The sequence below is a fragment of the Heterodontus francisci genome, unplaced genomic scaffold, assembly GCF_036365525.1.
Source record: "Heterodontus francisci isolate sHetFra1 unplaced genomic scaffold, sHetFra1.hap1 HAP1_SCAFFOLD_113, whole genome shotgun sequence".
Classification (NCBI taxonomy): domain Eukaryota; kingdom Metazoa; phylum Chordata; class Chondrichthyes; order Heterodontiformes; family Heterodontidae; genus Heterodontus; species Heterodontus francisci.
Genome location: NW_027141007.1, coordinates 415,301 through 487,389, shown reverse-complemented (window position 1 = coordinate 487,389; position 72,089 = coordinate 415,301).

Genomic DNA, 72,089 nt, shown 5'->3' with positions numbered 1-72,089 from the left:
CAGTCAGATACACCCTGTGAAGTGTAAAACACCCCCACTGTCCTCAGTAATATTAACACACTGACAGAGAACACAGATTAATATTAACACACTCACTGACACACTGCGTGTATCATGACCCACAGTCAGATACACTCTGTGAAGTGTAAAACACCCCCACTGTCCTCAGTAATATTAACACACTGACAGAGAAAACAGATTAATATTAACACACTCACTGAAACACTGTGTGTATCATGACCCACAGTCAGATACACCCGGTGAAGTGTAAAACACCCCCACTGTCCTCAGGAATATTAACACACTGACAGAGAACACAGATTAATATTAACACACTCACTGACACACTGTGTATATCATGACCCACAGTCAGATACACCCTGTGAAGTGTAAAATACTCCCACTGTCCTCAGGAATATTAACACACTGACAGAGAACACAGATTAATATTAACACACTCACTGACACACTTTGTATATCATGACCCACAGTCAGATACACCCTGTGAAGTGTAAAACATCCCCACTGTCCTCAGGAATATTAACACACTGACAGAGAACACAGATTAATATTAACACACTCACTGACACACTGTGTACAGCATGACCCACAGTCAGATACACCCTGTGAAGTGTAAAACACCCCCACTGTCCTCAGTAATATTAACACACTGACAGAGAACACAGATTAATATTAACACACTCACTGACACACTGTGCATATCATGACCCACAGTCAGATACACCCTGTGAAGTGTAAAACATCCCCACTGTCCTCAGGAATATTAACACACTGACAGAGAACACAGATTAATATTAACACACTCACTGACACACTGTGTATATCATGACCCACAGTCAGATACACCCTGTGAAGTGTAAAACACCCCCACTGTCCTCAGTAATATTAACACACTGACAGAGAACACAGATTAATATTAACACACTCACTGACACACTGTGTACATCATGACCCAGAGTCAGATACACCCTGTGAAGTGTAAAACACCCCCACTGTCCTCAGGAATATTAACATACTGACAGAGAACACAGATTAATATTAACACACTCACTGACACACTGTGTACATCATGACCCACAGTCAGATACAGCATGTGAAGTGTAAAACACCCCCACTGTCCTCAGGAATATTAACACACTGACAGAGAACACAGATTAATATTAACACACTCACTGGCACACTGTGTACATCATGACCCACAGTCAGATACACCCTGTGAAGTGTAAAACACCCCACTGTCCTCAGTAATATTAACACACTGACAGAGAACACAGATTAATATTAACACACTCACTGACACACTGTGTATATCATGACCCACAGTCAGATACACCCTGCGAAGTGTAAAACACCCCCAATGTCCTCAGTAATATTAACACACTGACAGAGAACACAGATTAATATTAACACACTCACTGACACACTGTGTATATCATGACCCACAGTCAGATACACCCTGTGAAGTGTAAAACACCCCCTCAGTCCTCAGTAATATTAACACACTGACAGAGAACACAGATTAATATTAACACACTCACTGACACACTGTGTACATCATGACCCACAGTCAGATACACCCTGTGAAGTGTAAAACACCCCCACTGTCCTCAGCAATATTAACACATTGACAGAGAACACAGATTAATATTAACACACTCACTGACACACTGGGTCTATCATGACCCACAGTCAGATACACCCTGTGAAGTGTAAAACACCCCCACTGTCCTCAGTAATATTAACACACTGACAGAGAACACAGATTAATATTAACACATTCACTGACACACTGTGTACATCATGACCTACAGTCAGATACACCCTGTGAAGTGTAAAACATCCCCACTGTCCTCAGTAATATTAACACACTGACAGAGAACACAGATTAATATTAACACACTCACTGACACACTGTGTATATCATGACCCACAGTCAGATACACCCTGTGAAGTGTAAAACATCCCAACTGTCCTCAGTAATATTAACACACTGACAGAGAACACAGATTAATATTAACACACTCACTGACACACTGTGTCTATCATGACCCACAGTCAGATACACCCTGTGAAGTGTAAAACACCCCCACTGTCCTCAGTAATATTAACACACTGACAGAGAACACAGATTAATATTAACACACTCACTGACACACTGTGTATATCATGACCAAGAGTCCGATACAACCGGTGAAGTGTAAAACATCCCCACTGTCCTCAGTAATATTAACACACTGACAGAGAACACAGATTAATATTAACACACTCACTGACACACTGTGTACATCATGACCCAGAGTCAGATACACCCTGTGAAGTGTAAAACACCCCCACTGTCCTCAGGAATATTAACATACTGACAGAGAACACAGATTAATATTAACACACTCACTGACACACTGTGTACATCATGACCCACAGTCAGATACAGCATGTGAAGTGTAAAACACCCCCACTGTCCTCAGGAATATTAACACACTGACAGAGAACACAGATTAATATTAACACACTCACTGGCACACTGTGTACATCATGACCCACAGTCAGATACACCCTGTGAAGTGTAAAACACCCCACTGTCCTCAGTAATATTAACACACAGACAGAGAACACAGATTAATATTAACACACTCACTGACACACTGTGTATATCATGACCCACAGTCAGATACACCCTGCGAAGTGTAAAACACCCCCACTGTCCTCAGTAATATTAACACACTGACAGAGAACACAGATTAATATTAACACACTCACTGACACACTGTGTATATCATGACCCACAGTCAGATACACCCTGTGAAGTGTAAAACACCCCCACAGTCCTCAGTAATATTAACACACTGACAGAGAACACAGATTAATATTAACACACTCACTGACACACTGTGTACATCATGACCCACAGTCAGATACACCCTGTGAAGTGTAAAACACCCCCACTGTCCTCAGCAATATTAACACATTGACAGAGAACACAGATTAATATTAACACACTCACTGACACACTGTGTCTATCATGACCCACAGTCAGGTACACCCTGTGAAGTGTAAAACACCCCCACTGTCCTCAGTAATATTAACACACTGACAGAGAACACAGATTAATATTAACACACTCACTGACACACTGTGTACATCATGACCTACAGTCAGATACACCCTGTGAAGTGTAAAACATCCCCACTGTCCTCAGTAATATTAACACACTGACAGAGAACACAGATTAATATTAACACACTCACTGACACACTGTGTATATCATGACCCACAGTCAGATACACCCTGTGAAGTGTAAAACATCCCAACTGTCCTCAGTAATATTAACACACTGACAGAGAACACAGATTAATATTAACACACTCACTGACACACTGTGTCTATCATGACCCACAGTCAGATACACCCTGTGAAGTGTAAAACACCCCCACTGTCCTCAGTAATATTAACACACTGACAGAGAACACAGATTAATATTAACACACTCACTGACACACTGTGTATATCATGACCCAGAGTCCGATACAACCGGAGAAGTGTAAAAGACCCCCACTGTCCTCAGTAATATTAACACACTGACAGAGAACACAGATTAATATTAACACACTCACTGACACACTGTGTATATCATGACCCACAGTCAGATACACCCTGTGAAGTGTAAAACACCCCCACTGTCCTCAGGAGTATTAACATACTGACAGAGAACACAGATTAATATTAACACACTCACTGACACACTGTGTATATCATGACCCACAGTCAGATACACCCGGTGAAGTGTAAAACATCCCTACTGTCCTCAGGAATATTAACACACTGACAGAGAACACAGATTAATATTAACACACTCACTGACACACTGTGTACATCATGACCCACAGTCAGATACACCCTGTGAAGTGTAAAACACCCCCACTGTCCTCAGTAATATTAACACACTGACAGAGAACACAGATTAATATTAACACACTCACTGACACACTGTGTACATCATGACCCACAGCCAGATACACGCTGTGAAGTGTAAAACACCCCCACTGTCCTCCGGAATATTAACACACTGACAGAGAACACAGATTAATATTAACACACTCACTGACACACTGTGTATATCATGACCCAGAGTCAGATACACCCTGTGAAGTGTAAAACACCCCCACTGTCCTCAGTAATATTAACACCTGACAGAGAACACAGATTAATATTAACACACTCACTGACACACTGTGTATATCATGACCCACAGTCAGATACACCCTGTGAAGTGTAAAACACCCCCACTCTCCTCAGTAATATTAACACACTGACAGAGAACACAGATTAATATTAACACACTCACTGACACACTGTGTCCATCATGACCCACAGTCAGATACACCCTGTGAAGTGTAAAACACGCCCACTGTCCTCAGTAATATTAACACACTGACAGAGAACACAGATTAATATTAACAAACTCACTGACACACTGTGTACATCATGACCCACAGTCAGATAAACCCTGTGAAGTGTGAAACACCCCCACTGTCCTCAGGAATATTAACACACTGACAGAGAACACAGATTAATATTAACACACTCACTGACACACTGTGTACATCATGACCCACAGTCAGATACACCCTGTGAAGTGTAAAACATCCCCACTGTCCTCAGTAATATTAACACACTGACAGAGAACACAGATTAATATTAACACACTCACTGACACACTGTGTATATCATGACCCACAGTCAGATACACCCTGTGAAGTGTAAAACACCCCCACTGTCCTCAGGAATATTAACACACTGACAGAGAACACAGATTAATATTAACACACTCACTGACACTCTGTGTATATCATGACCCACAGTCAGATACACCCTGTGAAGTGTAAAACACCCCCACTGTCCTCAGGAATATTAACACACTGACAGAGAACACAGATTAATATTAACACACTCACTGACACACTGTGTATATCATGACCCACAGTCAGATACACCCTGTGAAGTGTAAAACACCCCCACTGTCCTCAGTAATATTAACACACTGACAGAGAACACAGATTAATATTAACACACTCACTGACACACTGTGTATATCATGACCCACAGTCAGATACACCCTGTGAAGTGTAAAACACCCCCACTGTCCTCAGTAATATTAACACACTGACAGAGAACACAGATTAATATTAACACACTCACTGACACACTGTGTATATCATGACCCACAGTCAGATACACCCTGTGAAGTGTAAAACACCCCCACTGTCCTCAGTAATATTAACACACTGACAGAGAACACAGATTAATATTAACACACTCACTGACACACTGCTTGTATCATGACCCACAGTCAGATACACTCTGTGAAGTGTAAAACACCCCCACTGTCCTCAGTAATATTAACACACTGACAGAGAAAACAGATTAATATTAACACACTCACTGACACACTGTGTGTATCATGACCCACAGTCAGATACACCCGGTGAAGTGTAAAACACCCCCACTGTCCTCAGGAATATTAACACACTGACAGAGAACACAGATTAATATTAACACACTCACTGACACACTGTGTATATCATGACCCACAGTCAGATACACCCTGTGAAGTGTAAAATACCCCCACTGTCCTCAGGAATATTAACACACTGACAGAGAACACAGATTAATATTAACACACTCACTGACACACTGTGTATATCATGACCCACAGTCAGATACACCCTGTGAAGTGTAAAACATCCCCACTGTCCTCAGGAATATTAACACACTGACAGAGAACACAGATTAATATTAACACACTCACTGACACACTGTGTACAGCATGACCCACAGTCAGATACACCCTGTGAAGTGTAAAACACCCCCACTGTCCTCAGTAATATTAACACACTGACAGAGAACACAGATTAATATTAACACACTCACTGACACACTGTGTATATCATGACCCAGAGTCAGATACACCCTGTGAAGTGTAAAACACCCCACTGTCCTCAGTAATATTAACACCTGACAGAGAACACAGATTAATATTAACACACTCACTGACACACTGTGTATATCATGACCCACAGTCAGATACCCCCTGTGAAGTGTAAAACACCCCCACTCTCCTCAGTAATATTAACACACTGACAGAGAACACAGATTAATATTAACACACTCACTGACACACTGTGTCCATCATGACCCACAGTCAGATACACCCTGTGAAGTGTAAAACACGCCCACTGTCCTCAGTAATATTAACACACTGACAGAGAACACAGATTAATATTAACACACTCACTGACACACTGTGTACATCATGACCCACAGTCAGATAAACCCTGTGAAGTGTGAAACACCCCCACTGTCCTCAGGAATATTAACACACTGACAGAGAACACAGATTAATATTAACACACTCACTGACACACTGTGTACATCATGACCCACAGTCAGATACACCCTGTGAAGTGTAAAACATCCCCACTGTCCTCAGTAATATTAACACACTGACAGAGAACACAGATTAATATTAACACACTCACTGACACACTGTGTATATCATGACCCACAGTCAGATACACCCTGTGAAGTGTAAAACACCCCCACTGTCCTCAGGAATATTAACACACTGACAGAGAACACAGATTAATATTAACACACTCACTGACTCTCTGTGTATATCATGACCCACAGTCAGATACACCCTGTGAAGTGTAAAACACCCCCACTGTCCTCAGGAATATTAACACACTGACAGAGAACACAGATTAATATTAACACACTCACTGACACACTGTGTATATCATGACCCACAGTCAGATACACCCTGTGAAGTGTAAAACATCCCCACTGTCCTCAGTAATATTAACACACTGACAGAGAACACAGATTAATATTAACACACTCACTGACACACTGTGTATATCATGACCCACAGTCAGATACACCCTGTGAAGTGTAAAACACCCCCACTGTCCTCAGTAATATTAACACACTGACAGAGAACACAGATTAATATTAACACACTCACTGACACACTGTGTATATCATGACCCACAGTCAGATACACCCTGTGAAGTGTAAAACACCCCCACTGTCCTCAGTAATATTAACACACTGACAGAGAACACAGATTAATATTAACACACTCACTGACACACTGTGTATATCATGACCCACAGTCAGATACACCCTGTGAAGTGTAAAACACCCCCACTGTCCTCAGTAATATTAACACACTGACAGAGAACACAGATTAATATTAACACACTCACTGACACACTGCGTGTATCATGACCCACAGTCAGATACACTCTGTGAAGTGTAAAACACCCCCACTGTCCTCAGTAATATTAACACACTGACAGAGAAAACAGATTAATATTAACACACTCACTGACACACTGTGTGTATCATGACCCACAGTCAGATACACCCGGTGAAGTGTAAAACACCCCCACTGTCCTCAGGAATATTAACACACTGACAGAGAACACAGATTAATATTAACACACTCACTGACACACTGTGTATATCATGACCCACAGTCAGATACACCCTGTGAATTGTAAAATACCCCCACTGTCCTCAGGAATATTAACACACTGACAGAGAACACAGATTAATATTAACACACTCACTGACACACTGTGTATATCATGACCCACAGTCAGATACACCCTGTGAAGTGTAAAACATCCCCTCTGTCCTCAGGAATATTAACACACTGACAGAGAACACAGATTAATATTAACACACTCACTGACACACTGTGTACAGCATGACCCACAGTCAGATACACCCTGTGAAGTGTAAAACACCCCCACTGTCCTCAGTAATATTAACACACTGACAGAGAACACAGATTAATATTAACACACTCACTGACACACTGTGTATATCATGACCCACAGTCAGATACACCCTGTGAAGTGTAAAACACCCCCACTGTCCTCAGTAATATTAACACACTGACTGAGAACACAGATTAATATTAACACACTCACTGACACACTGTGTATATCATGACCCACAGTCAGATACACCCTGTGAAGTGTAAAACACCCCCACTGTCCTCAGGAATATTAACACACTGACAGAGAACACAGATTAATATTAACACACTCACTGACACACTGTGTACATCATGACCCAGAGTCAGATACACCCTGTGAAGTGTAAAACACCCCCACTGTCCTCAGGAATATTAACATACTGACAGAGAACACAGATTAATATTAACACACTCACTGACACACTGTGTACATCATGACCCACAGTCAGATACAGCATGTGAAGTGTAAAACACCCCCACTGTCCTCAGGAATATTAACACACTGACAGAGAACACAGATTAATATTAACACACTCACTGGCACACTGTGTACATCATGACCCACAGTCAGATACACCCTGTGAAGTGTAAAACACCCCACTGTCCTCAGTAATATTAACACACTGACAGAGAACACAGATTAATATTAACACACTCACTGACACACTGTGTATATCATGACCCACAGTCAGATACACCCTGCGAAGTGTAAAACACCCCCACTGTCCTCAGTAATATTAACACACAGACAGAGAACACAGATTAATATTAACACACTCACTGACACACTGTGTATATCATGACCCACAGTCAGATACACCCTGTGAAGTGTAAAACACCCCCACAGTCCTCAGTAATATTAACACACTGACAGAGAACACAGATTAATATTAACACACTCACTGACACACTGTGTACATCATGACCCACAGTCAGATACACCCTGTGAAGTGTAAAACATCCCCACTGTCCTCAGTAATATTAACACACTGACAGAGAACACAGATTAATATTAACACACTCACTGACACACTGTGTCCATCATGACCCACAGTCAGATACACCCTGTGAATTGTAAAACACGCCCACTGTCCTCAGGAATATTAACACACTGACAGAGAACACAGATTAATATTAACACACTCAATGACACACTGTGTATATCATGACTCACAGTCAGATACACCCTGTGAAGTGTAAAACACCCCCACTGTCCTCAGGAATATTAACACACTGACAGAGAACACAGATTAATATTAACACACTCACTGACACACTGTGTACATCATGACCCACAGTCAGATACACCCGGTGAAGTGTAAAACACCCCCACTGTCCTCAAAAATATGAACACACTGACAGAGAACACAGATTAATATTAACACACTCACTGACACACTGTGTACACCATGACCCACAGTCAGATACACCCGTTGAAGTGTAAAACACCCCCACTGTCCTCAGTAATATTAACACACTGACAGAGAACACAGATTAATATTAACACACTCACTGACACACTGTGTATATCATGACCAACAGTTAGATACACCCTGTGAAGTGTAAAACACCCCCACTGTCCTCAGGAATATTAACACACTGACAGAGAACACAGATTAATGTTAACACACTCACTGACACACTGTGTATATCATGACCCACAGTCAGATACACCCGGTGAAGTGTAAAACACCCCCACTGTCCTCAGGAATATTAACACACTGACAGAGAACACAGATTAATATTAACACACTCACTGACACACTGTCTATATCATGACCCACAGTCAGATACACCCTGTGAAGTGTAAAACATCCCCACTGTCCTCAGTAATATTAACACACTGACAGAGAACACAGATTAATATTAACACACTCACTGACACACTGTGTATATCATGACCCACAGTCAGATACACCCTGTGAAGTGTAAAACACCCCCACTGTCCTCAGGAATATTAACACACAGACAGAGAACACAGATTAATATTAACACACTCACTGACACACTGTGTACATCATGACCCACAGTCAGATACACCCTGTGAAGTGTAAAACACCCCCACTGTCCTCAGTAATATTAACAAACTGACAGAGAACACAGATTAATATTAACACACTCACTGACACACTGTGTATATCATGACCCAGAGTCAGATACACCCTGTGAAGTGTAAAACACCCCCACTGTCCTCAGTAATATTAACACCTGACAGAGAACACAGATTAATATTAACACACTCACTGACACACTGTGTATATCATGACACACAGTCAGATACACCCTGTGAAGTGTAAAACACCCCCACTCTCCTCAGTAATATTAACACACTGACAGAGAACACAGATTAATATTAACACAATCACTGACACACTGTGTACATCATGACCCACAGTCAGATACACCCTGTGAAGTGTAAAACATCCCCACTGTCCTCAGTAATATTAACACACTGACAGAGAACACAGATTAATATTAACACACTCACTGACACACTGTGTCCATCATGACCCACAGTCAGATACACCCTGTGAAGTGTAAAACACGCCCACTGTCCTCAGTAATATTAACACACTGACAGAGAACACAGATTAATATTAACACACTCACTGACACACTGTGTATATCATGACCCACAGTCAGATACACCCTATGAAGTGTAAAACACCCCCACTGTCCTCAGTAATATTAACACACTGACAGAGAACACAGATTAATATTAACACACTCACTGACACACTGTGTATATCATGACCCACAGTCAGATACACCCTGTGAAGTGTAAAACAGCCCCACTGTCCTCAGTAATATTAACACACTGACAGAGAACACAGATTAATATTAACACACTCACTGACACACTGCGTGTATCATGACCCACAGTCAGATACACCCTGTGAAGTGTAAAACACCCCCACTGTCCTCAGTAATATTAACACACTGACAGAGAAAACAGATTAATATTAACACACTCACTGACACACTGTGTGTATCTTGACCCACAGTCAGTTACACCCTGTTAAGTGTAAAACACCCCCACTGTCCTCAGGAATATTAACACACTGACAGAGAACACAGATTAATATTAACACACTCACTGACACACTGTGTATATCATGACCCACAGTCAGATACACCCTGTGAAGTGTAAAATACCCCCACTGTCCTCAGGAATATTAACACACTGACAGAGAACACAGATTAATATTAACACACTCACTGACACACTGTGTATATCATGACCCACAGTCAGATACACCCTGTGAAGTGTAAAACATCCCCACTGTCCTCAGGAATATTAACACACTGACAGAGAACACAGATTAATATTAACACACTCACTGACACACTGTGTACATCATGACCCACAGTCAGATACACCCTGTGAAGTGTAAAACACCCCCACTGTCCTCAGGAATATTAACATACTGACAGAGAACACAGATTAATATTAACACACTCACTGACACACTGTGTACATCATGACCCACAGTCAGATACAGCATGTGAAGTGTAAAACACCCCCACTGTCCTCAGGAATATTAACACACTGACAGAGAACACAGATTAATATTAACACACTCACTGGCACACTGTGTACATCATGACCCACAGTCAGATACACCCTGTGAAGTGTAAAACACCCCACTGTCCTCAGTAATATTAACACACTGACAGAGAACACAGATTAATATTAACACACTCACTGACACACTGTGTATATCATGACCCACAGTCAGATACACCCTGCGAAGTGTAAAACACCCCCACTGTCCTCAGTAATATTATCACACTGACAGTGAACACAGATTAATATTAACACACTCACTGACACACTGTGTATATCATGACCCACAGTCAGATACACCCTGTGAAGTGTAAAACACCCCCACAGTCCTCAGTAATATTAACACACTGACAGAGAACACAGATTAATATTAACACATTCACTGACACACTGTGTATATCATGACCCACAGTCAGATTCACCCTGTGAAGTGTAAAACACCCCCACTGTCCTCAGGAATATTAACACACTGACGGAGAACACAGATTAATATTAACACACTCACTGACACACTGTGTATATCATGACCCACAGTCAGATACACCCTGTGAAGTGTAAAACACCCCCACTGTCCTCAGGAATATTAACACACTGACAGAGAACACAGATTAATATTAACACTCTCACTGACACACTGTGTATATCATGACCCACAGTCAGATACACCCTGTGAAGTGTAAAACACCCCCACTGTCCTCAGTATTATTAACACACTGACAGAGAACACAGATTAATATTAACACACTCACTGACACACTGTGTATATCATGACCCACAGTCAGATACACCCTGTGAAGTGTAAAACACCCCCACTGTCCTCAGGAATATTAACACACTGACAGAGAACACAGATTAATATTAACACACTCACTGACACACTGTGTACATCACGACCCACAGTCAGATACACTTTGTGAAGTGTAAAACACCCCCACTGTCCTCAGCAATATTAACACATTGACAGAGAACACAGATTAATATTAACACACTCACTGACACACTGTGTCTATCATGACCCACAGTCAGATACACCCTGTGAAGTGTAAAACACCCCCACTGTCCTCAGTAATATTAACACACTGACAGAGAACACAGATTAATATTAACACACTCACTGACACACTGTGTACATCATGACCTACAGTCAGATACACCCTGTGAAGTGTAAAACATCACCACTGTCCTCAGTAACATTAACACACTGACAGAGAACACAGATTAATATTAACACACTCACTGACACACTGTGTATATCATGACCCACAGTCAGATACACCCTGTGAAGTGTAAAACATCCCAACTGTCCTCAGTAATATTAACACACTGACAGAGAACACAGATTAATATTAACACACTCACTGACACACTGTGTCTATCATGACCCAAAGTCAGATACACCCTGTGATGTGTAAAACACCCCCACTGTCCTCAGTAATATTAACACACTGACAGAGAACACAGATTAATATTAACACACTCACTGACACACTGTGTATATCATGACCCAGAGTCAGATACACCCGGTGAAGTGTAAAACACCCCCACTGTCCTCAGTAATATTAACACACTGACAGAGAACACAGATTAATATTAACACACTCACTGACACACTGTGTATATCATGACCCAGAGTCAGATACACCCTGTGAAGTGTAAAACACCCCCACTGTCCTCAGGAATATTAACACACTGACAGAGAACACAGATTAATATTAACACACTCACTGACACACTGTGTATATCATGACCCACAGTCAGATACACCCGGTGAAGTGTTAAACATCCCCACTGTCCTCAGGAATATTAACACACTGACAGAGAACACAGATTAATATTAACACACTCACTGACACACTGTGTATATCATGACCCACAGTCAGATAAACCCTGTGAAGTGTAAAACACCCCCACTGTCCTCAGGAATATTAACACACTGTCAGAGAACACAGATTAATATTAACACGCTCACTGACACACTGTGTATATCATGACCCACAGTCAGATACACCCTGTGAAGTGTAAAACACCCCCACTGTCCTCAGGAATATTAACACACTGACAGAGAACACATATTAATATTAACACACTCACTGACACACTGTGTATATCATGACCCACAGCCAGATACACCCTGTGAAGTGTAAAACACCCCCACTGTCCTCAGTAATATTAACACACTGACAGAGAAAACAGATTAATATTAACACACTCACTGACACACTGTGTACATCATGACCCACAGTCAGATACACCCTGTGAAGTGTAAAACACCCCCACTCTCCTCAGGAATATTAACACACTGACAGAGAACACAGATTAATATTAACACATTCACTGACACACTGTGTACATCACGGCCCACAGTCAGATAAACCCTGTGAAGTGCAAAACACCCCCACTGTCCTCAGGAACATTAACACACTGACAGAGAACACAGATTAATATTAACACACTCACTGACACACTGTGTACATCATGACCCACAGTCAGGTACACCCTGTGAAGTGTAAAACACCCCCACTGTCCTCAGTAATATTAACACACTGACAGAGAACACAGATAATATTAACACACTCACTGACACACTGTGTACATCATGACCCACAGTCAGATACACCCTGTGAAGTGTTAAACACCCCCACTGTCCTCAGTAATATTAACACACTGACAGAGAACACAGATTAATATTAACACACTCACTGACACACTGTGTACATCATGACCCACAGTCAGATACACCCTGTGAAGTGTAAAACACCCGCACTGTCCTCAGTAATATAAACACACTGACAGAGAACACAGATTAATATTAACACACTCACTGACACACTGTGTACATCATGACCCACAGTCAGATACACCCTGTGAAGAGTAAAACATCCCCACTGTCCTCAGTAATATTAACACACTGACAGAGAACACAGATTAATATTAACACACTCACTGACACACTGTGTCCATCATGACCCACAGTCAGATACACCCTGTGAATTGTAAAACATGCCCACTGTCCTCAGGAATATTAACACACTGACAGAGAACACAGATTAATATTAACACACTCACTGACACACTGTGTATATCATGACTCACAGTCAGATACACCCTGTGAAGTGTAAAACACCCCCACTGTCCTCAGGAATATTAACACACTGACAGAGAACACAGATTAATATTAACACACTCACTGACACACTGTGTACATCATGACCCACAGTCAGATACACCCGCTGAAGTGTAAAACTCCCCCACTGTCCTCAAAAATATGAACACACTGACAGAGAACACAGATTAATATTAACACATTCACTGACACACTGTGTACACCATGACCCACAGTCAGATACACCCGCTGAAGTGTAAAACACCCCCACTGTCCTCAGTAATATTAACACACTGACAGAGAACACAGATTAATATTAACACACTCACTGACACACTGTGTATATCATGACCAACAGTTAGATACACCCTGTGAAGTGTAAAACACCCCCACTGTCCTCAGGAATATTAACACACTGACAGAGAACAGATTAATGTTAACACACTCACTGACACACTGTGTATATCATGACCCACAGTCAGATACACCCGGTGAAGTGTAAAACACCCCCACTGTCCTCAGGAATATTAACACACTGACAGAGAACACAGATTAATATTAACACACTCACTGACACACTGTGTATATCATGACCCACAGTCAGATACACCCTGTGAAGTGTAAAACACCCCCACTGTCCTCTGGAATATTAACACACTGACAGAGAACACAGATTAATATTCACACACTCACTGACACACTGTGTATATCATGACCCACAGTCAGATACACCCTGTGAAGTGTAAAACACCCCACTGTCTTCAGCAATATTAACACACTGACAGAGAACACAGATTAATATTAACACACTCACTGACACACTGTGTACATCATGACCCACAGTCAGATACACCCTGTGAAGTGTAAAACACCCCCACTGTCCTCAGCAATATTAACACACTGACAGAGAACACAGATTAATATTAACACACTCACTGACACACTGTGTATATCATGACCCACAGTCAGATACACCCTGTGAAGTGTAAAACACCCCCACTGTCCTCAGGAATATTAACACACTGACAGAGAACACATATTAATATTAACACACTCACTGACACACTGTGTATATCATGACCCACAGCCAGATACACCCTGTGAAGTGTAAAACACCCCCACTGTCCTCAGTAATATTAACACACTGACAGAGAACACAGATTAATATTAACACACTCACTGACACACTGTGTCCATCATGACCCACAGTCAGATACACCCTGTGAAGTGTAAAACACCCCCACTGTCCTCAGGAATATTAACACACTGACGGAGAACACAGATTAATATTAACACACTCACTGACACACTGTGTATATCATGACCCACAGTCAGATACACCCTGTGAAGTGTAAAACACCCCCACTGTCCTCAGGAATATTAACACACTGACAGAGAACACAGATTAATATTAACACTCTCACTGACACACTGTGTATATCATGACCCACAGTCAGATACACCCTGTGAAGTGTAAAACACCCCCACTGTCCTCAGTATTATTAACACACTGACAGAGAACACAGATTAATATTAACACACTCACTGACACACTGTGTATATCATGACCCACAGTCAGATACACCCTGTGAAGTGTAAAACACCCCCACTGTCCTCAGGAATATTAACACACTGACAGAGAACACAGATTAATATTAACACACTCACTGACACACTGTGTCTATCATGACCCACAGTCAGATACACCCTGTGAAGTGTAAAACACCTCCACTGTCCTCAGTAATATTAACACACTGACAGAGAACACAGATTAATATTAACACACTCACTGACACACTGTGTACATCATGACCTACAGTCAGATACACCCTGTGAAGTGTAAAACATCCCCAATGTCCTCAGTAATATTAACACACTGACAGAGAACACAGATTAATATTAACACACTCACTGACACACTGTGTATATCATGACCCACAGTCAGATACACCCTGTGAAGTGTAAAACATCCCAACTGTCCTCAGTAATATTCACACACTGACAGAGAACACAGATTAATATTAACACACTCACTGACACACTGTGTCTATCATGACCCAAAGTCAGATACACCCTGTGAAGTGTAAAACACCCCCACTGTCCTCAGTAATATTAACACACTGACAGAGAACACAGATTAATATTAACACACTCACTGACACACTGTGTATATCATGACCCAGAGTCAGATACACCCGGTGAAGTGTAAAACACCCCCACTGTCCTCAGTAATATTAACACACTGACAGAGAACACAGATTAATATTAACACACTCACTGACACACTGTGTATATCATGACCCACAGTCAGATAAACCCTGTGAAGTGCAAAACACCCCCACTGTCCTCAGGAATATTAACACACTAACAGAGAACACAGATTAATATTAACACGCTCACTGACACACTGTGTATATCATGACCCACAGTCAGATACACCCGGTGAAGTGTTAAACATCCCCACTGTCCTCAGGAATATTAACACACTGACAGAGAACACTGATTAATATTAACACACTCACTGACACACTGTGTATATCATGACCCACAGTCAGATAAACCCTGTGAAGTGCAAAACACGCCCACTGTCCTCAGGAATATTAACACACTGACAGAGAGCACAGATTAATATTAACACGCTCACTGACACACTGTGTATATCATGACCCACAGTCAGATACACCCTGTGATGTGTAAAACACCCCCACTGTCCTCAGGAATATTAACACACTGACAGAGAACACATATTAATATTAACACACTCACTGACACACTGTGTATATCATGACCCACAGCCAGATACACCCTGTGAAGTGTGAAACACCCCCACTGTCCTCAGTAATATTAACACACTGACAGAGAACACAGATTAATATTAACACACTCACTGACACACTGTGTACATCATGACCCACAGTCAGATACACCCTGTGAAGTGTAAAACACCCCCACTCTCCTCAGGAATATTAACACACTGACAGAGAACACAGATTAATATTAACACACTCACTGACACACTGTGTACATCATGGCCCACAGTCAGATAAACCCTGTGAAGTGCAAAACACCCCCACTGTCCTCAGGAACATTAACACACTGACAGAGAACACAGATTAATATTAACACACTCACTGACACACTGTGTACATCATGACCCACAGTCAGGTACACCCTGTGAAGTGTAAAACACCCCCACTGTCCTCAGTAATATTAACACACTGACAGAGAACACAGATTAATATTAACACACTCACTGACACACTGTGTACATCATGACCCACAGTCAGATAGACCCTGTGAAGTGTTAAGCACCCCCACTGTCCTCAGTAATATTAACGCACTGACAGAGAACACAGATTAATATTAACACACTCACTGACACACTGTGTACATCATGACCCACAGTCAGATACACCCTGTGAAGTGTAAAACACCCCCACTGTCCTCAGTAATATAAACACACTGACAGAGAACACAGATTAATATTAACACACTCACTGACACACTGTGTACATCATGACCCACAGTCAGATACACCCTGTGAAGTGTAAAACATCCCCACTGTCCTCAGTAATATTAACACACTGACAGAGAACACAGATTAATATTAACACACTCACTGACACACTGTGTCCATCATGACCCACAGTCAGATACACCCTGTGAATTGTAAAACACGCCCACTGTCCTCAGCAATATTAACACACTGACAGAGAACACAGATTAATATTAACACACTCACTTACACACTGTGTATATCATGACTCACAGTCAGATAAACCCTGTGAAGTGTAAAACACCCCCACTGTCCTCAGGAATATTAACACACTGACAGAGAACACAGATTAATATTAACACACTCACTGACACACTGTGTACATCATGACCCACAGTCAGATACACCCGGTGAAGTGTAAAACACCCCCACTGTCCTCAAAAATATGAACACACTGACAGAGAACACAGATTAATATTAACACATTCACTGACACACTGTGTACACCATGACCCACAGTCAGATACACCCGCTGAAGTCTAAAACACCCCCACTGTCCTCAGTAATATTAACACACTGACAGAGAACACAGATTAATATTAACACACTCACTGACACACTGTGTATATCATGACCAACAGTCAAATACACCCTGTGAAGTGTAAAACACCCCCACTGTCCTCTGGAATATTAACACACTGACAGAGAACAGATTAATGTTAACACACTCACTGACACACTGTGTATATCATGACCCACAGTCAGATACACCCGGTGAAGTGTAAAACACACCCACTGTCCTCAGGAATATTAACACACTGACATAGAACACAGATTAATATTAACACACTCACTGACACACTGTGTATATCATGACCCACAGTCAAATACACCCTGTGAAGTGTAAAACACCCCCACTGTCCTCTGGAATATTAACACACTGACAGAGAACACAGATTAATATTCACACACTCACTGACACACTGTGTATATCATGACCCACAGTCAGATACACCCTGTGAAGTGTAAAACACCCCACTGTCTTCAGCAATATTAACACACTGACAGAGAACACAGATTAATATTAACACACTCACTGACACACTGTGTACATCATGACCCACAGTCAGATACACCCTGTGAAGTGTAAAACATCCCCACTGTCCTCAGCAATATTAACACACTGACAGAGAACACAGATTAATATTAACACATCCACTGACACACTGTGTATATCATGACCCACAGTCAGATACACCCTGTGAAGTGTTAAACACCCCCACTGTCCTCAGTAATATTAACACACTGACAGAGAACACAGATTAATATTAACACACTCACTGACACACTGTGTACATCATGACCCACAGCCAGATACACGCTGTGAAGTGTAAAACACCCCCACTGTCCTCAGGAATATTAACACACTGACAGAGAACACAGATTAATATTAACACACTCACTGACACACTGTGTATATCATGACCCAGAGTCAGATACACCCTGTGAAGTGTAAAACACCCCCACTGTCCTCAGTAATATTAACACCTGACAGAGAACACAGATTAATATTAACACACTCACTGACACACTGTGTACATCATGACCCACAGTCAGATACACCCTGTGAAGTGTAAAACATCCCCACTGTCCTCAGTAATATTAACACACTGACAGAGAACACAGATTAATATTAACACACTCACTGACACACTGTGTCCATCATGATCCACAGTCAGATACACCCTGTGAAGTGTAAAACACGCCCACTGTCCTCAGTAATATTAACACACTGACAGAGAACACAGATTAATATTAACACACTCACTGACACACTGTGTACATCATGACCCACAGTCAGATAAACCCTGTGAAGTGTGAAACACCCCCACTGTCCTCAGGAATATTAACACACTGACAGAGAACACAGATTAATATTAACACACTCACTGACACACTGTGTACATCATGACCCACAGTCAGATACACCCTGTGAAGTGTAAAACATCCCCACTGTCCTCAGTAATATTTACACACTGACAGAGAACACAGATTAATATTAACACACTCACTGACACACTGTGTATATCATGACCCACAGTCAGATACACCCTGTGAAGTGTAAAACACCCCCACTGTCCTCAGGAATATTAACACACTGACAGAGAACACAGATTAATATTAACACACTCACTGACACTCTGTGTATATCATGACCCACAGTCAGATACACCCTGTGAAGTGTAAAACACCCCCACTGTCCTCAGGAATATTAACACACTGACAGAGAACACAGATTAATATTAACACACTCACTGACACACTGTGTATATCATGACCCACAGTCAGATACACCCTGTGAAGTGTAAAACATACCCACTGTCCTCAGCAATATTAACACACTGACAGAGAACACAGATTAATATTAACACACTCACTGACACACTGTGTATATCATGACCCACAGTCAGATACACCCTGTGAAGTGTAAAACACCCACACTGTCCTCAGTAATATTAACACACTGACAGAGAACACAGATTAATATTAACACACTCACTGACAGACTGTGTATATCATGACCCACAGTCAGATACACCCTGTGAAGTGTAAAACACCCCCACTGTCATCAGTAATATTAACACACTGACAGAGAACACAGATTATTATTAACACACTCACTGACACACTGTGTATATCATGACCCACAGTCAGATACACCCTGTGAAGTGTAAAACACCCCCACTGTCCTCAGTAATATTAACACACTGACAGAGAACACAGATTAATATTAACACACTCATTGACACACTGTGTACATCATGACCCACAGCCAGATGCACCCTGTGAAGTGTAAAACACCCCCACTGTCCTCAGGAATATTAACACACTGACAGAGAACACAGATTAATATTAACACACTCACTGACACACTGTGTACATCATGACCCACAGTCAGATACACCCTGTGAAGTGTAAAACACCCCCACTGTCCTCAGCAATATTAACACACTGACAGAGAACACAGATTAATATTAACACACTCACTGACACACTGTGTATATCATGACCCACAGCCAGATACACCCTGTGAAGTGTAAAACACCCCCACTGTCCTCAGTAATATTAACACACTGACAGAGAACACAGATTAATATTAACACACTCACTGACACACTGTGTCCATCATGACCCACAGTCAGATACACCCTGTGAAGTGTAAAACACCCCCACTGTCCTCAGTAACATTAACACACTGACAGAGAAAACAGATTAATATTAACACACTCACTGACACACTGTGTCCATCATGACCCACAGTCAGATACACCCTGTGAATTGTAAAACATCCCCACTGTCCTCAGGAATATTAGCACACTGACAGAGAACACAGATTAATATTAACACACTCACTGACACACTGTGTATATCATGACCCACTGTCAGATACACCCTGTGAAGTGTAAAACACCCCCACTGCCCTCAGGAATATTAACACACTGACAGAGAACACAGATTAATATTAACACACTCACTGACACATTGTGTATATCATGACCCACAGTCAGATACACCCTGTGAAGTGTAAAACATCCCCACTGTCCTCAGTAATATTAACACACTGACAGAGAACACAGATTAATATTAACACACTCACTGACACACTGTGTATATCATGACCCACAGTCAGATACACCCTGTGAAGTGTAAAACACCCCCACTGTCCTCAGGAATATTAACACACTGACAGAGAACACAGATTAATATTAACACACTCACTGACACACTGTGTACATCATGACCCACAGTCAGATACACCCTGTGAAGTGTAAAACACCCCCACTGTCCTCAGTAATATTAACACACTGACAGAGAACACTGATTAATAATAACACACTCACTGACACACTGTGTACATCATGACCCACAGTCAGATAAACCCTGTGAAGTGTAAAACACCCCCACTGTCCTCAGGAATATTAACACACTGACAGAGAACACAGATTAATATTAACACACTCACTGACACACTGTGTATATCATGACCCACAGTCAGATAAACCCTGTGAAGTGTAAAACACCCCCACTGTCCTCAGTAATATTAACACACTGACAGAGAACACAGATTAATATTAACACACTCACTGACACACTGTGTACATCATGACCCACAGTCAGATACACCCTGTGAAGTGTAACACATCCCCACTGTCCTCAGTAATATTAACACACTGACAGAGAACACAGATTAATATTAACACACTCACTGACACACTGTGTACATCATGACCCACAGTCAGATAAACCCTGTGAAGTGTGAAACACCCCCACTGTCCTCAGGAATATTAACACACTGACAGAGAACACAGATTAATATTAACACACTCACTGACACACTGTGTACATCATGACCCACAGTCAGATACACCCTGTGAAGTGTAAAACATCCCCACTGTCCTCAGTAATATTAACACACTGACAGAGAACACAGATTAATATTAACACACTCACAGACACACTGTGTATATCATGACCCACAGTCAGATACACCCTGTGAAGTGTAAAACACCCCCACTGTCCTCAGGAATATTAACACACTGACAGAGAACACAGATTAATATTAACACACTCACTGACACTCTGTGTATATCATGACCCACAGTCAGATACACCCTGTGAAGTGTAAAACACCCCCACTGTCCTCAGGAATATTAACACACTGACAGAGAACACAGATTAATATTAACACACTCACTGACACACTGTGTATATCATGACCCACAGTCAGATACACCCTGTGAAGTGTAAAACATCCCCACTGTCCTCAGTAATATTAACACACTGACAGAGAACACAGATTAATATTAACAGACTCACTGACACACTGTGTATATCATGACCCACAGTCAGATACACCCTGTGAAGTGTAAAACACCCCCACTGTCCTCAGTAATATTAACACACTGACAGAGAACACAGATTAATATTAACACACTCACTGACACACTGTGTATATCATGAGCCACAGTCAGATACACCCTGTGAAGTGTAAACCACCCCCACTGTCCTCAGTAATATTAACACACTGACAGAGAACACAGATTAATATTAACACACTCACTGACACACTGTGTATATCATGACCCACAGTCAGATACACCCTGTGAAGTGTAAAACACCCCCACTGTCCTCAGTAATATTAACACATTGACAGAGAACACAGATTAATATTAACACACTCACTGACACACTGTGTATATCATGACCCACATTCAGATACACCCTGTGAAGTGTAAAACACCCCCACTGTCCTCAGGAATATTAACACACTGACAGAGAACACAGATTAATATTAACACACTCACTGACACACTGTGTATATCATGACCCACAGTCAGATACACCCTGTGAAGTGTAAAACACCCCCACTGCCCTCAGGAATATTAACACACTGACAGAGAACACAGATTAATATTAACACACTCACTGACACACTGTGTATATCATGACCCACAGTCAGATACACCCTGTGAAGTGTAAAACATCCCCACTGTCCTCAGTAATATTAACACACTGACAGAGAACACAGATTAATATTAACACACTCACTGACACACTGTGTATATCATGACCCACAGTCAGATACACCCTGTGAAGTGTAAAACACCCCCACTGTCCTCAGGAATATTAACACACTGACAGAGAACACAGATTAATATTAACACACTCACTGACACACTGTGTACATCATGACCCACAGTCAGGTACACCCTGTGAAGTGTAAAACACCCCCACTGTCCTCAGTAATATTAACACAATGACAGTGAACACAGATTAATATTAACACACTCACTGACACACTGTGTACATCATGACCCACAGTCAGATACACCCTGTGAAGTGTAAAACACCCCCACTGTCCTCAGGAATATAAACACACTGACAGAGAACACAGATTAATATTAACACACTCACTGACACACTGTGTACATCATGACCCACAGTCAGATAAACCCTGTGAAGTGTAAAGCACCCCCACTGCCCTCAGGAATATTAACACACTGACAGAGAACACAGATTAATATTAACACACTCACTGACACGCTGTGTACATCGTGACCCACAGTCAGATACACCCTGTGAAGTGTAAAACACCCCCACTGTCCTCAGGAATATTAACACACTGACAGAGAACACAGATTAATATTAACACTCTCACTGACACACTGTGTATATCATGACCCACAGTCAGATACACCCTGTGAAGTGTAAAACACCCCCACTGTCCTCAGGAATATTAACACCTGACAGAGAACACAGATTAATATTAAAACACTGACTGACACACTATGTATATCATGACCCACAGTCAGATACACCCTGTGAAGTGTAAAACATCCCCACTGTCCTCAGGAATATTAACACACTGACAGAGAACACAGATTAATATTAACACACTCACTGACACACTGTGTATAACATGACCCACAGTCAGATAAACCCTGTGAAGTGTAAAACATTCACACTGTCCTCAGTAATATTAACACACTGACAGAGAACACAGATTAATATTAACACACTCACTGACACACTGTGTATATCATGACCCACAGTCAGATACACCCTGTGAAGTGTAAAACACCCCCACTGTCCTCAGGAATATTAACACACTGACAGAGAACACAGATTAATATTAACACACTCACTGACACACTGTGTACATCATGACCCACAGTCAGATAAACCCTGTGAAGTGTAAAACACCCCCACTGTCCTCAGGAATATTAACACACTGACAGAGAACACAGATTAATATTAACACACTCACTGACACACTGTGTATATCATGACCCACAGTCAGATAAACCCTGTGAAGTGTAAAACACCCCCAATGTCCTCAGGAATATTAACACACTGACAGAGAACACAGATTAATATTAACACACTCACTGACACACTGTGTACATCATGACTCACAGTCAGATACACCCTGTGAAGTGTAAAACACCCCCACTGTCCTCAGTAATATTAACACACTGACAGAGAACACAGATTAATATTAACACACTCACTGACACACTGTGTATATCATGACCCACAGTCAGATACACCCTGTGAAGTGTAAAACATCCCCACTGTCCTCAGTAATATTAACACACTGACAGAGAACACAGATTAATATTAACACACTCACTGACACACTGTGTATATCATGACCCACAGTCAGATACACCCTGTGAAGTGTAAAACACCCCCACTGTCCTCAGGAATATTAACACACTGACAGAGAACACAGATTAATATTAACACACTCACTGACACACTGTGTACATCATGACCCACAGTCAGGTACACCCTGTGAAGTGTAAAACACCCCCACTGTCCTCAGTAATATTAACACAATGACAGTGAACACAGATTAATATTAACACACTCACTGACACACTGTGTACATCATGACCCACAGTCAGATACACCCTGTGAAGTGTAAAACACTCCCACTGTCCTCAGGAATATAAACACACTGACAGAGAACACAGATTAATATTAACACACTCACTGACACACTGTGTACATCATGACCCACAGTCAGATAAACCCTGTGAAGTGTAAAACACCCCCACTGTCCTCAGGAATATTAACACACTGACAGAGAACACAGATTAATATTAACACACTCACTGACACGCTGTGTACATCGTGACCCACAGTCAGATACACCCTGTGAAGTGTAAAACACCCCCACTGTCCTCAGGAATATTAACACACTGACAGAGAACACAGATTAATATTAACACTCTCACTGACACACTGTGTATATCATGACCCACAGTCAGATACACCCTGTGAAGTGTAAAACACCCCCACTGTCCTCAGGAATATTAACACCTGACAGAGAACACAGATTAATATTAAAACACTGACTGACACACTATGTATATCATGACCCACAGTCAGATACACCCTGTGAAGTGTAAAACATCCCCACTGTCCTCAGGAATATTAACACACTGACAGAGAACACAGATTAATATTAACACACTCACTGACACACTGTGTATAACATGACCCACAGTCAGATAAACCCTGTGAAGTGTAAAACATTCACACTGTCCTCAGTAATATTAACACACTGACAGAGAACACAGATTAATATTAACACACTCACTGACACACTGTGTATATCATGACCCACAGTCAGATACACCCTGTGAAGTGTAAAACACCCCCACTGTCCTCAGGAATATTAACACACTGACAGAGAACACAGATTAATATTAACACACTCACTGACACACTGTGTACATCATGACCCACAGTCAGATAAACCCTGTGAAGTGTAAAACACCCCCACTGTCCTCAGGAATATTAACACACTGACAGAGAACACAGATTAATATTAACACACTCACTGACACACTGTGTATATCATGACCCACAGTCAGATAAACCCTGTGAAGTGTAAAACACCCCCACTGTCCTCAGTAATATTAACACACTGACAGAGAACACAGATTAATATTAACACACTCACTGACACACTGTGTACATCATGACCCACAGTCAGATACACCCTGTGAAGTGTAAAACACCCCCACTGTCCTCAGTAATATTAACACACTGACAGAGAACACAGATTAATATTAACACACTCACTGACACACTGTGTATATCATGACCCACAGTCAGATACACCCGGTGAAGTGTAAAACACCCCCACAGTCCTCAGTAATATTAACACACTGACAGAGAACACAGATTAATATTAACACACTCACTGACACACTGTGTACACCATGACCCACAGTCAGATACACCCTGTGAAGTGTAAAACACCCCCACTGTCCTCAGTAATATTAACACACTGACAGAGAGCACAGATTAATATTAACACTCTCACTGACACACTGTGTACACCATGACCCACAGTCAGATACACCCTGTGAAGTGTAAAACACCCCCACTGTCCTCAGGAATATTAACACTCTGACAGAGAACACAGATTAATATTAACACACTCACTGACACACTGTGTACACCATGACCCACAGTCAGATACACCCTGTGAAGTGTAAAACACCCCCACTGTCCTCAGGAATATTAACACACTGACAGAGAACACAGATTAATATTAACACAATCACTGACACACTGTGTACATCATGACCCACAGTCAGATACACCCTGTGAAGTGTAAAACACCCCCACTGTCCTCAGTAATATTAACACACTGACAGTGAACACAGATTAATATTAACACTCTCACTGACAAACTGTGTATATCATGACCCACAGTCAGATAAACCCTGTGAAGTGTAAAACAACCCCACTGTCCTCAGGAATATTAACACACTGACAGAGAACACAGATTAATATTAACACACTCACTGACACACTGTGTACATCATGACCCACAGTCAGATACACCCAGTGAAGTGTAAAACACCCCCACTGTCCTCAGGAATATTAACACACTGACAGAGAACACAGATTAATATTAACACTCTCACTGACAAACTGTGTATATCATGACCCACAGTCAGATACACCCTGTGAAGTGTAAAACACCCCCACTGTCCTCAGGAATATTAACACCTGACAGAGAACACAGATTAATATTAACACACTGACTGACACACTGTGTACATCATGACCCACAGTCAGATACACCCTGTGAAGTGTAAAACACCCCCAGTGTCCTCAGGAATATTAACACACTGACAGAGAACACAGATTAATATTAACACACTCACTGACACACTGTGTACATCATGACCCACAGTCAGATAAACCCTGTGAAGTGTAAAACACCCCCACTGTCCTCAGCAATATTAACACACTGACAGAGAACAGAGATTAATATTAACACACTCACTGACACACTGTGTACGTCATGAACCACAGTCAGATACACCCTGTGAAGTGTAAAACACCCCCACTGTCCTCAGTAATATTAACACACTGACAGAGAAAACAGATTAATATTAACACACTCACTGACACACTATGTATATCATGACCCACAGTCAGATACACCCTGTGAAGTGTAAAACATCCCCACTGTCCTCAGGAATATTAACACACTGACAGAGAACACAGATTAATATTAACACACTCACTGACACACTGTGTACATCATGACCCACAGTCAGATAAACCCTGTGAAGTGTAAAACACCCCCACTGTCCTCAGTAATATTAACACACTGACAGAGAACACAGATTAATATTAACACACTCACTGACACACTGTGTATATCATGTTCCACAGTCAGATACACCCTGTGAAGTGTAAAACACCCCCACTGTCCTCAGGAATATTAACACACTGACAGAGAACACAGATTAATATTAACACACTCACTGACACACTGTGTACATCATGACCCACAGTCAGATAAACCCTGTGAAGTGTAAAACACCCCCACTGTCCTCAGGAATATTAACACACTGACAGAGAACACAGATTAATATTAACACACTCACTGACACACTGTGTACATCATGACCCACAGTCAGATACACCCTGTGAAGTGTAAAACACCCCCACTGTCCTCAGGAATATTAACACACTGACAGAGAACACAGATTAATATTAACACTCTCACTGACACACTGTGTATATCATGACCCACAGTCAGATACACCCTGTGAAGTGTAAAACACCCCCACTGACCTCAGGAATATTAACACCTGACAGAGAACACAGATTAATATTAACACACTGACTGACACACTGTGTACATCATGACCCACAGTCAGATACACCCTGTGAAGTGTAAAACACCCCCACTGTCCTCAGGAATATTAACACACTGACAGAGAACACAGATTAATATTAACACACTCACTGACACACTGTGTATATCATGACCCACAGTCAGATACACCCTGTGAAGTGTAAAATACTCCCACTGTCCTCAGGAATATTAACACACTGACAGAGAACACAGATTAATATTAACACTCTCACTGACACACTGTGTATATCATGACGCACAGTCAGATACACCCTGTGAAGTGTAAAACACCCCCACTGTCCTCAGGAATATTAACACCTGACAGAGAACACAGATTAATATTAACACACTGACTGACACACTATGTATATCATGACCCACAGTCAGATACACCCTGTGAAGTGTAAAACATCCCCACTGTCCTCAGGAATATTAACACACTGACAGAGAACACAGATTAATATTAACACACTCACTGACACACTGTGTATATCATGACCCACAGTCAGATAAACCCTGTGAAGTGTAAAACACCCCCACTGTCCTCAGGAATATTAACACACTGACAGAGAACACAGATTAATATTAACACACTCACTGACACACTGTGTACATCATGACTCACAGTCAGATACACCCTGTGAAGTGTAAAACACCCCCACTGTCCTCAGTAATATTAACACACTGACAGAGAACACAGATTAATATTAACACACTCACTGACACACTGTGTACATCATGACCCACAGTCAGATACACCCTGTGAAGTGTAAAACACCCCCACTGTCCTCAGTAATATTAACACACTGACAGAGAACACAGATTAATATTAACACTCTCACTGACACACTGTGTATATCATGACCCACAGTCAGATACACCCTGTGAAGTGTAAAACACCCCCACTGTCCTCAGGAATATTAACACCTGACAGAGAACACAGATTAATATTAATGCACTGACTGACACACTATGTATATCATGACCCACAGTCAGATACACCCTGTGAAGTGTAAAACATCCCCACTGTCCTCAGGAATATTAACACACTGACAGAGAACACAGATTAATATTAACACACTCACTGACACACTGTGTATATCATGACCCACAGTCAGATAAACCCTGTGAAGTGTAAAACATTCACACTGTCCTCAGTAATATTAACACACTGACAGAGAACACAGATTAATATTAACACACTCACTGACACACTGTGTATATCATGACCCACAGTCAGATACACCCTGTGAAGTGTAAAACACCCCCACTGTCCTCAGGAATATTAACACACTGACAGAGAACACAGATTAATATTAACACACTCACTGACACACTGTGTATATCATGACCCACAGTCAGATTCACCCTGTGAAGTGTAAAACACCCCCACTGTCCTCAGTAATATTAACACACTGACAGAGAACACAGATTAATATTAACACACTCACTGACACACTGTGTACATCATGACCCACAGTCAGATAAACCCTGTGAAGTGTAAAACACCCCCACTGTCCTCAGGAATATTAACACACTGACAGTGAACACAGATTAATATTAACACACTCACTGACACACTTTGTATATCATGACCCACAGTCAGATAAACCCTGTGAAGTGTAAAACACCCCCACTGTCCTCAGGAATATTAACACACTGACAGAGAACACAGATTAATATTAACACACTCACTGACACACTGTGTACATCATGACTCACAGTCAGATACACCCTGTGAAGTGTAAAACACCCCCACTGTCCTCAGTAATATTAACACACTGACAGAGAACACAGATTAATATTAACACACTCACTGACACACTGTGTACATCATGACCCACAGTCAGATACACCCTGTGAAGTGTAAAACACCCCCACTGTCCTCAGTAATATTAACACACTGACAGAGAACACAGATTAATATTAACACACTCACTGACACACTGTGTATATCATGACCACAGTCAGATACACCCGGTGAAGTGTAAAACACCCCCACTGTCCTCAGTAATATTAACACACTGACAGAGAACACAGATTAATATTAACACACTCACTGACACACTGTGTACACCATGACCCACAGTCAGATACACCCTGTGAAGTGTAAAACACCCCCACTGTCCTCAGTAATATTAACACACTGACAGAGAGCACAGATTAATATTAACACTCTCACTGACACACTGTGTACACCATGACCCACAGTCAGATACACCCTGTGAAGTGTAAAACACCCCCACTGTCCTCAGGAATATTAACACACTGACAGAGAACACAGATTAATATTAACACACTCACTGACACACTGTGTACACCATGACCCACTGTCAGATACACCCTGTGAAGTGTAAAACACCCCCACTGTCCTCAGGAATATTAACACACTGACAGAGAACACAGATTAATATTAACACACTCACTGACACACTGTGTACATCATGACCCACAGTCAGATACACCCTGTGAAGTGTAAAACACCCCCACTGTCCTCAGTAATATTAACACACTGACAGTGAACACAGATTAATATTAACACACTCACTGACACACTGTGTACATCATGACCCACAGTCAGATAAACCCTGTGAAGTGTAAAACACCCCCACTGTCCTCAGGAATATTAACACACTGACAGAGAACACAGATTAATATTAACACACTCACTGACACACTGTGTACATCATGACCCACAGTCAGATAAACCCTGTGAAGTGTAAAACACCCCCACTGTCCTCAGGAATATTAACACACTGACAGAGAACACAGATTAATATTAACACACTCACTGACACACTGTGTACATCATGACCCACAGTCAGATACACCCTGTGAAGTGTAAAACACCCCCACTGTCCTCAGGAATATTAACACACTGACAGAGAACACAGATTAATATTAACACTCTCACTGACACACTGTGTACATCATGACCCACAGTCAGATAAACCCTGTGAAGTGTAAAACACCCCCACTGTCCTCAGTAATATTAACACACTGACAGAGAACACAGATTAATATTAACACACTCACTGACACACTGTGTATATCATGACTCACAGTCAGATACACCCTGTGAAGTTTAAAACACCCCCACTGTCCTCAGGAATATTAACACACTGACAGAGAACACAGATTAATATTAACACACTCACTGACACACTGTGTATATCATGACCCACAGTCAGATACACCCTGTGAAGTGTAAAACACCCCCACTGTCCTCAGGAATATTAACACACTGACAGAGAACACAGATTAATATTAACACACTCACTGACACACTGTGTACATCATGACCCACAGTCAGATACACCCTGTGAAGTGTAAAACACCCCCACTGTCCTCAGGAATATTAACACACTGACAGAGAACACAGATTAATATTAACACACTCACTGACACACTGTGTCTATCATGACCCACAGTCAGATACACCCTGTGAAGTGTAAAACACCCCCACTGTCCTCAGTAATATTAACACACTGACAGAGAACACAGATTAATATTAACACACTCACTGACACACTGTGTATATCATGACCCACAGTCAGATACACCCTGTGAAGTGTAAAACACCCCCACTGTCCTCAGGAATATTAACACACTGACAGAGAACACAGATTAATATTAACACACTCACTGACACACTGTGTACATCATGACCCACAGTCAGATAAACCCTGTGAAGTGTAAAACACCCCCACTGTCCTCAGTAATATTAACACACTGACAGAGAACACAGATTAATATTAACACACTCACTGACACACTTTGTACATCATGACCCACAGTCAGATACACCCTGTGAAGTGTAAAACACCCCCACTGTCCTCAGTAATATTAACACACTGACAGAGAACACAGATTAATATTAACACACTCACTGACACACTGTGTATATCATGACCCACAGTCAGATACACCCGGTGAAGTGTAAAACACCCCCACTGTCCTCAGTAATATTAACACACTGACAGAGAACACAGATTAATATTAACACACTCACTGACACACTGTGTATATCATGACCCAGAGTCAGATACACCCTGTGAAGTGTAAAACACCCCCACTGTCCTCAGTAATATTAACACACTGACAGAGAACACAGATTAATATTCACACACTCACTGACACACTGTGTACTCCATGACCCACAGTCAGATACACCCTGTGAAGTGTAAAACACCCCCACTGTCCTCAGGAATATTAACACACTGACAGAGAACACAGATTAATATTAACACACTCACTGACACACTGTGTACATCATGACCCACAGTCAGATACACCCTGTGAAGTGTAAAACACCCCCACTGTCCTCAGTAATATTAACACAATGACAGTGAACACAGATTAATATTAACACACTCACTGACACACTGTGTACATCATGACCCACAGTCAGATACACCCTGTGAAGTGTAAAACACCCCCACTGTCCTCAGGAATATAAACACACTGACAGAGAACACAGATTAATATTAACACACTCACTGACACACTGTGTACATCATGACCCACAGTCGGATAAACCCTGTGAAGTGTAAAACACCCCCACTGTCCTCAGGAATATTAACACACTGACAGAGAACACAGATTAATATTAACACACTCACTGACACACTGTGTCCATCATGACCCACAGTCAGATAAACCCTGTGAAGTGTAAAACACCCCCACTGTCCTCAGTAATATTAACACACTGACAGAGAACACAGATTAATATTAACACACTCACTGACACACTTTGTATATCATGACCCACAGTCAGATACACCCTGTGAAGTGTAAAACACCCCCACTGTCCTCAGGAATATTAACACACTGACAGAGAACACAGATTAATATTAACACACTCACTGACACACTGTGTATATCATGACCCACAGTCAGATACACCCTGTGAAGTGTAAAACACCCCCACTGTCCTCAGGAATATTAACACACTGACAGAGAACACAGATTAATATTAACACACTCACTGACACACTGTGTATATCATGACCCACAGTCAGATACACCCTGTGAAGTGTAAAACACCCCCACTGTCCTCAGGAATATTAACACACTGACAGAGAACACAGATTAATATTAACACACTCACTGACACACTGTGGACATCATGACCCACAGTCAGATAAACCCTGTGAAGTGTAAAACACCCCCACTGTCCTCAGTAATATTAACACACTGACAGAGAACACAGATTAATATTAACACACTCACTGACACACTGTGTATATCATGACCCACAGTCAGATAAACCCTGTGAAGTGTAAAACACCCCCACTGTCCTCAGTAATATTAACACACTGACAGAGAACACAGATTAATATTAACACACTCACTGACACACTGTGTACATCATGACCCACAGTCAGATACACCCTGTGAAGTGTAAAACACCCCCACTGTCCTCAGTAATATTAACACACTGACAGAGAACACAGATTAATATTAACACACTCACTGACACACTGTGTATATCATGACCCACAGTCAGATACAACCGGTGAAGTGTAAAACACCCCCACTCTCCTCAGTAATATTAACACACTGACAGAGAACACAGATTAATATTAACAAAATCACTGACACACTGTGTATATCATGACACAGAGTCAGATACACCCTGTGAAGTGTAAAACACCCCCACTGTCCTCAGGAATATTAACACACTGACAGAGAACACAGATTAATATTAACACACTCACTGACACACTGTGTACACCATGACCCACAGTCAGATACACGCTGTGAAGTGTAAAACACCCCCACTGTCCTCAGGAATATTAACACACTGACAGAGAACACAGATTAATATTAACACACTCACTGACACACTGTGTACATCATGACCCACAGTCAGATACACCCTGTGAAGTGTAAAACACCCCCACTGTCCTCAGTAATATTAACACACTGACAGAGAACACAGATTAATATTAACACACTCACTGACACACTGTGTATATCATGACCCACAGTCAGATACACCCGGTGAAGTGTAAAACACCCCCACTGTCCTCAGTAATATTAACACACTGACAGAGAACACAGATTAATATTAACACACTCACTGACACACTGTGTATATCATGACCCAGAGTCAGATACACCCTGTGAAGTGTAAAACACCCCCACTGTCCTCAGTAATATTAACACACTGACAGAGAACACAGATTAATATTAACACACTCACTGACACACTGTGTACACCATGACCCACAGTCAGATACACCCTGTGAAGTGTAAAACACCCCCACTGTCCTCAGGAATATTAACACACTGACAGAGAACACAGATTAATATTAACACACTCACTGACACACTGTGTACATCATGACCCACAGTCAGATACACCCTGTGAAGTGTAAAACACCCCCACTGTCCTCAGTAATATTAACACAATGACAGTGAACACAGATTAATATTAACACACTCACTGACACACTGTGTACATCATGACCCACAGTCAGATACACCCTGTGAAGTGTAAAACACCCCCACTGTCCTCAGGAATATAAACACACTGACAGAGAACACAGATTAATATTAACACACTCACTGACACACTGTGTACATCATGACCCACAGTCAGATAAACCCTGTGAAGTGTAAAACACCCCCACTGTCCTCAGGAATATTAACACACTGACAGAGAACACAGATTAATATTAACACACTCACTGACACACTGTGTCCATCATGACCCACAGTCAGATAAACCCTGTGAAGTGTAAAACACCCCCACTGTCCTCAGTAATATTAACACACTGACAGAGAACACAGATTAATATTAACACACTCACTGACACACTTTGTATATCATGACCCACAGTCAGATACACCCTGTGAAGTGTAAAACACCCCCACTGTCCTCAGGAATATTAACACACTGACAGAGAACACAGATTAATATTAACACACTCACTGACACACTGTGTATATCATGACCCACAGTCAGATAAACCCTGTGAAGTGTAAAACACCCCCACTGTCCTCAGGAATATTAACACACTGACAGAGAACACAGATTAATATTAACACACTCACTGACACACTGTGTACATCATGACCCACTGTCAGATACACCCTGTGAAGTGTAAAACACCCCCACTGTCCTCAGGAATATTAACACACTGACAGAGAACACAGATTAATATTAACACACTCACTGACACACTGTGTATATCATGACCCACAGTCAGATACACCCTGTGGAGTGTAAAACACCCCCACTGTCCTCAGTAATATTAACACACTGACAGAGAACACAGATTAATATTAACACACTCACTGACACACTGTGTATATCATGACCCACAGTCAGATACACCCTGTGAAGTGTAAAACACCCCCACTGTCCTCAGGAATATTAACACACTGACAGAGAACACAGATTAATATTAACACACTCACTGACACACTGTGGACATCATGACCCACAGTCAGATAAACCCTGTGAAGTGTAAAACACCCCCACTGTCCTCAGGAATATTAACACACTGACAGAGAACACAGATTAATATTAACACACTCACTGACACACTGTGTATATCATGACCCACAGTCAGATAAACCCTGTGAAGTGTAAAACACCCCCACTGTCCTCAGTAATATTAACACACTGACAGAGAACACAGATTAATATTAACACACTCACTGACACACTGTGTACATCATGACCCACAGTCAGATACACCCTGTGAAGTGTAAAACACCCCCACTGTCCTCAGTAATATTAACACACTGACAGAGAACACAGATTAATATTAACACACTCACTGACACACTGTGTATATCATGACCCACAGTCAGATACACCCGGTGAAGTGTAAAACACCCCCACTCTCCTCAGTAATATTAACACACTGACAGAGAACACAGATTAATATTAACACACTCACTGACACACTGTGTATATCATGACACAGAGTCAGATACACCCTGTGAAGTGTAAAACACCCCCACTGTCCTCAGGAATATTAACACACTGACAGAGAACACAGATTAATATTAACACACTCACTGACACACTGTGTACACCATGACCCACAGTCAGATACACGCTGTGAAGTGTAAAACACCCCCACTGTCCTCAGGAATATTAACACACTGACAGAGAACACAGATTAATATTAACACACTCACTGACACACTGTGTACATCATGACCCACAGTCAGATACACCCTGTGAAGTGTAAAACACCCCCACTGTCCTCAGTAATATTAACACAATGACAGTGAACACAGATTAATATTAACACACTCACTGACACACTGTGTACATCATGACCCACAGTCAGATACACCCTGTGAAGTGTAAAACACCCCCACTGTCCTCAGGAATATAAACACATTGACAGAGAACACAGATTAATATTAACACACTCACTGACACACTGTGTACACCATTACCCACAGACAGATAAACCCTGTGAAGTGTAAAACACCCCCACTGTCCTCAGGAATATTAACACACTGACAGAGAACACAGATTAATATTAACACACTCACTGACACACTGTGTACATCATGACCCACAGTCAGATACACCCTGTGAAGTGTAAAACACCCCCACTGTCCTCAGGAATATTAACACACTGACAGAGAACACAGATTAATATTAACACTCTCACTGACACACTGTGTATATCATTACCCACAGTCAGATACACCCTGTGAAGTGTAAAACACCCCCACTGTCATCAGGAATATTAACAACTGACAGAGAACACAGATTAATATTAACACACTGACTGACACACTGTGTACATCATGACCCACAGTCAGATACACCCTGTGAAGTGTAAAACACCCCCACTGTCCTCAGGAATATTAACACACTGACAGAGAACACAGATTAATATTAACACACTCACTGACACACTGTGTACATCATGACCCACAGTCAGATACACCCTGTGAAGTGTAAAACACCCCCACTGTCCTCAGGAATATTAACACACTGACAGAGAACACAGATTAATATTAACACTCTCACTGACACACTGTGTATATCATGACCCACAGTCAGATACACCCTGTGAAGTGTAAAACATTCACACTGTCCTCAGTAATATTAACACACTGACAGAGAACACAGATTAATATTAACACACTCACTGACACACTGTGTATATCATGACCCACAGTCAGATACACCCTGTGAAGTGTAAAACACCCCCACTGTCCTCAGGAATATTAACACCTGACAGAGAACACAGATTAATATTAACACACTGACTGACACACTGTGTACATCATGACCCACAGTCAGATACACCCTGTGAAGTGTAAAACACCCCCAATGTCCTCAGGAATATTAACACACTGACAGAGAACACAGATTAATATTAACACACTCACTGACACACTGTGTACATCATGACCCACAGTCAGATACACCCTGTGAAGTGTAAAACACCCCCACTGTCCTCAGGAATATTAACACACTGACAGAGAACACAGATTAATATTAACACTCTCACTGACACACTGTGTATATCATGACCCACAGTCAGATACACCCTGTGAAGTGTAAAACACCCCCACTGTCCTCAGCAATATTAACACCTGACAGAGAACACAGATTAATATTAACACACTGACTGACACAATATGTACATCATGACCCACAGTCAGATACACCCTGTGAAGTGTAAAACATCCCCACTGTCCTCAGGAATATTAACACACTGACAGAGAACACAGATTAATATTAACACACTCACTGACACTCTGTGTATATCATGACCCACAGTCAGATAAACCCTGTGAAGTGTAAAACATTCACACTGTCCTCAGTAATATTAACACACTGACAGAGAACACAGATTAATATTAACACACTCACTGACACACTGTGTATATCATGACCCACAGTCAGATACACCCTGTGAAGTGTAAAACACCCCCACTGTCCTCAGGAATATTAACACACTGACAGAGAACACAGATTAATATTAACACACTCACTGACACACTGTGTATATAATGACCCACATTCAGATTCACCCTGTGAAGTGTATAACACCCCCACTGTCCTCAGTAATATTAACACACTGACAGAAAACACAGATTAATATTAACACACTCACTGACACACTGTGGACATCATGACCCACAGTCAGATAAACCCTGTGAAGTGTAAAACACCCCCACTGTCCTCAGGAATATTAACACACTGACAGAGAACACAGATTAATATTAACACACTCACTGACACACTGTGTATATCATGACCCACAGTCAGATAAACCCTGTGAAGTGTAAAACACCCCCACTGTCCTCAGGAATATTAACACACTGACAGAGAACACAGATTAATATTAACACACTCACTGACACACTGTGTACATCATGACTCACAGTCAGATACACCCTGTGAAGAGTAAAACACCCCCACTGTCCTCACTAATATTAACACACTGACAGAGAACACAGATTAATATTAACACACTCACTGACACACTGTGTATATCATGACCCACAGTCAGATAAACCATGTGAAGTGTAAAACACCCCCACTGTCCTCAGGAATATTAACACACTGACAGAGAACACAGATTAATATTAACACACTCACTGACACACTGTGTACACCATGACCCACAGTCAGATACACCCTGTGAAGTGTAAAACACCCCCACTGTCCTCAGGAATATTAACACACTGACAGAGAACACAGATTAATATTAACACACTCACTGACACACTGTGTACATCATGACCCACAGTCAGATACAGCCTGTGAAGTGTAAAACACCCCCACTGTCCTCAGTAATATTAACACACTGACAGAGAACACAGATTAATATTAACACACTCACTGACACACTGTGTACATCATGACCCACAGTCAGATACACCCTGTGAAGTGTAAAACACCCCCACTGTCCTCAGGAATATTAACACACTGACAGGGAACACAGATTAATATTAACACACTCACTGACACACTGTGTACATCATGACCCACAGTCAGATAAACCCTGTGAAGTGTAAAACACCCCCACTGTCCTCAGGAATATTAACACACTGACAGAGAACACAGATTAATATTAACACACTCACTGACACACTGTGTACATCATGACCCACAGTCAGATACACCCTGTGAAGTGTAAAACACCCCCACTGTCCTCAGGAATATTAACACACTGACAGAGAACACAGATTAATATTAACACTCTCACTGACACACTGTGTATATCATGACCCACATTCAGATACACCCTGTGAAGTGTAAAACACCCCCACTGTCCTCAGGAATATTAACACCTGACAGAGAACACAGATTAATATTAACACACTGACTGACACACTGTGTACATCATGACCCACAGTCAGATACACCCTGTGAAGTGTAAAACACCCCCACTGTCCTCAGGACTATTAACACACTGACAGAGAACACAGATTAATATTAACACACTCACTGACACACTGTGTACATCATGACCCACAGTCAGATAAACCCTGTGAAGTTTAAAACACCCCCACTGTCCTCAGGAATATTAACACACTGACAGAGAACACAGATTAATATTAACACACTCACTGACACACTGTGTACATCATGACCCACAGTCAGATACACCCTGTGAAGTGTAAAACACCCCCACTGTCCTCAGGAATATTAACACCTGACAGAGAACACAGATTAATATTAACACACTGACTGACACACTATGTATATCATGACCCACAGTCAGATACACCCTGTGAAGTGTAAAACATCCCCACTGTCCTCAGGAATATTAACACACTGACAGAGAACACAGATTAATATTAACACACTCACTGACACACTGTGTATATCATGACCCACAGTCAGATTCACCCTGTGAAGTGTAAAACATCCCCACTGTCCTCAGTAATATTAACACACTGACAGAGGACACAGATTAATATTAACACTCTCACTGACACACTGTGTATATCATGGCCCACAGTCAGATACATCCTGTGAAGTGTAAAACATTCCCACTGTCCTCAGTAATATTAACACACTGACAGACAACACAGATTAATATTAACACACTCACTGACACACTGTGTATATCATGACCCACAGTCAGATACACCCTATGAAGTGTAAAACACCCCCACTGTCCTCAGGAATATTAACACACTGACAGAGAACACAGATTAATATTAACACACTCACTGACACACTGTGTATATCATGACCCACAGTCAGATACACCCTGTGAAGTGTAAAACACCCCCACTGTCCTCAGGAATATTAACACCTGACAGAGAACACAGATTAATATTAACACACTGACTGACACACTATGTATATCATGACCCACAGTCAGATACACCCTGTGAAGTGTAAAACATCCCCACTGTCCTCAGGAATATTAACACACTGACAGAGAACACAGATTAATATTAACACACTCACTGACACACTGTGTATATCATGACCCACAGTCAGATAAACCCTGTGAAGTATAAAACATTCACACTGTCCTCAGTAATATTAACACACTGACAGAGAACACAGATTAATATTAACACACTCACTGACACACTGTGTATATCATGACCCACAGTCAGATACACCCTGTGAAGTGTAAAACACCCCCACTGTCCTCAGGAATATTAACACACTGACAGAGAACACAGATTAATATTAACACACTCACTGACACACTGTGTATATCATGACCCACAGTCAGATTCACCCTGTGAAGTGTAAAACATCCCCACTGTCCTCAGTAATATTAACACACTGACAGAGGACACAGATTAATATTAACACTCTCTCTGACACACTGTGTATATCATGACCCACAGTCAGATACATCCTGTGAAGTGTAAAACATTCCCACTGTCCTCAGTAATATTAACACACTGACAGACAACACAGATTAATATTAACACACTCACTGACACACTGTGTATATCATGACCCACAGTCAGATACACCCTGTGAAGTGTAAAACACCCCCACTGTCCTCAGGATTATTAACACACTGACAGAGATCACAGATTAATATTAACACACTCACTGACACACTGTGTACACCATGACCCACAGTCAGATACACCCTGTGAAGTGTAAAACATCCCCACTGTCCTCAGCAATATTAACACACTGACAGAGAACACAGATTAATATTAACACACTCACTGACACACTGTGTATATCATGACCCAGAGTCAGATAAACCCTGTGAAGTGTAAAACACCCCCACTGTCCTCAGGAATATTAACACACTGACAGAGAACACATATTAATATTAACACACTCACTGACACACTGTGTATATCATGACCCACAGTCAGATACACCCTGTGAAGTATAAAACACCCCCACTGTCCTCAGGAATATTAACACACTGACAGAGAACACAGATGAATATTAACACACTCACTGACACACTGTGTATATCATGACCCACAGTCAGATAAACCCTGTGAAGTGTAAAACACCCCCACTGTCCTCAGGAATATTAACACACTGACAGAGAACACAGATTAATATTAACAAACTCACTGACACACTGTGTATATCATGACCCACAGTCAGATAAACCCTGTGAAGTGCAAAACACCCCCACTCTCCTCAGTAATATTAACACACTGACAGAGTACAACAATTAATATTAACACACTCACTGACACACTGTGTATATCATGACCCACAGTCAGATACACCCTGTGAAGTGTAAAACACCCCCACTGTCCTCAGGAATATTAACACACTGACAGAGAACACAGATTAATATTAACACACTCACTGACACACTGTGTACACCATGACCCACAGTCAGATACACCCTGTGAAGTGTAAAACATCCCCACTGTCCTCAGGAATATTAACACACTGACAGAGAACACAGATTAATATTAACACACTCACTGACACACTGTGTATATCATGACCCACAGTCAGATACACCCTGTGAAGTGTAAAACACCCCCACTGTCCTCAGGAATATTAACACACTGACAGAGAACACAGATTAATATTAACACACTCACTGACACACTGTGTATATCATGACCCACAGTCAGATACACCCTGTGAAGTGTAAAACACCCCCACTGTCCTCAGTAATATTAACACACTGACAGAGAACACAGATTAATATTAACACACTCACTGACACACTGTGTATATCATGACCCACAGTCAGATACACCCTGTGAAGTTTAAAACACCCCCACTGTCCTCAGCAATATTAACACACTGACAGAGAACACAGATTAATATTAACACACTCACTGACACACTGTGTACATCATGACCAACAGTCAGATACACCCTGTGAAGTGTAAGACACCCCCACTGTCCTCAGGAATATTAACACACTGACAGAGAACACAGATTAATATTAACACACTCACTGACACACTGTGTACATCATGACCCACAGTCAGATACACCCTGTGAAGTGTAAAACACCCCCACTGTCCTCAGGAATATTAGCACACTGACAGAGAACACAGATTAATATTAACACACTCACTGACACACTGTGTATATCATGGCCCACAGCCAGATACACCCTGTGAAGTGTAAAACACCCCCACTGTCCTCAGTAATATTAACACACTGACAGAGAACACAGATTAATATTAACACACTCACTGACACACTGTGTATATCATGACCCACAGTCAGATACACCCTGTGAAGTGTAGGACACCCCCACTGTCCTCAGGAATATTAACACACTGACAGAGAACACAGATTAATATTAACACACTCACTGACACACTGTGTATATCATGACCCACAGTCAGATACACCCTGTGAAGTGTAAAACACCCCCACTGTCCTCAGTAATATTAGCACACTGACAGAGAACACAGATTAATATTAACACACTCACTGACACACTTTGTATATCATGACCCACAGTCAGATACACCCTGTGAAGTGTAAAACACCCCCACTGTCCTCAGTAATATTAACACACTGACAGAGAACACAGATTAATATTAACACACTCACTGACACACTGTGTATATCATGACCCACAGTCAGATACACCCTGTGAAGTGTAAAACACCCCCACTGTCCTCAGCAATATTAACACACAGACAGAGAACACAGATTAATATTAACACACTCACTGACACACTGTGTACATCATGACCCACAGTCAGATACACCCTGTGAAGTGTAAAACACACCCACTGTCCTCAGCAATATTAACACACTGACAGAGAACACAGATTAATATTAACACACTCACTGACACACTGTGTACATCATGACCCACAGTCAGATACACCCTGTGAAGTGTAAGACACCCCCACTGTCCTCAGGAATATTAACACACTGACAGAGAACACAGATTAATATTAACACACTCACTGACACACTGTGTACATCATGACCCACAGTCAGATACACCCTGTGAAGTGTAAGACACCCCCACTGTCCTCAGGAATATTAACACACTGACAGAGAACACAGATTAATATTAACACACTCACTGACACACTGTGTACATCATGACCCACAGTCAGATACACCCTGTGAAGTGTAAAACACCCCCACTGTCCTCAGGAATATTAACACACTGACAGAGAACACAGATTAATATTAACACACTCACTGACACACTGTGTACATCATGACCCACAGTCAGATACACCCTGTGAAGTGTAAGACACCCCCACTGTCCTCAGGAATATTAACACACTGACAGAGAACACAGATTAATATTAACACAATCACTGACACACTGTGTACATCATGACCCACAGCCAGATACACCCTGTGAAGTGTAAAACACCCCCACTGTCCTCAGTAATATTAGCACACTGACAGAGAACACAGATTAATATTAACACACTCACTGACACACTGTGTATATCATGACCCACAGTCAGATACACCCTGTGAAGTGTAAAACACCCCCACTGTCCTCAGTAATATTAACACACTGACAGAGAACACAGATTAATATTAACACACTCACTGACACACTGTGTATATCATGACCCACAGTCAGATACACCCTGTGAAGTGTAAAACACCCCCACTGTCCTCAGCAATATTAACACACAGACAGAGAACACAGATTAATATTAACACACTCACTGACACACTGTGTACATCATGACCCACAGTCAGATACACCCTGTGAAGTGTAAAACACACCCACTGTCCTCAGCAATATTAACACACTGACAGAGAACACAGATTAATATTAACACACTCACTGACACACTGTGTACATCATGACCCACAGTCAGATACACCCTGTGAAGTGTAAGACACCCCCACTGTCCTCAGGAATATTAACACACTGACAGAGAACACAGATTAATATTAACACACTCACTGACACACTGTGTACATCATGACCCACAGTCAGATACACCCTGTGAAGTGTAAGACACCCCCACTGTCCTCAGGAATATTAACACACTGACAGAGAACACAGATTAATATTAACACACTCACTGACACACTGTGTACATCATGACCCACAGTCAGATACACCCTGTGAAGTGTAAAACACCCCCACTGTCCTCAGTAATATTAGCACACTGACAGAGAACACAGATTAATATTAACACACTCACTGACACACTGTGTACATCATGACCCACAGTCAGATACACCCTGTGAAGTGTAAGACACCCCCACTGTCCTCAGGAATATTAACACACTGACAGAGAACACAGATTAATATTAACACACTCACTGACACACTGTGTATATCATGACCCACAGTCAGATACACCCTGTGAAGAGTAAAACACCCCCACTGTCCTCAGGAATATTAACACACTGACAGAGAACACAGATTAATATTAACACACTCACTGACACACTGTGTATATCATGACCCACAGTCAGATAAACCCTGTGAAGTGTAAAACACCCCCACTGTCCTCAGTAATATTAACACACTGACGGAGAACACATATTAATATTAACACACTCAATGACACACTGTGTACATCATGATCCACAGTCAGATACACCCTGTGAAGTGTAAAACACCCCCACTGTCCTCAGGAATATTAACACACTGACAGAGAACACAGATTAATATTAACACACTCACTGACACACTGTGTATATCATGACCCACAGTCAGATACCCCCTGTGAAGTGTAAAACACCCCCACTGTCCTCAGAAATATTAACACACTGACAGAGAACACAGATTAATATTAACACACTCACTGACACATTGTGTATATCATGACCCACAGTCAGAGACACCCTGTGAAGTTTAAAACACCCCACTGTCCTCAGTAATATTAACACACTGACAGAGAACACAGATTAATATTAACACACTCACTGACACACTGTGTACATCATGACTCACAGTCAGATGCACCCTGTGAAGTGTAAAACATCCCCCACTGTCCTCAGCAATATTAACACACTGACAGAGAACACAGATTAATATTAACACACTCACTGACACACTGTGTATATCATGACCCACAGTCAGATACACCCTGTGAAGTGTAAAACACCCCCACTGTCCTCAGTAATATTAACACACTGACAGAGAACACAGATTAATATTAACACACTCACTGACACACTGTGTATATCATGACCCACAGTCAGAGACACCCTGTGAAGTGTAAAACACCCCCACTGTCCTCAGTAACATTAACACACTGACAGAGAACACAGATTAATATTAACACACTGACTGACACACTGTGTACATCATGACCCACAGTCAGATACACCCTGTGAAGTGTAAAACACCCCCACTGTCCTCAGTAATATTAACACATTGACAGAGAACACAGATTAATATTAACACACTCACTGACACACTGTGTATATCATGACCCACAGTCAGATACACCATGTGAAGTGTAAAACACCTCCACTGTCCTCAGGTATATTAACACACTGACAGAGAACACAGATTAATATTAACACACTCACTGACACACTGTGTATATCATGACCCACAGTCAGATACACCCTGTAAAGTGTAAAACACCCCCACTGTCCTCAGGAATATTAACACACTGACAGAGTGCACAGATTAATATTAACACACTCACTGACACACTGTGTATATCATGACCCACAGTCAGATACACCCTGTGAAGTGTAAAACACCCCCACTGTCCTCAGTAATATTAACACACTGACAGAGAACACAGATTAATATTAACACAATCACTGACACACTGTGTATATCATGACCCACAGTCAGATAAACCCTGTGAAGTGTAAAACACCCCCACTGTCCTCAGTAATATTAACACACTGACAGAGAACACAGATTAATATTAACACTCTCACTGACACACTGTGTATATCATGACCCACAGTCAGATACACCCTGTGAAGTGTAAAACATCCCCACTGTCCTCAGGAATATTAACACACTGACAGAGCACACAGATTAATATTAACACACTCACTGACACACTGTGTATATCATGACCCACAGTCAGATACACCCTGTGAAGTGTAAAACACCCCCACTGTCCTCAGTAATATTAACACACTGACAGAGAACACAGATTAATATTAACACACTCACTGACACACTGTGTATATCATGACCCAGAGTCAGATACACCCTGTGAAGTGGAAAACACCCCCACTGTCCTCAGAAATATTAACACACTGACAGAGAAAAAAGATTAATATTAACACACTCACTGACACACTGTGTACATCATGACCCAGAGTCAGATACACCCTGTGAAGTGTAAAACACCCCCACTGTCCTCAGTAATATTAACACACTGACAGAGAACACAGATTAATATTAACACACTCACTGACACACTGTGTACATCATGACCCACAGTCAGATACACCCTGTGAAGTGTAAAACACCCCCACTGTCCTCAGAAATATTAACACACTGACAGAGAACACAGATTAATATTAACACACTCACTGACACACTGTGTATATCATGACCCACAGTCAGATTCACCCGGTGAATTGTAAAACACCCCCACTGTCCTCAGAAATATTAACACACTGACAGAGAACACAGATTAATATTAACACACTTACTGACACACTGTGTACATCATGACCCAGAGTCAGATACACCCTGTGAAGTGTAAAACACCCCCACTGTCCTCAGTAATATTAACACACTGACAGAGAACACAGATTAATATTAACACACTCACTGACACACTGTGTACATCATGACCCACAGTCAGATACACCCTGTGAAGTGTAAGACACCCCCACTGTCCTCAGGAATATTAACACACTGACAGAGAACACAGATTAATATTAACACACTCACTGACACACTGTGTACATCATGACCCACAGTCAGATACACCCTGTGAAGTGTAAGACACCCCCACTGTCCTCAGGAATATTAACACACTGACAGAGAACACAGATTAATATTAACACACTCACTGACACACTGTGTACATCATGACCCACAGTCAGATACACCCTGTGAAGTGTAAAACACCCCCACTGTCCTCAGGAATATTAACACACTGACAGAGAACACAGATTAATATTAACACACTCACTGACACACTGTGTACATCATGACCCACAGTCAGATACACCCTGTGAAGTGTAAGACACCCCCACTGTCCTCAGGAATATTAACACACTGACAGAGAACACAGATTAATATTAACACAATCACTGACACACTGTGTACATCATGACCCACAGCCAGATACACCCTGTGAAGTGTAAAACACCCCCACTGTCCTCAGTAATATTAGCACACTGACAGAGAACACAGATTAATATTAACACACTCACTGACACACTGTGTATATCATGACCCACAGTCAGATACACCCTGTGAAGTGTAAAACACCCCCACTGTCCTCAGTAATATTAACACACTGACAGAGAACACAGATTAATATTAACACACTCACTGACACACTGTGTATATCATGACCCACAGTCAGATACACCCTGTGAAGTGTAAAACACCCCCACTGTCCTCAGCAATATTAACACACAGACAGAGAACACAGATTAATATTAACACACTCACTGACACACTGTGTACATCATGACCCACAGTCAGATACACCCTGTGAAGTGTAAAACACACCCACTGTCCTCAGCAATATTAACACACTGACAGAGAACACAGATTAATATTAACACACTCACTGACACACTGTGTACATCATGACCCACAGTCAGATACACCCTGTGAAGTGTAAGACACCCCCACTGTCCTCAGGAATATTAACACACTGACAGAGAACACAGATTAATATTAACACACTCACTGACACACTGTGTACATCATGACCCACAGTCAGATACACCCTGTGAAGTGTAAGACACCCCCACTGTCCTCAGGAATATTAACACACTGACAGAGAACACAGATTAATATTAACACACTCACTGACACACTGTGTACATCATGACCCACAGTCAGATACACCCTGTGAAGTGTAAAACACCCCCACTGTCCTCAGTAATATTAGCACACTGACAGAGAACACAGATTAATATTAACACACTCACTGACACACTGTGTACATCATGACCCACAGTCAGATACACCCTGTGAAGTGTAAGACACCCCCACTGTCCTCAGGAATATTAACACACTGACAGAGAACACAGATTAATATTAACACACTCACTGACACACTGTGTATATCATGACCCACAGTCAGATACACCCTGTGAAGAGTAAAACACCCCCACTGTCCTCAGGAATATTAACACACTGACAGAGAACACAGATTAATATTAACACACTCACTGACACACTGTGTATATCATGACCCACAGTCAGATAAACCCTGTGAAGTGTAAAACACCCCCACTGTCCTCAGTAATATTAACACACTGACGGAGAACACATATTAATATTAACACACTCAATGACACACTGTGTACATCATGATCCACAGTCAGATACACCCTGTGAAGTGTAAAACACCCCCACTGTCCTCAGGAATATTAACACACTGACAGAGAACACAGATTAATATTAACACACTCACTGACACACTGTGTATATCATGACCCACAGTCAGATACCCCCTGTGAAGTGTAAAACACCCCCACTGTCCTCAGAAATATTAACACACTGACAGAGAACACAGATTAATATTAACACACTCACTGACACATTGTGTATATCATGACCCACAGTCAGAGACACCCTGTGAAGTTTAAAACACCCCACTGTCCTCAGTAATATTAACACACTGACAGAGAACACAGATTAATATTAACACACTCACTGACACACTGTGTACATCATGACTCACAGTCAGATGCACCCTGTGAAGTGTAAAACATCCCCCACTGTCCTCAGCAATATTAACACACTGACAGAGAACACAGATTAATATTAACACACTCACTGACACACTGTGTATATCATGACCCACAGTCAGATACACCCTGTGAAGTGTAAAACACCCCCACTGTCCTCAGTAATATTAACACACTGACAGAGAACACAGATTAATATTAACACACTCACTGACACACTGTGTATATCATGACCCACAGTCAGAGACACCCTGTGAAGTGTAAAACACCCCCACTGTCCTCAGTAACATTAACACACTGACAGAGAACACAGATTAATATTAACACACTGACTGACACACTGTGTACATCATGACCCACAGTCAGATACACCCTGTGAAGTGTAAAACACCCCCACTGTCCTCAGTAATATTAACACATTGACAGAGAACACAGATTAATATTAACACACTCACTGACACACTGTGTATATCATGACCCACAGTCAGATACACCATGTGAAGTGTAAAACACCTCCACTGTCCTCAGGTATATTAACACACTGACAGAGAACACAGATTAATATTAACACACTCACTGACACACTGTGTATATCATGACCCACAGTCAGATACACCCTGTGAAGTGTAAAACACCCCCACTGTCCTCAGGAATATTAACACACTGACAGAGTGCACAGATTAATATTAACACACTCACTGACACACTGTGTATATCATGACCCACAGTCAGATACACCCTGTGAAGTGTAAAACACCCCCACTGTCCTCAGTAATATTAACACACTGACAGAGAACACAGATTAATATTAACACAATCACTGACACACTGTGTATATCATGACCCACAGTCAGATAAACCCTGTGAAGTGTAAAACACCCCCACTGTCCTCAGTAATATTAACACACTGACAGAGAACACAGATTAATATTAACACTCTCACTGACACACTGTGTATATCATGACCCACAGTCAGATACACCCTGTGAAGTGTAAAACATCCCCACTGTCCTCAGGAATATTAACACACTGACAGAGCACACAGATTAATATTAACACACTCACTGACACACTGTGTATATCATGACCCACAGTCAGATACACCCTGTGAAGTGTAAAACACCCCCACTGTCCTCAGTAATATTAACACACTGACAGAGAACACAGATTAATATTAACACACTCACTGACACACTGTGTATATCATGACCCAGAGTCAGATACACCCTGTGAAGTGGAAAACACCCCCACTGTCCTCAGAAATATTAACACACTGACAGAGAAAAAAGATTAATATTAACACACTCACTGACACACTGTGTACATCATGACCCAGAGTCAGATACACCCTGTGAAGTGTAAAACACCCCCACTGTCCTCAGTAATATTAACACACTGACAGAGAACACAGATTAATATTAACACACTCACTGACACACTGTGTACATCATGACCCACAGTCAGATACACCCTGTGAAGTGTAAAACACCCCCACTGTCCTCAGAAATATTAACACACTGACAGAGAACACAGATTAATATTAACACACTCACTGACACACTGTGTATATCATGACCCACAGTCAGATTCACCCGGTGAATTGTAAAACACCCCCACTGTCCTCAGAAATATTAACACACTGACAGAGAACACAGATTAATATTAACACACTTACTGACACACTGTGTACATCATGACCCAGAGTCAGATACACCCTGTGAAGTGTAAAACACCCCCACTGTCCTCAGTAATATTAACACACTGACAGAGAACACAGATTAATATTAACACACTCACTGACACACTGTGTATATCATGACCCACAGTCAGATAAACCCTGTGAAGTGTAAAACACCCCCACTATCCTCAGGAATATTAACACACTGACAGAGAACACAGATTACTATTAACACACTCACTGACGCACTGTGTATATCATGACCCACAGTCAGATACACCATGTGAAGTGTAAAACATTCCCACTGTCCTCAGGAATATTAACACACTGACAGAGAACACAGATTAATATTAACACATTCACTGACACACTGTGTACATCATGACCCACAGTCAGATACACCTTGTGAAGTGTAAAACACCCCCACTGTCCTCAGGAATATTAACACACTGACAGAGAACACAGATTAATATTAACACACTCACTGACACACTGTGTATATCATGACCCACAGTCAGATACACTCTGTGAAGTGTAAAACATCCCCACTGTCCTCAGGAATATTAACACACTGACAGAGAACACAGATTAATATTAACACACTCACTGACACACTGTGTACATCATGACCCACAGTCAGATACACCCTGTGAAGTGTAAAACACCCCCACTGTCCTCAGGAATATTAACACACTGACAGAGAACACAGATTAATATTAACACACTCACTGACACACTGTGTATATCATGACCCACAGTCAGATAAACCCTGTGAAGTGTAAAACACCCCCACTGTCCTCAGTAATATTAACACACTGACAGAGAACACAGATTAATATTAACACACTCACTGACACACTGTGTATATCATGACCCACAGTCAGATACACCCTGTGAAGTGTAAAACACCCCCACTGTCCTCAGGAATATTAACACACTGACAGAGAACACAGATTAATATTAACACACTCACTGACACACTGTGTATATCATGACCCACAGTCAGATATACCCTGTGAAGTGTAAAACACCCCCACTGTCCTCAGGAATATTAACACACTGACAGAGAACACAGATTAATATTAACACACTCACTGACACACTGTGTATATCATGACCCACAGTCAGATAAACCCTGTGAAGTGTAAAACATCCCCACTGTCCTCAGTAATATTAACACACTGACAGAGAACACAGATTAATATTAACACACTCACTGACACACTGTGTATATCATGACCCACAGTCAGATACACCCTGTGAAGTGTAAAACACCCCCACTGTCCTCAGTAATATTAACACACTGACAGAGGACACAGATTAATATTAACACACTCACTGACACACTGTGTACATCATGACCCACAGTCAGGTACACCCTGTGAAGTGTAAAACACCCCCACTGTCCTCAGTAATATTAACACACTGACAGAGAACACAGATTAATATTAACACGCTCACTCTGGTAGTGCCATAGACATTTATAAGTGCAAAGTAATAGAAACGTTTAACACACCATTCACTTAAAATGCCCTGGACCTTTTTAGCATGCTTGACTACTGGAATGCAAAGGCCTATTGCAGTGTAATTGTACCTCGCAGTACAGGAACCTCTGACAGGGTAATTGTACCTCGCAGTACAGGAACCTCTGACAGGGTAATTGTACCTCACAGTACAGGAACCTCTGACAGGGTAATTGTACCTCGCAGTGCAGGAACCTCTGACAGGGCAATTGTACCTCGCAGTGCAGGATCCTCTGACAGGGTAATTGTACCTCGCAGTACAGGAACCCCTGACAGGGTAATTGTACCTCGCAGTACAGGAACCTCTGACAGGGTAATTGTACCTCGCAGTACAGGAACCTCTGACAGGGTAATTGTACCTCGCAGTGCAGGAACCTCTGACAGGGTAATTGTACCTCGCAGTACAGGAACCTCTGACAGGGTAATTGTACCTCGCAGTACAGGCACCTCTGACAGGGTAATTGTACCTCGCAGTACAGGAACCTCTGACAGGGTAATTGTACCTCGCAGTACAGGAACCTCTGACAGGGTAATTGTACCTCACAGTACAGGAACCTCTGACAGGGTAATTGTACCTCGCAGTACAGGAACCTCTGACAGGGTAATTGTACCTCGCAGTGCAGGAACCTCTGACAGGGTAATTGTACCTCTCAGTACAGGAACCTCTGACAGGGTAATTGTACCTCGCAGTACAGGAACCTCTGACAGTGTAATTGTGCCTCGCAGTACAGGAACCTCTGACAGGGTAATTGTACCTCGCAGTGCAGGAACCTCTGACAGGGTAATTGTACCTCGCAGTACAGGAACCTCTGACAGGATAATTGTACCTCACAGTGCAGGAACCTCTGACAGGGTAATTGTACCTCACAGTACAGGAACCTCTGACAGGGTAATTGTACCTCACAGTACAGGGACCTCTGACAGTGTAATTGTACCTCGCAGTACAGGAACCTCTGACAGTGTAATTGTACCTCGCAGTACAGGAACCTCTGACAGGGTAATTGTACCTCACAGTACAGGAACCTCTGACAGGGTAATTGTACCTCGCAGTGCAGGAACCTCTGACAGGGTAATTGTACCTCGCAGTACAGGAACCTCTGACAGGGTAATTGTACCTCGCAGGACAGGAACCTCTGACAGGGTAATAGTACCTCGCAGTCCAGGAACCTCTGACAGTGTAGTTGTACCTCGCAGTACAGGAACCTCTGACCGGGTAATTGTACCTCGCAGTACAGGAACCTCTGACAGGATAATTGTACCTCACAGTACAGGAACCTCTGACAGGGTAATTGTACCTCGCAGTACAGGAACCTCTGACAGGGTAATTGTCCCTCGCAGTACAGGAACCTCTAGCAGCACAATAGCATCTTGCAATGCAGAGGCCTTTCCTGTGCATTTGCCCATGTGATGCAATGGGACTTGCTGTGTAAAATCCAATTGTAATGCAAATTTCCCATGCAGTGCTGCAGCCCCTTGTAGTGCAAAAAGCACCTTGAGATGTCATAGAATGTTGCAATGCAACAAGCATTTGAAATCCCATTGAAGTTCTGGTGCACTAGACCCTTACAATGCAACACAAAAACTTGTAGTACAATAGCCTTTGCAGTACAACATCCACTAACAAAGCAATAGCCCCATGCAGTGCAATCTCCACTCACAGTGTAAAAACAACATGCAATGTAATAGTCTCTAAGAGTGACATAGCAATAACGTGAAGAAATGCTATAGCCTTTTGAACACAACAGACCATGACAATTCAATAGCCTCTTGCAGTGCAAAAGCTCTTTGGTGTGCAATAGACCCTGACAATGTATTTTCCCCTTACAGTGCAACAGTTCTATGCTTTGCATAACATGCTTATGGTACAAAAGCCAGGTGCAGTCCAAGAGCAAATTGCCTTTTGATACCCTATTGAAATATAATATCCTCTCATAATGGAAACCATCTCGCAATACAAAATTTCCCTGCAGTGCAATAGCTAATTGTTTTGCAATTGTGACTTTCAATACAATAGGCACTTGCCATGTAACATCCAGTTGCAATGTAATGGAACCATTAGTGTGCATGATCCTTGTATTGCAATAGCCTCTTGCAGTGCAATAGCAGCTTGCAATGCAGGGACCTTTGGTAGTGCAATAACTCCTTCCAATGCAAAGGTCTTTGAGTTTGCAATAGAGCGTGGTGTGCAACATCCACTTGCAATGAAAATGCAAAGGCACCTTGCAATACAAGAACTATTTGCAGAGCAAAAACTCCAGCAATGCAACACGCATTTCATTGCAATAGCGCTTGCAGTCCAACAGTCCCTCCCTTGCAGACTATTATCCTTGCAATGTCAGAGCCCCTTTCAATACAACATCCACATGCAACGCAAGAAAACCAAGAATGTTTGGCAATGCACTGAAACAACTACTTGCAATGCAATAGGGCTAAGTCATGCAATTGCCCATTGATAACATTGCACACTGGCAAAGTAATGGACTTTTACAGAGCAAGAGCTCATCGGAGTGCAATTGCCCTTTGCAATGCAATAACCTGAAGCAGTACATTGGGGGCTTACAATACAGTATCCATGATTAATACAATAACACTTTGCATTACAATGGCCTCTTACACTGTAATATCTTCTTGTAGTGTGAACACTCTTGCAGTTCAATAGCTACGTGCTGGAAAGCAGAAGCCTCTTGCAAAGAAATACCCTTTGTAATTCAATCACCTCTTGCACGGTGACAGCACCTTGCAATGCAGGATACACTGACAGTTTAATAGTCCTTTGTAATTCAATCACCTCTTGCACGGTGACAGCACCTTGCAATGCAGGATACACTGACAGTTTAATAGTCCTTTGTAACTCAATCACCTCTTGCACGGTGACAGCACCTTGCAATGCAGGATACACTGACAGTTTAATAGTCCTTTGTAATTCAATCACCTCTTGCACGGTGACAGCACCTTGCAATGCAGGATACACTGACAGTTTAATAGTCCTTTGTAATTCAAACACCTCTTGCACGGTGACAGCACCTTGCAATGCAGGATACACTGACAGTTTAATAGTCATTTGCAATTCAATCACCTCTTGCACCGTGACAGCACCTTGCAATGCAGGATACACTGACAGTTTAATAGTCCTTTGTAATTCAATCACCTCTTGCACGGTGACAGCACCTTGCAATGCAGGATACACTGACAGTTTCATAGCCCTTTGTAATTCAATCACCTCTTGCACGGTGACAGCACCTTGCAATGCAGGATACACTGACAGTTTAATAGTCCTTTGTAATTCAATCACCTCTTGCACGGTGACAGCACCTTGCAATGAAGGATACACTGACAGTTTAATAGTCCTTTATAATTCAATCACCTCTTGCACGGTGACAGCACCTTGCAATGCAGGATACACTGACAGTTTAATAGTCCTTTGTAATTCAATCACCTCTTGCACGGTGACAGCACCTTACAATGCAGGATACACTGACAGTTTAATAGTCCTTTGTAACTCAATCACCTCTTGCACGGTGACAGCACCTTGCAATGCAGGATACACTGACAGTTTAATAGTCCTTTGTAATTCAATCACCTCTTGCACGGTGACAGCACCTTGCAATGCAGGATACACTGACAGTTTAATAGTCCTTTGTAATTCAATCACCTCTTGCACGGTGACAGCACCTTGCAATGAAGGATACACTGACAGTTTAATAGTCCTTTGTAATTCAATCACCTCTTGCACGGTGACAGCACCTTGCAATGCAGGATACACTGACAGTTTAATAGTCCTTTGTAATTCAATCACCTCTTGCACGGTGACAGCACCTTGCAATGCAGGATACACTGACAGTTTAATAGTCCTTTGTAATTCAATCACCTCTTGCACGGTGACAGCACCTTGCAATGCAGGATACACTGACAGTTTAATAGTCCTTTGTAATTCAATCACCTCTTGCACGGTGACAGCACCTTGCAATGCAGGATACACTGACAGTTTAATAGTCCTTTGTAATTCAATCACCTCTTGCACGGTAACAGCACCTTGCAATGCAGGATACACTGACAGTTTAATCGTCCTTTGTAATTCAATCACCTCTTGCACGGTGACAGCACCTTGCAATGCAGGATACACTGACAGTTTAATAGTCCTTTGTAATTCAATCACCTCTTGCACGGTGACAGCACCTTGCAATGCAGGATACACTGACAGTTTAATAGTCCTTTGTAATTCAATCACCTCTTGCACGGTGACAGCACCTTGCAATGCAGGATACACTGACAGTTTAATAGTCCTTTGTAATTCAATCACCTCTTGCACGGTGACAGCACCTTGCAATGCAGGATACACTGACAGTTTCATAGCCCTTTGTAATTCAATCACCTCTTGCACGGTGACAGCACCTTGCAATGCAGGATACACTGACAGTTTAATAGTCCTTTGTAATTCAATCACCTCTTGCACGGTGACAGCACCTTGCAATGCAGGATACACTGACAGTTTAATAGTCCTTTATAATTCAATCACCTCTTGCACGGTGACAGCACCTTGCAATGCAGGATACACTGACAGTTTAATAGTCCTTTGTAATTCAATCACCTCTTGCACGGTGACAGCACCTTGCAATGCAGGATACACTGACAGTTTAATAGTCCTTTGTAACTCAATCACCTCTTGCACGGTGACAGCACCTTGCAATGCAGGATACACTGACAGTTTAATAGTCCTTTGTAATTCAATCACCTCTTGCACGGTGACAGCACCTTGCAATGCAGGATACACTGACAGTTTAATAGTCCTTTGTAATTCAATCACCTCTTGCACGGTGACAGCTCCTTGCAATGCAGGATACACTGACAGTTTAATAGTCCTTTGTAATTCAATCACCTCTTGCACGGTGACAGCACCTTGCAATGCAGGATACACTGGCAGTTTAATAGTCCTTTGTAATTCAATCACCTCTTGCACGGTGACAGCACCTTGCAATGCAGGATACACTGACAGTTTAATAGTCCTTTGTAATTCAATCACCTCTTGCACGGTGACAGCACCTTGCAATGCAGGATACACTGACAGTTTAATAGTCCTTTGTAATTCAATCACCTCTTGCACGGTGACAGCACCTTGCAATGCAGGATACACTGACAGTTTAATAGTCCTTTGTAATTCAATCATCTCTTGCACGGTAACAGCACCTTGCAATGCAGGATACACTGACAGTTTAATAGTCCTTTGTAATTCAATCACCTCTTGCACGGTGACAGCACCTTGCAATGCAGGATACACTGACAGTTTAATAGTCCTTTGTAATTCAATCACCTCTTGCACGGTGACAGCACCTTGCAATGCAGGATACACTGACAGTTTAATAGTCCTTTGTAATTCAATCACCTCTTGCACGGTGACAGCACCTTGCAGTGCAGGATACACTGACAGTTTAATAGTCCTTTGTAATTCAATCACCTCTTGCACGGTGACAGCACCTTGCAATGCAGGATACACTGACAGTTTCATAGCCCTTTGTAATTCAATCACCTCTTGCACGGTGACAGCACCTTGCAATGCAGGATACACTGACAGTTTAATAGTCCTTTGTAATTCAATCACCTCTTGCACGGTGACAGCACCTTGCAATGCAGGATACACTGACAGTTTAATAGTCCTTTATAATTCAATCACCTCTTGCACGGTGACAGCACCTTGCAATGCAGGATACACTGACAGTTTAATAGTCCTTTGTAATTCAATCACCTCTTGCACGGTGACAGCACCTTACAATGCAGGATACACTGACAGTTTAATAGTCCTTTGTAACTCAATCACCTCTTGCACGGTGACAGCACCTTGCAATGCAGGATACACTGACAGTTTAATAGTCCTTTGTAATTCAATCACCTCTTGCACGGTGACAGCACCTTGCAATGCAGGATACACTGACAGTTTAATAGTCCTTTGTAATTCAATCACCTCTTGCACGGTGACAGCACCTTGCAATGCAGGATACACTGACAGTTTAATAGTTCTTTGTAATTCAATCACCTCTTGCACGGTGACAGCACCTTGCAATGCAGGATACACTGACAGTTTAATAGTCCTTTGTAATTCAATCACCTCTTGCACGGTGACAGCACCTTGCAATGCAGGATACACTGACAGTTTAATAGTCCTTTGTAATTCAATCACCTCTTGCACGGTGACAGCACCTTGCAATGCAGGATACACTGACAGTTTAATAGTCCTTTGTAATTCAATCACCTCTTGCACGGTGACAGCACCTTGCAATGCAGGATACACTGACAGTTTAATAGTCCTTTGTAATTCAATCACCTCTTGCACGGTAACAGCACCTTGCAATGCAGGATACACTGACAGTTTAATAGTCCTTTGTAATTCAATCACCTCTTGCACGGTGACAGCACCTTGCAATGCAGGATACACTGACAGTTTAATAGTCCTTTGTAATTCAATCACCTCTTGCACGGTGACAGCACCTTGCAATGCAGGATACACTGACAGTTTAATAGTCCTTTGTAATTCAATCACATCTTGCACGGTGACAGCACCTTGCAATGCAGGATACACTGACAGTTTAATAGTCCTTTGTAATTCAATCACCTCTTGCACGGTGACAGCACCTTGCAATGCAGGATACACTGACAGTTTAATAGTCCTTTGTAATTCAATCACCTCTTGCACGGTGGCAGCACCTTGCAATGCAGGATACAATGACAGTTTAATAGTCCTTTGTAATTCAATCACCTCTTGCACGGTGACAGCACCTTGCAATGCAGGATACACTGACAGTTTAATAGTCCTTTGTAATTCAATCACCTCTTGCACGGTGACAGCACCTTGCAATGCAGGATACACTGACAGTTTAATAGTCCTTTGTAATTCAATCACCTCTTGCACGGTGACAGCACCTTGCAATGCAGGATACACTGACAGTTTAATAGTCCTTTGTAATTCAATCACCTCTTGCACGGTGACAGCACCTTGCAATGCAGGATACACTGACAGTTTAATAGTCCTTTGTAATTCAATCACCTCTTGCACGGTGACAGCACCTTGCAATGCAGGATACACTGACAGTTTAATAGTCCTTTGTAATTCAATCACCTCTTGCACCTGACAGCACCTTGCAATGCAGGATACACTGACAGTTTAATAGTCCTTTGTAATTCAATCACCTCTTGCACGGTGGCAGCACCTTGCAATGCAGGATACAATGACAGTTTAATAGTCCTTTGTAATTCAATCACCTCTTGCACGGTGACAGCACCTTGCAATGCAGGATACAATGACAGTTTAATAGTCCTTTGTAATTCAATCACCTCTTGCACGGTGACAGCACCTTGCAATGCAGGATACACTGACAGTTTAATAGTCCTTTGTAATTCAATCACCTCTTGCACGGTGACAGCACCTTGCAATGCAGGATACACTGACAGTTTAATAGTCCTTTGTAATTCAATCACCTCTTGCACGGTGACAGCACCTTGCAATGCAGGATACAATGACAGTTTAATAGTCCTTTGTAATTCAATCACCTCTTGCACGGTGACAGCACCTTGCAATGCAGGATACACTGACAGTTTAATAGTCCTTTGTAATTCAATCACCTCTTGCACGGTGACAGCACCTTGCAATGCAGGATACAATGACAGTTTAAGGACTGGAGAGGCCTTTGACAGTGCAATCACCCTTGCAGTTTAACATCCACATGGAGTTGTCACACAAACCACAGCTGTGATAATACAACAATCTTGAAAATAACTCCAAAGAGCTCCAGAAACCATCTTTGTCTTTAAGGAAAAAAAATCAGCCTTTAATTTACAAAATGAACAATGTATCCAAAATGGCATTGAAAGAAAACAAATCAATGTATCCAAAATGGCATTGAAAGAAAACAAATCTTGGTCTTTGTGTGTTGAAACTGTCTGACAAGGACAAAGGACAAATGGTCAAAGCTAACAGGTGTCAAATGAACACATCCTATACCATGCTAAAACATTCCTGAATTGAATATCTCCTACTGAAAGAAAGAAGATGTGAAGTCACCATATTCTGGGTCACAGTGCAGTCACCATGGGTCAGAGAGCAGAGTGTCTGCTTCCAGGAGGTACAAGATAACACAGCTTTGCATTAAAGTGTCTTTCAGCAAAACATTAACATATTGTTTGTCTTTGCTCCATGACCTTCTGGTCTGTTAGTCTGTGACCTTGTCCTATCAACACCTTCTCTTTTGTTATCTCTTACCCCACCCCCGCTTTACTTGCTTAAAATCTTTTACATTTCTTATATCTGTTAGTTCTGATGAAGGGTCACAGACCTGAAACGTTAACTCCGTTTCTCTCTGCACAGATGTTGCCCGACCTGCTGAGTATTTCGAACACTCTCTGTTTTTATTAACTCTGTTTCTCTCTCCACAGATGTTGCCCGACCTGCTGAATATTTCCAGCACTCTCTGTTTTTATTAACTCTGTTTCTCTCTCCACAGATGTTGCCCGACCTGCTGAATATTTCCAGCACTCTCTGTTTTTATTAACTCTGTTTCTCTCTCCACAGATGTTGCCCGACCTGCTGAATATTTCCAGCACTCTCTGTTTTTATTAACTCTGTTTCTCTCTGCACAGATGCTGTTCGGTTCTGTTTACTGCCACAGTCTCACAGCTCCAGTGACCCGGGTTCGGTTCTGTTTACTGCCACAGTCTCACTGCTCCAGTGTCCTGGGTTCAGTTCTGTTTACTGCCACAGTCTCACAGCTCCAGTGTCCCGGGTTCGGTTCTGTTTCCTGCCACAGTCTCACAGCTCCAGTGACCCGGGTTCGGTTCTGTTTACTGCCACAGTCTCACAGCTCCAGTGTCCCGGGTTCGGTTCTGTTTACTGCCACAGTCTCACAGCTCCAGTGTCCCGGGTTCGGTTCTGTTTACTGCCACAGTCTCACAGCTCCAGTGACCTGGGTTCGGTTCTGTTTACTGCCACAGTCTCACAGCTCCAGTGTCCCGGGTTCAGTTCTGTTTACTGCCACAGTCTCACCGCTCCAGTGACCTGGGTTCGGTTCTGTTTACTGCCACAGTCTCACAGCTCCAGTGACCCGGGTTCGGTTCTGTTTACTGCCACAGTCTCACAGCTCCAGTGACCTGGGTTCGGTTCTGTTTACTGCCACAGTCTCACAGCTCCAGTGACCCGGGTTCGGTTCTGTTTACTGCCACAGTCTCACAGCTCCAGTGTCCCGGGTTCGGTTCTGTTTACTGCCACAGTCTCACAGCTCCAGTGACCTGGGTTCAGTTCTGTTTACTGCCACAGTCTCACAGCTCCAGTGACCTGGGTTCGGTTCTGTTTACTGCCACAGTCTCACAGCTCCGGTGACCTGGGTTCGGTTCTGTTTACTGCCACAGTCTCACAGCTCCAGTGACCTGGGTTCGGTTCTGTTTACTGCCACGGCCTCACCGCTCCAGTGTCCCGGGTTCGGTTCTGTTTACTGCCACAGTCTCACAGCTCCAGTGTCCCGGGTTCGGTTCTGTTTACTGCCACAGTCTCACAGCTCCAGTGACCCGGGTTCGGTTCTGTTTACTGCCACAGTCTCACAGCTCCAGTGTCCCGGGTTCGGTTCTGTTTACTGCCACACTCACAGCTCCAGTGACCTGGGTTCGGTTCTGTTTACTGCCACAGTCTCACAGCTCCAGTGACCCGGGTTCGGTTCTGTTTACTGCCACAGTCTCACAGCTCCAGTGACCTGGGTTCAGTTCTGTTTACTGCCACACTCACAGCTCCAGTGACCTGGGTTCGGTTCTGTTTACTGCCACAGTCTCACAGCTCCAGTGTCCCGGGTTCAGTTCTGTTTACTGCCACAGTCTCACAGCTCCAGTGACCCGGGTTCGGTTCTGTTTACTGCCACAGTCTCACAGCTCCAGTGTCCCGGGTTCGGTTCTGTTTACTGCCACAGTCTCACAGCTCCAGTGACCTGGGTTCAGTTCTGTTTACTGCCACAGTCTCACAGCTCCAGTGACCCGGGTTCGGTTCTGTTTACTGCCACAGTCTCACAGCTCCAGTGACCCGGGTTCGGTTCTGTTTACTGCCACAGTCTCACAGCTCCAGTGTCCCGGGTTCGGTTTTGTTTACTGCCACAGTCTCACAGCTCCAGTGACCTGGGTTCGGTTCTGTTTACTGCCACAGTCTCACAGCTCCGGTGACCTGGGTTCGGTTCTGTTTACTGCCACAGTCTCACAGCTCCAGTGACCTGGGTTCGGTTCTGTTTACTGCCACGGCCTCACCGCTCCAGTGTCCCGGGTTCGGTTCTGTTTACTGCCACAGTCTCACAGCTCCAGTGTCCCGGGTTCGGTTCTGTTTGCTGCCACAGTCTCACAGCTCCAGTGACCCGGGTTCGGTTCTGTTTACTGCCACAGTCTCACAGCTCCAGTGTCCCGGGTTCGGTTCTGTTTACTGCCACACTCACAGCTCCAGTGACCTGGGTTCGGTTCTGTTTACTGCCACAGTCTCACAGCTCCAGTGACCCGGGTTCGGTTCTGTTTACTGCCACAGTCTCACAGCTCCAGTGACCTGGGTTCAGTTCTGTTTACTGCCACACTCACAGCTCCAGTGACCTGGGTTCGGTTCTGTTTACTGCCACAGTCTCACAGCTCCAGTGTCCCGGGTTCAGTTCTGTTTACTGCCACAGTCTCACAGCTCCAGTGACCCGGGTTCGGTTCTGTTTACTGCCACAGTCTCACAGCTCCAGTGTCCCGGGTTCGGTTCTGTTTACTGCCACAGTCTCACAGCTCCAGTGACCTGGGTTCGGTTCTGTTTACTGCCACAGTCTCACAGCTCCAGTGTCCTGGGTTCGGTTCTGTTTACTGCCACAGTCTCACAGCTCCAGTGACCTGGGTCCGGTTCTGTTTTTTGCCACAGTCTCACAGCTCCAGTGACCCGGGTTCGGTTCTGTTTACTGCCACAGTCTCACAGCTCCAGTGTCCCGGGTTCAGTTCTGTTTACTGCCACAGTCTCACAGCTCCAGTGACCTCGGTTCGGTTCTGTTTACTGCCACAGTCTCACAGCTCCAGTGACCTGGGTTCGGTTCTGTTTACTGCCACAGTCTCACAGCTCCAGTGAACCGGGTTCAGTTCTGTTTACTGCCACAGTCTCACAGCTCCAGTGACCTGGGTTCTGTTCTGTTTACTGCCACAGTCTCACAGCTCCAGTGACCTGGGTTCGGTTCTGTTTACTGCCACAGTCTCACAGCTCCAGTGACCTGGGTTCGGTTCTGTTTACTGCCACAGTCTCACAGCTCCAGTGACCTGTGTTCGGTTCTGCGTACTGCCACAGTCTCACAGCTCCAGTGTCCCGGGATCGGTTCTGTTTACTGCCACAGTCTCACAGCTCCAGTGTCCCGGGTTCGGTTCTGTTTACTGCCACAGTCTCACAGCTCCAGTGACCTGGGTTTGGTTCTGCGTACTGCCACAGTCTCACAGCTCCAGTGACCCGGGTTCGGTTCTGTTTACTGCCGCAACCTCACAGCTCCGGTGACCTGGGTTCTGTTCTGGGTGCTGCCTGTGTGGAGTTTGCAAGTTTTCCCTGTGACCATGTGGGTTTCTGCCGGGTGCTCTGGTTTCCTCCCACAGACCAAGACTTGCAGTTTGATTGATAAATTGGCCATTGTAAATGTCCCTAGTCTCGTTCGGTGGTTGGAGGATGGTGGGGATGTGGTAGGAAATAGGGGATTAATGTCGGATATATAAATGGGTGGCTGTTGGTCAGCACAGACTCGATGGGCCAAAGAGTCTGTTTCAGTGCAGTATCTCTCTATGATTCTCTTTGTGTGAAGACTTTTCATCCATTTTACACAGACAGATATTTGTCTTCATTGTTAGGATGTGTCTGTCACTAGACCAGCAGATATTGTCCATCCCCAGTTGTCCATTGAGAAGGTGATGCTGGTCCATTACCTTGAATCTCTGCAATCTGTGTGGTGAAGGTCATCTCACAATGGTGTTGGAGAAGGAGTTACAGCATTTTCACCCAGTCATGATGAAGGAAAGGTGATATATGTCCAACACAACAACAACTTGTATTTATATAGCACCATTAATGTCAGTACATGTTCCAAGGCACTCCTCTCCACCACTCCTCTCCCCCACTCCCTTCCCCAACACCCCTCCCGCACTCCCCACCCCACTCCCCTCCCTAACACCCCTCCCCAACACCCCTACCCCACTCCACTCCCCCACTCCCCTCCCCCACTCCACTCCCCCACTCCCCCTCCCCCACTCCCCTCCCCCACTCCCCTCCCCAACTCCCTCCCCCACTCCCCTCCCCACACCCCTACCCCACCACTCCCCACCCCCACTCCCCCCCCCACACCCCTCCCCAACACCCTACCCCACTCCCCTCCCCACTCCCTCCCCCACTCACCTCCCCCACTCCCCTCCCCACACCCCTCCCAACCACCCCTACCCCACTCCCCTCCCCCACTCACTCCCCCACCCACTCCCCACTCCTCTCCACCACTCCCCTCCCCCACTACCCCTCCCCCACTCCCCTCCCCCAACCCCACCCCCACTCCCCTCCCCCACCCCCTACCCCACTCCACTCCCCACTCCCCTCCCAACACCCCGACCCCACTCCCCACCCCACTCCACCCCCCACAACCCCTCCCCCACTCCCCCCCCAACACCCCTACCCCACTCCCCCTCCCCCACTCCCTCCCCCACTCCCTCCCCAACACCCCTACCCCACTCCCCCCCCCACTCCCTCCCCCACTCCCCCCCCACCCACTCCCTCCCCCACCCCCTACCCCAAACTCCCCTACCCACTCCCCCTCCCCCACTCCCCTACCCACCCCCTCCCCCACCCCCTCCCCCACTCCCCTCCCAACACCCCTCCCCACTCCCCTCCCCCACTCCCCTCCCCCACTCCCCTCCCCACACCCCTCCCACACCCCTCCCCCACACCCCCTCCCCCACTCCCCTTCCCCACCTCCCCTCCCCCAACACCCCAACCCCCACTCCCCTCCCCCCACTCCCCTCCCTCACACCCCTCCCCACCACCCTACCCCACTCCCCTCCCCCACACCCCTACCCACACACTAAATCACTCCCCACCCCCACTCCCCTCCCCAACACCCCTACCCCACTCCCCTCCCCCACACCCCTCCCCAACACCCCTACCCCACTCCCCTCCCCCACACCCCCTACCCCACACCACATATCACCCCCTCCCCCACTCCCCTCCCCAAACCCCTCCCCCCACTCCCCTCCCCCACTCCCCTCCCCCACTCCACTCCCCACTCCACTCCCCAACACCCCTACCCCACTCCCCTACCCCACTCCCCACCCCCACTCCCCTCCCCAACAACCCTACCCCACTCCCCCTCCCCCACTCCCCTCCCCCACTCCACTCCCCCACTCCACTCCCCCACTCCCCTCCCCAACACCCTACCCCACTCCCCTCCCCCACTCCCCTCCCCCACTCCACTCCCCCACTCCTCTCCACCACTCCCCTCCTCCATTCCCTCCCCAACACCCCTACCCCACTCCCATCCCCAACACCCCTACCCCACTCCCACCCCCACTCCACTCCCCCACTCTACTCCTCCCACTCCACTTCCCCACAGCGCAATATCATCCCCTCCCCCACTCCCATCCCCAACAGCCCTACCGCACTCCCCTCCCCCACTCCCCTCCCCCACTCCAATCCCCCATTCCCCTCCACCACTCCCCTACCCCACAGCCCTCCCCCGCTCCCCTCCCCCACACCCTCCCCAAACTCCCTCCCTCACACCCCTCCCCCACTCCCCTACTCCACTCCCCTCACCAGCTCCCCTCCCCCACTCCCCTATGTCAATCCCTCCCCTACTCCCCTACACCACACCCATCCCCCACTCGCCTCCCAAACTACCCTACTCCACTCCGCTCCCCAAACCCCCTCCCCTATTCCCCCACCCATATCCCCTCCCCAGCTCCCTTACCCACTCCCTCCCCCACTCCCCTCCCACCACATCCCTAACTCCCTCCCCCACTCCCCTCCCCCACTCACTCCCCAACACCCCTACCCCACTCCCCTCCCCCACTCCCATCCCAAACACCCCTACCCCACTCCCCTCCCCCACTCACCTCCCCCACTACCCCTCCCCCACTCCTCTCCCCCACTACCCTCCCCCACTCCACTCCCCCACTCCACTCCTCCCACTCCACTTCCCCACATCACTATTTCACTCCCCTCCCCCACTCCCCTCCCCCACTCACCTCCCCCACTCCAATCCCTCATCCCCTCCCCCACTCCCTTCCCCAACACCCCTCCCGCACACCCCACCCCCACTCCCCTGCACCATTCCCCTCCCCCACTCCCCTACCCCACTCCCCTCTCCAGCTCCCCTCCCCACTCCCCTATGTCAATCCCCTCCCCCACTCCCCTACACCACTCCCTTCCCCCACTCGCCTCCCAAGCTTCCCTACTCCACTCCGCTCCCCAACCCCCTCCCCTATTCCCCTACCCATATCCCCTCCCCAGCTCCCCTTACCACTCCCCTCCCCCACTCCTCTGCCCCACTCACATCCCTAACTCCCCTCCCCCACTCCCCTCCCCCTCACCTCCCCAACTCCCCTCACTAAGTCCTCCACTCACCTCCCCCACTCCCCTCCCTAAATCCCTCCCTCACTCCCCTACCCCACTCACGTCACCAACTTCCCTCCCCCACTCCCCTCACCCCACTCATCTCCCCAACTCCCCCCAACAACTCCCTCCCACTCACCTCCCCCACTCCCCTCTCTAACTCCCCTCCCCAACTCCCCGACGCCACTCACCTCCCTAACTCCGCACGCCAACTCCCTCCCCATCTCACCTTCCCAACTCCCTCCCACTCACCTGCATAACTCCCCTCCCCCACACCCCACCCCCTCACCTCCACAACTCCACTCACTAACTCCCTCCCACTCACCTCCCCCACTCCCCTCCCCTAACTCCCCTCCTTCACTCCCCTCCCCCACATCTCCCCAACACCCCCCAACAACTCCTCCTACTCACCTCCCCCACTCCCCTCCCTATCTCCCCTCCCGAAACTCCCCTACCCACTCACCTGCCCAACTCCCTCCCACTCACCTCCCCCACTCCCCTATCCCACTCCAATCCACCGCTCACCCCCACTCTCCACCCCCACTCCCCTACCCCACTGCACTCCCCAGCTCCCATTTCCCACTCCCCGCCCCAACTCCCCTACCCCACTCCCCTGCCGCACTCCCCTATATCACACCCCTCCCCCACTCCACTACCCCACTCCCTCACCAGATCCTTCCCCCACTCCCCTCTGTCATTCTCCTCCCCACCTCCCCTACACCACTCCCATTCCCCACTCGCCTCCAAACGTCAATACTCCACTCTGCTCCCCAAACCCACTCCCCCATTCCCCTACCCAAATCCCCTCCCCAGCACCCCTTACCCACTCCCCTCCCCCACTCCCCTACCCCAACTCCCCTCCCCCATTCACCTTCCCAACTGCCTCCCACTCACCTCCACAACTCCACTCACTAACTCCCTCCCACTCACCTCCCCCACTCCCCTCCCTATCTCCCCTCCCTCACTCCCCTACCCCTCTCAGATCACCAACTTCCCTCCCCCATTCCCCTCCCCCACTCATCTCCCCAACTCTCCCCACCAACTCCCTCCCACTCACCTCCCCCACTCCTCTCCTTAACTCCCCTCCCTCACACCCCTCCCCAACTCCCCACACTCATTCCCCTGCCCAACTCCCTCCCACTCACGGTCCCCACTCCCCTATCCCACTCCCCTCCCCCGCTCACCCCCACTCTCCACCCCCACTCCCCTACCCCACTGCGCTCCCCAGCCCCCCTTGCCCACTCCCCGCACAAACTCCCCTACCCCACTCCCCTCCCCCACTCGCATATATCACACCCCTCCCCCACTCCCCAACACCACTCCCATCCCGCACTCGCCTCCCAAACTTCCCTACTCCACTCCGCTCCCCAAACACCCTCCCCCATTCCCCTACCCAAATCCCATCCCCAGTTCCCCTTACCCACTCCACTCCCCCACACCCCAACCCCACTCACATCCCTAACTCCGCAAGCCCACTCCCCTCCACCACTCATCTCCCCAACTCCCCTCACCAACTCCCTCCCACTCACCTCCTTAACTCCCCTCCCTAACTCGCCTCCCCCACTCCCCTCCCCCTCACCTCCCCAACTCCCCTCACTAACTCGCTCCCACTCACCTCCCCCACTCCCCTCCCTAACTCCCCTCCCTCACTCCCTCACCCCACTCCCCTCCCTAACTCCCCTCCCTCACTCCCCCACCCCCCTTACCTCCCCAAACCCCCTCACCAACTCCCTCCCCCTCACCTCACCAACTCCCCTCACTAACTCCCTCTCGCTCACCTCCCCCACTCCCCTCCTCTCCACTCCCCTCCCACACTCGCCTCCCAAACTGCCCTCCTCCATTCCGCTCCCCAACCCCCCTCCCCCATTCCCCTACCCCACTCCCCTCCCCAACTCCCCTCCCCCAACCGCCCTCAACCACGACCCTACATCACTCCCATCCCCCACTCCCCTACCCCACTCCCTTTCCATTCCCCTACCCAACACCCCTCCCCCACTCCCCTACCCCACTCCCCTTCCACACCCCTACCCCACTCCACTTTCACTCCCCTTCCCCAGTCCCCTTCCAACTCCCCTCCCCCAATCTCCTTCCCACTCCCCTCCCCCACTCCCCTTCAGCTCCCCACCCCCACTCCCCTTCCAACTCTCCTTCCAACTCCACTTCAAACTCCCCTAGCCCAATCTCGTTCCCACTACGCTCCCCCACTCCCCTCCCCCACTGCCCTTCCACTCACCTCCCCCAATCCCATTCCCACTCCCCTCCCTCACTCCCCTTCTCACACCCCTTTGCACACCCCTCCCCCACTCTCCTACCCCACTCCCCTACCCAAACTCCCTCCCCCACACCCCTGCCCCACTTCCCTACCCCACTCAGCTCACCAGCTCCCCTCCCCCACTCCCCTATGTCATTCCCCTCCCCCACTCCCCTACACCAGTCCCATCATCCACTCGCATCCCAAACTTCCCTACTCCACTCCGCTCCCCAAACCCCCTCCCCATTCCCCTACCCAAATCCCCTCCCCAGCTCCCCTCACCCACTCCCCTCCCCCACTCCCCTACCCCACCCACCTCCCTAACTCCGCACCCCCACTCCACTCCCCCACTCAACTCCCCAACTCCCCTCACTAACTCCTCCCACTCACCTCCCTAACTACCCTCCTTAACTCCCCTCCCCCACTCCCCTCCCCCCTCACCTCCCCAACTCCCCTCACTAACTCCCTCCCACTCAACTCCCCTCCCTAACTCCCCTCCCTCACACCCCAACCCCACTTACTTCCCCAACTTCCCTCCCCCACTCATCTCCCCAAATCTCCCCACCAACTTCCTCCCACTCACCTCCCCCAATCCCACTCGCCTCCCCCGCTCACTCCCACTCTCCACCCCCACTCCTCTACCCCACTGCGCTCCCCAGCTCCCCTTGCCCACTCCCCGCCCCAACTCCCCTACCCCACTCCCCTCCCCCACTCACCTATATCACTCCCCTCCCCCACTCAGCTCCCCCACTCGCCTCCCAAACTTCCCTACTCCACTCCGCTCCCCCACCCCGTTCTCCAATACCCCTCCCCTTCCCCTATCCCACTCCCCTCCCCCAAACCCCTACTCCACACTCCTCCCCCATTCCCCTCCCCCAATCTCCTCCCCCACTCCCCTCCCCCAATCTCCTCCCCCACGCCACTCCCCTCCCCCAAATCCCCTCCTCTACTCCGCTCCCCAACACCCTCCCCCATTCTCCGACCCAAATCCCCTCCCCAAACTCTCCCCTCCACTCCACTCCCCCATGCACCTCCCCCACTCCCCAACCCCACTCACCTCCCCATCTGCCCTCCCCCAAATCCCTCCCCCACTCCCCTCCCGCACTAACCTCCCCCACTCCCCTCCACACACCCACTCCCTTCCTCCACACTCCACTCCCACTCCCCTACCCCACTCCCCTCCACACACCCAATCCCCTGCACCACTCCCCACACCCACTCCCCTACCCCAGTCCCCTCACCTTCTCTCCTCCCACAATCTCCTCCCCCACTTCCCTCCACCACTCCCACTCTCTACCCCTCTCCTCTCCCCCTCATCTCTCCTCCCCACTCCCCTTCCCAATCCCCTCCCCCACTCCCCTCCTCTCCACTCCTCTCCACTCCCCTCCCCCACTTGCCTCCCAAACTTCCCTCCTCCATTCCGCTCCCCAACCCCCCTCCCCATTCCCCTACCCCACTCCCCTCCCCAACTCCCCTCCCCAACCCCCCTCCACCACTACCCGACATCACACCCCTCCCCCACTCCCCTCCGCTTCACTCCTCTCCACTACCCTCCCCCACTCGCCTCATAAACTTCCCTCCTCCATTCCGCTCCCCAACCCCCCTCCCCATTCCCCTACCCCACTCCCCTCCCCAACTCCCCTCCCCAGCCCCCCTCCACCACTACCCTACATCACACCCCTCCCCCACTCCCCAACCCCACTCCCATCCCCAAATCTCCTCCTCCACTCCCCTCCCCTACTCCCCATACCCACACCCCTCCCGCACTCCCCTACCCCACTCCATTTCCACTCCCCTTCCCTCTCCCCTTCCAACTCCCCTCACCCACTCTCCTTCCCACTCCCCTCCCCCACTCCCCTTCCACTCCCCACCCGCACTCCCCTCCCCCACTCCCCTCCCCACATCCCCTCCCCCACTCCCCTCCTCCACACCATTTCCACTCCCCTCCCCCACATTCCTTCTACGCCCCTCCCCCACACCCCACCCACTCCCCTCCCCCACTCCCCTACACACACCCACTCCCTTCCTCCACACCCCTCA